This window comes from Rhododendron vialii, chromosome 9a (genome assembly GCF_030253575.1).
Source record: "Rhododendron vialii isolate Sample 1 chromosome 9a, ASM3025357v1".
Classification (NCBI taxonomy): Eukaryota; Viridiplantae; Streptophyta; class Magnoliopsida; order Ericales; family Ericaceae; genus Rhododendron; species Rhododendron vialii.
The window spans coordinates 14,225,065-14,297,153 of record NC_080565.1 but is presented as its reverse complement, the minus strand read 5'-3'; the positions used below and the strand labels follow the sequence as shown (position 1 = coordinate 14,297,153).

The window sequence follows — 72,089 nt, the reverse complement described above, 5'->3', positions numbered from 1 at the left end:
GAAGTAAGACGACAGCGTTTTAAGCATCTCTCACAATCTAATTAAGCCTCATCACTTGCTTAACAAGACGGGGTTGAAGTTGCTTCAGTCATCGACCAATTTGCCTCGTAGTACGCCTTTGATGAAGTTTCCATCGTAGATACCAACGCCAAATGCAAAACTTCTACCAAATCATCATGCGGACTCGTATCCCACAAGCATTTTCTTATCACGTCCCTATCAAATCAGCATGCTTCCCACCTAACGATATTAAACCCATTTCTAACTAGGAAACAACGGATCGGTTGGGCACAATCGCTTCATTATCGTAAAGCGTAAGTACTCCATCCTCATTCAGGGGAAATCGAACATCTGCAAGCATGTCCTACTATAGTCTACAAACTCGGATATTATTAGCAAAGGCATTGAAAGAACCTATGCAGTCACGGGAAAATAAACCTGGGTGGCATCGACTTCTGGCAATAATTTCAGAGGTACGGCTATCTTGAAAATAAAATTTCAAAAATCCAAGATAATCCTAGATGTCGGGACGGGAATGATTGAGTTAAGCTGCCCTCAAGTAGCGCAAGCTTTTGAAAAGGAATTGATGATACCTGGTTAGTTCAAGGAAGAGTACCCATCTCCTAAGGAGATTAGTTTCAAACAAATTTGAAGAATCGTACCATAAGAATGAAACAAGGAGTTTTTCCGAAATGATTTGAATATCATCAAGAGATGATATGAATTTATTGATTACAGACGAGGTGGAACAATTATCAATGATTGAATGGACCAATCAGTAAATCTCAGTTATGGCATTGCCGATCATTATTGAAAGTGTCAGAAAAAGTTGTATCGGAAGATAATGGTTGCTATGATTCTCAAGGTTCAAAACTCAAGAGTCAATATCAAGAGTTACGAGAAATTCAAGGAATAGGGAAATGTTATCCAACAAGTGATAACGGTTAGGATCAGTAACACCATAGAAGGTGCTACCGAGTTGAATCGCTAGCCAATAAGGTTAGGTCACAAAAGATACCCAGGATTACGCCACTCTTGTCAATAAGTGTCGTAAAGAGTTAAAATGGATGATTTCATTACTTGAAGCAATGAGGGTTTCCTTCACAAGGATATGTTGGTTTCAACTAGAGATTTGAGAGAAGCAATGTAGTTAGGAGACGGTACGGATATGACTAGCCGATTGATATATGCTCCCTATCAAAATTTAACCGGCGGAAGTAATTGTCATTCCCTTTGAGCATTCCTAATCTGAACGAACTCTTCGACCTTAGTGTTCCCGGTTTGCGTCCGGTATAGGTGGTTAGCGTCCGCAGCCCTCGAACAGTTTTTCGCCTTCCTTTGTCGGTTTACGATTCTAAGGAATCTCATGGTGTTAGTGGTTAGAATGGAAGATTTGGGAATAATGGTTAATCTTGTTGGCTTCAGACGTTGTGTTGGGATGCTCTTTTAACTTCTGTATCAATGTCGCCCTTGTAGCTTGCGGTGGCGGCTTTACCGTTGGTGCTAGCATCTTGACTTGCTCTCGTAGTCCTTCCTTTTTAGTGTTAGAAGGGAGTTATTCACAATCTAGTTTCCTAACGGCGCGTAACTCGAAATCGCAAGGTTCTTACTCCTAGTGAAAGGGCGATGAGGTGAGAAAAGACCATCGAGATTTTGAAACGCAAACCAATTTTCAAAGCAGCAATGGAATAGGATGCAATTTGAATTCGGCTATTGTTTCGACTGCTTAGGCCTAGGGTTGGTTAGTGCTAAGAATGGTTACAATAGCTTAGTTAGACCTATTCTGCGTTTTAAAGGGTCCTCCGTTATCGTATCCAAATCCGTGGCGCGTATTCACTATCTACGAGGGAAAATCGAAAGGGTTTTTTTTTTTACTAAAACAAATTTTCTTTTGCAAATGGTCTATCTTTCAAAAGTCAAAAGTAGCTTAATAACATAGTATGCAACGGTACTCTCTTTTAAAAGTAAAGCAGTTTTTTTCATAGATACGAACATCATACAACATAAGCATAGAATTACAAACATAAACATAGAGTTCTACTATAAAACAATTAGATTAGAACAAGATTCCTAATACAAGTTGAACACGATCTTAATCCTTAACATCCTACATCCCGAAGGATTACAATCGGCCTAATATATGTCTAAATGGCGTCGTTGGGTTCGGGTCTCACCCATCCTCGAGATTCTCTACCATCTTTCGTTGTAAGCTTGGCGCAACTGACGTTCGTACTCCTTTATGACTGCGGCGAGTGCGACGGCCACGACGAGAGTCCCGTACCAGAAGGTGTTGAGACGGTTATTCACGGTGAACCACCGTGGCATGCCTATTATGACTACCGCACAAAATATAATGAGGGCGAAGAGTTGCAACCATAAGGTTTGGATTGTTATGGTTATTTCGGCTCGCTCGATTTCTCGGAATATGGCGTCTTCCGGAAATCCTTGTCGTCGGGTTGCCATGGCTCGGCTCGGTTCGGTTCGGCTTGATAGGATATGATGGAGATTTGGAGGAGTTATGATGGTGAGGAAGATGATGAGATGGAAGTGGTGGTGGGGTATATATAGGGGACGGAAAAGGGGTGTTGTGGAGGGAAAGATTGGAAATTTAAATTTGAAGTTTGAAATTTGAATTTTGGAGGTTGAAATTTGAAGGTTAGGGGGGGTGCGGTTTGCCGCGCCTAATGGGGTTGTGCTCGGCACTCGGTGCTAGGTTCCGCTCTCGTCGTTTAAGAGGTGTGAAAAATATTTATCCAAAAACGAGCCGCAAAGGTTTACTAACACCAAAAAAAATGTTTTTTTTTTTTCGAGTTTCTAGGTTCCACATTCGATTCTTGATTTAAGTCATCATCCAATTGTTCGGGAATTCCCAGCTCGGCTGTACTGCCAATTCCGCGCCTTGCTTCAATCCGAAGATTGTTTTGACAGAATTCCACCCAATTTGAGACGGTAAACTTAAACTCAATTCACGTTTGTGCAATGGTCAAACTATCTCATGGTTCTACCCATTCTACCCATGGCCGAGGTTTTGAACCTAAAGCTCTGATACCAAGTTGTAACGCCCCCAATTTTGGGTACGTTAAATGAGGCATTTATTATATAATAAAGAGAGTCTGGCTCATTATTACATCATAAATACATCATAAGGAAAAGGTACATTTATTCAACAAGGAAGGAAACTAGGGTTCCTAACACTACTCTGCTTGCTCTTCCATTCTAGCAAGCTCCTCTGCTCCAAAAGCTTCCACGGTGTACATCTTATCCTGTTCATCTAAGGAGTCTGACACATTATACCAGCGTCGCCACCGATATAATATGTCAGGGTCACCAAAAGGTAACACCGTGAGCTACAACGCTCAATAGAACAAACTCATACCCGCTAACCCATAACTTACAAACAACAGGTTATACAATCATCGATTTCCACATGATACATGTATATACAGCTAACAATGACACATCCACATTCGTTAATCATCTATCGTTGGTGTCCAAGATTTCCGTGTTTCTCCTACGCGACTCATCGTAGACCGTGTCAACATTTCAACCTTTCAAAATCATTTGTATTGGCCCCGCACCGCGGATAACCAAGCTACACACCTAACCTTTTAAAATCATTTGCATTGGCTCCGTACCGCGGATAACCAAGCTACACACCCAACCTCGGTTCCGCCGTTCCGGTCTCCCGAGTATCCTCACAATGGTTCCGCCGCACCGGGTTCCCATTGGCACACAATTGCATTGGCTCCGTAACGCGGATAACCAAGCCACACACCCAACCTCGGTTCCGCCGTTCCGGTCTCCCGAGTATCCTCACAATGGTTCCGCCGCACCGGGTTCCCATTGGCACACAAAACACACACCACACAACGGGCTACCATGTCCGGCCACATTGCGGTTTCCAAAACATTTCATCTTTTTAAAACACGCCTTTTCGTTAACCACACCCTAGGTGTCATGTTTCTAACTTTCTCGATTTCCGTGTCACGTTTTCATGCATAGACTCCGCGGTAGGACTTTTTTACAAACATAAATCATTCATTGAAATCTTGAAACTAACTAGCAAGATCATCCAATTCTATATTAATAATCATGCTCATAACCATTCAAAGATCAAAATATGAATACTTCAATCAAGCGTTAAAATCTTCTTTTTCGAAAATCGTTCTATCTTACTTTTTGAGAAATTCGATACAAAATATGTTTATTTAAGACAAAGTCATTTATCTAACATGCTCATACCTCCATTAGTGAGATAAACTTATTGACAATCATGCATTTTAAACGATAGATAACCTTATCTACTTGAAACTAAACAATAGATAACCTTATCTACTTAAGGAAAACAATAAGGATATTGATACTTTGAATCAATAGCATTCTATTATCTAACGTACGATTCTATACGTAGAGTTTAGGGAACAAGGGGTTATACTTATACTTAGGGAAGTGAGTAGAGAAAATCTACATGATCGTAATGTCATTTCAAGATTTTTGTAAAACGAGCTTGCTAATTATTCTTAATACTTTAACTTGCCTTATCATAAACAAAAATGACTAAAGTTATACTAGGGAGAATGAGCAGAGATTTATCTACCTTGATCCGAAACTTAGTCGGGGCCGAATAAGCTAGTTGGAAGATTTTCTACGGGCGGTGAAACTTGCAAATCTGGACCGAACTTTGGATGGCAGTAACTTGGTCAATATTTGGCCGAATACGATCGTTCTTGGGTCGAAGTTGAAGCTCTCGAAGTGCTCTACGACTTTCGTGAAGGAAGTTGATCCTAGAAACTACTTTAGGTAGGAGAAAAATGGTGATAAAGGCAGAGACAGTATGCTGTCTGGAAATGGAAATCCGAGATTTTTACTGAACTTTGGATGCCAATATCTTTGTCATTTCTTCACCGATTGGGATGGTTCTTGGGTCTAACTTGAAGGTTTCGAAGTGCTCTACAACTTTTCCGAAGGGAGTTGGTTCTAAAAACTACTTTAAGCAGGAGAAAAATAGAGATTCGTGGAGGGCAGTAAGCTGCCTGGAAAAACAGAAATGGTTTCTAGAGAGAAGTGAGAGCAAGAAGTGATGGTGTGAATTGAATGGAAGGCATGGGGTGCTATTTATAGCCAACACTTGAGCTCCTCCTCCCTCCTCTATGGCCGGCCATATCTCTCTCTCTCTCTCTCTCTCTCCCATGGATTTGCTCCATTGTCATGTCAAGCTTGAAAGTATGCCAAGTCTTCCATGAGTTGTCACTTCCATTTGTTGGCCAAATCTTTAGGTCATCATGAAGGGTTTTGGACTTGTCAAGTCTATGGGGAGGTTGCTTGCAAGAAAGAATGAAATCATTGGCTAACTTTGTACTTTGAAAGACTAGAAATGGGTTGGCATGTAGTCAAAAAAATAGGCTTAAGGCTATAAATGTTGCTTGTGTAAGTAATCAATACTCATGCACACACTCCACCCCACTCTCTCCATCCAGCCTTTCTCTCTCTCTCTTTCTCTCTCTCTCTCTCTCTCTCTCTCTCTCTCTCACTTGTATCTATATACATCCAAGAAAATCTAGGAAAGTAAGTCTAGGATTTTAAGACTAGAACATAGGTGTGCATGCATGGCAAAGCTAGCCTTGCTTCCTTGGAAGCAAAATGATGAGATTCTTGGCCCATGATTTTGTATGGTCAAATCAAAGCCTTATTGGCAAGTCAAAGGTCGATTAACCAAGGGATAAAAATTCCCCTAACAATTATGGACCAATGGGTAAAGGAATATTGGTGATAATTTGAAATGACTAGTCATGGGAATCTATTGTCCAAGGGATAATATTTTCCCTAACATTTATGGACCAAAGGTTAAAGTTTTCCCTTGCCTTTATTATCCAATAGGTAGGGTAAGTAATGATGCTAGGTAAAGTGAAATGACTAAACATAGGAATAAAATGATTACTCCTACAGTCTAATGGTTCAATTAGGGTTTGGGGGTTCAAAAGGCTCAAAGACGGTCAAAAAGGTCCATCTAGGATTTGGAAATTGTAACTAGATTGAAACGGTAATTAAGGTTTTCTAACGAATTGGTTGGAAACTAATTCTACTTGCCAAGTAGGATTTCTAGCCAAGAAATATAATTTAAAGATTTTATTTAACTCACTAGAAAAGAATACAAGTGCTTCTACAAGCATACTTGTCTTTAGAAAATGACTAGATTGCTCGGCGTGAAAATATATAATTTTATAAATCTCAAATCTAATTATGATGGATTATTAAAATTAAAAAGAAATTTTTTTAGTAGCAAATCCAAGTAATTAAAATAAAATTTAAATATTTAACGAAATTTTTATTTACCAAAAATCAGGGTCGTTACACCCCCTATGCCAGGAAAGCCTTTGATTCTCAATCTATCTGTAACCCCATCTTCCATGGGATGCTTGCTAGCTCAAGATGGGGACAAAGGAGTTGAAAAAGCCTTTTACTACCTGAGCAAGAAAATGGTTGCATGTGAAGAGCCTATACTGCTTTGGAAAAGATATGTTGAGCTCTTGTATGGGCCTCCAAAAAACTGAGGCACTACATGTTGGCTTATCCAGTGAAGCTGATTTCTCGAATGGATCCTTTCAAGTATCTATTTGAGAAACCTGCGGTCACCGATAAGTTAGCACACTGGCTGCTTTTGCTGGCGGAGTTCGATCTCGAGTACATCACAAGGAAGTCAGTCAAAGGACATGCAGTTGTAGAGTTTTTAACTGATCACCCCATTGATGGACCAGAAGACTCTGACTTTGCATTTCCAAATGAAGAGGTACTAACAGTCGTTGAAGACGTATGGATGCTCTACTTTGATGGGGTAGTTAACCAAAAAGGATTTGGGATCGGGATATTACTGATTATGCCCGATGGCTCTCATATTCCACTTGCGTTCAAACTCAATTTCGATGTCACAAACAACCAAGCTGAGTATGAGGCCAGTATTGTTAGCATGGAAGCCGCTTTTACACTTGGTGTCAAAAAGCTCGAAGTCATCGGGGATTCTAATCTCGTGGTCTCTCAGGCAAATGGGGATTGAAAGGTCCGTGAGGAGAAACTGAAGCCTTATCATCAGGATTTGGAAGAACTGATTTCTCGTTTCAACAAGGTGACCTTCACTCATATCCCTCAATTGAAGAACCAATTCGCCGATGCTCTGGCAACTTTGGCCTCCATGGTCGAACTTCCTTTGGGTGTCACGCTGTGCCCCATCCTGATTGAACAAAGGGACTTTCCCGCTTATCGATATGTCAACACCATCGATGATGGCCTACCTTGGTACCATGATATATTGAACTTCATCGAGAGTGGGGTGTATCCGGCTGAGGCCACTAAAAAGGATCAAACTGCGTTGTGAAGACTGGCCGCCCAGTATATCATCTGCTGAGGAAAGCTGTATAGAAGGTTTCATTGTGGAATGCACAAGCTGTGTGTCAACGGCATTGAGGCAACAAGGATAATGGAAGAAATCCATGAAGGAGTCTGCAGTCCTCACATGAGTGGTGTCATGCTCGCTAGTAAAATCTTACGGCAAGGTTACTACTGGTCTACCATGGAATCTCGATGTGTGGATTATGTGCGATGCTGTCACAAGTGCCAAATTCATGCCAATTTTATGCATATTCCTCCCTCCAATTTGTTTGGCATGACCTCGCCTTGGCCTTTCTCTGTGTGGGGGATCGATGTTATCGGCATGGTCAGACCATCTGCTTCAAACGGCCATAGGTTCATTTTAGTGGCGATAGATTATTTCACCAAATGGGTGGAAGCTGAATCCTACAAAACCCTAACTACAGTTCAAGTCGCTCATTTCATCAGAAAGAACATCATCTATCGATATGGTGTCCCTTAGGCATTTGTGTCAAATAATTGGACTCATTTCAAAGGTAGGGTTTGGAACTATTCAAGGAATTCAAGATTTAGATCCATCAATCAACGGTCTATCATCCTCAAACAAATGGAGCAGTTGAGGCTGCGAACAAAAATGTCGAGATGATCATCAAGAAGTCTGTTGAGTCTGCCAGGGACTGGCACAAGCAACCACCTCTAGCACTTTGGGGGTATCGAACATCAATTTGAACATCAACAAGGGCAACCCCCTACTCCCTAGTTTACTGGATGGAAGTATACTCCCTATCGAGCTCGAGGTACCGTCCTTGAGGGCCATGGTAGAATGTGGACTCATGAAATCCGAGTGGCTCAGCGGGAGATTCGTTGAACTCATGCTCTTTGATGAGAGGAGGCTCCGTGCCTTGTATCATGTTCAGGGGTATCAGCGAAGGATCGCCCGTGCATTCAACAAGAAGGTGAAATCTCGAGACTTGGTTGAGGGGGATATGGTTACAAAGGAGATTTGAGCACTTGTGTTCGATCCTCGTGGCAAATTCCGACCGAAGTGTTCTGGACCCTACATCATCATGGCTATCCTATCAGGAGGAATGGCTCAGCTCATAGATCTCAACGGCAATAAATTCGCCACCCTGGATCAACTCAAACGTTACTATCCTTGAGAGAAGCTCGTTGGACCGAAAACCGCAAGGGTGGGCGATTCCAAGTAAAAAATAGAGCAAGCCTGCTAGACCGAAAACCTAAAGAGGCGGTCTAGGCAAAAATAAATAGGCAATAATCAAAAAGCTCACTAGACCGAAAACCTGAAAAAGCGGTTCTAGGCAAAATTTAGAGCACAAAAGGAGAGGTAAATACACGAGTGAACCTTTGCCTGAACTACGTGCGACCTGATTCCATGAAAAGGGATACGTAGGCAATCTCTTCGTGAGATTCGGTCACAATCAATCAACTTAATCCATGGTTTGCCATTTTGGGGTGTATCTCGGCGTTTGAAGTGATGTGGTGTTCAACATTTGAATCAAAAGGGGAGAACCTTTCGTCTTTCAGTTTTATTGCAAACTACTATTTCTATTACACAGCTGAGCAAAGTCTTAAAATAATTAAGCATAAAAACAGAATAAAATGCTACAGGCCTCAACAAGCTCACGGTTTATTCTAAGTCATCAGAGTCTGTCAGGAGTCAGTCGATGTTTTGCCGTCTTGCAACTTCTCTTTGCAGCCATATTTTGTAGTGACGTTGGAGCTCTGTGCTAAATTCTGGATCTACTCCCCCGAGTTGCCTTGAACCCCAGTTGTATTGATATCCAAGGAGATTTTGAGCATTAAGTGCGAGAATGTGAAAAGTTTCGACCTCGGATCTATGCAGCCCTTGACTTATGCCTAGTTGGCGGAGGGTACGCCCTGGAATGTAGAATGTGAAAGTGGTCAGCCCAGCGATCACCATTCTCTCGAAACTTGTAGAGTTGGTTGCCATGTCCGAGATATTCAATGGTTCATGCCGATTTCATTCGGTGACATCTAGTTCATAAACATGTGCCCCACTCGTTTATGGACATCTCCGGGTATATCATCCCTCGCCGATGCATTTGGCCAAGCAAATGGGGCCAGTGTGCCTCTGGCGCCGCAAGCAGTCCTAATTTGTCTGATAGCCATAGCTGCATGAGCGAAAAGACAAGTAAGGAGCTATATAAAACTTTAGTGGAAAAACAAGTGAGAAGCTCTGATATAGCCTTAGCCGAGTGTTGAGGTAAAAAGAGAATGTGAGAAAGCCAAAAAAAGGTGAGCTGAGTAAGGGTTTACCTGAAGCAGGAAAGGGCTATCGCTAAATGTGTCGGTTTGGCCGGTATAAACCAAATCCAAATCCATGAGCGTCTCTGTAAGAACCATCGGCACCACATTCCTTCGAACGCCCATCTGAGCAGCTACACTCACCAGTGAGGGATTGACCTATTCATTTGGAGACACCAGTCAATAAGCAGCTAGCACACAGATTGCTAAGGCAAACAGGCGTCAGGCCTGCACAGTGGTATCTCCTGTATCACCTTCCGGGCAGTACCATTCCATTAAACACATGATGTTGACTTGGCCACCGCTTAGCAAACTCTCTGTTGCACCTCGGGAAATGTTGAGACAAGACTTCAGCAGTTTGGACATACTTTGTCGATATGGCGATACGACGATCATGCTAGAGGCGAAACCTTGGAGATATGCTTGAAATTTCTCCACTATCGGACGCAGCTCATTGTCTCCAAATCTAAAGACATGGACGTCTGGGTCCCAGAAGCACAGGGCTACCCTAAATATTTCAAGTCGGAGCCTCACGATCCGGAGAAAGCGAAAAGCAGCCAGCCTGTGGGACCAGAAAGATAGCCAATCTCTCGCGACGAATGCTTCTAACCATGGGCTGATTAAGGTTGGCATGTTATTCGCCATTATGGGTGTTGTGAAGGCTCTGGTTTTTGGGGATGTGCCATACTTTTGCAGGGACCATTCCTTTTATAGCTAAGGCACATGGAAATATCATTCGCAAGGGAAAAATATCAAGGCCATGGTGGCACCTTCCCTTCAATGCAAGGGCACACCTGTGAATTGTCCCAAGGACATTTTGGATGGCCAAGGGCAGTGACAAGGCATGCAGCACTTCAGTTTCAAGATGGGTCAAATTTGACAACTGAAACAGGGTTTGATCCGCACGCGCCCATACGAAATCGGCGCGTGCCGGTACGCCATGCACGCGTTTGTCTCACTTCAGTGCGTGCTAGTTTCGTTTTTCACCATCAGGAAAAGCAGGCTACTATCTTTTTGGGGTGATTTTTCATTTTTTATCTTGAGCCTGGTTTTGGGCTTTTTACACTTCCAGTAGGTCATTATGGGTATATATGACTGCGATGAAGCGTTGGTTCCGTCATTGTGCGCTTAATGAATAATTCAAGCCTTTGGGGGAATTTTCAAGCTATGAACTAGATTCAGAGTCTTTTAGTGCTATGCGAGTCACTCATTTATTAAACATGCCCGACATAAGGGCCATACGATGCTTTAAAACAAACAACAAAAACCAAAGCAAAAATGCTCGAGTAGCAACGGCTCTCAACTTATTCTAAGTACGACGGGATGGTTGTGTCCAGTAGTAACCCCCATGTTTTGCTTGTACTTCTTCGTGGAGCCACTTTACATATCCGCTCTCTAGCCATGTGATGAAATTCAGGAGGGGCCCTTCAAGCACTCTGTCATTCCAACTGCACCGGTAGTTATGCAAGTTCCGAGCATCGAAAGTTGGAGGCTAAAAATCCTCAATCCCAGCACGGTGGAAACCCTGGCTCATTCCAAGTTGACAGAGTATGCGACCGGGAACATAAAAGGTAAAGCTCGTCAAGCCTGCAATTACCATCCTTTTAAAGCCGGCAGAAGTGACCGCCATATCGGGCAAGTCTAACCAGGGGCACCTCTATACGATGTCCTTGGACTCCATGTCATGAAGGAAGGCATACCATTCTTCTATTATCAGTTTGAGATACATCATCGATCTTTCAAGCAAACGCCTAGGAAAGTGTTTCCAACCCGCCTGAGGCACTTTGAGCAGGCCAACTCTGTCTGAAAGCCATATCTGCATGAGTGATAAAACAAGTAAGTAGCCAGATAAGGCCTGAGCGAAAAGACAAGCGAGGATTTAGTGCGAACCTTACCTGAGTGTCGAGGTAAAATGAGAAAGTGCGAAAACCAAAAAAAGGTGAGTTGAGTGAGAACCTACTTAAAGCAAGTGAGGGCTTCCGCTAAATGTATTTGTTTGGCCGCTTTTGAACAAGTCCAAGCCCATCACGGTTTCTGCCAAGACTATGGGAAATATATTTTTGCAAGCCCCCATCTGTGAAACGATGCTCACTAGGCTAGGGCTGACTTTTCCGTCAACAGGAACCAACATATAGGCCGCCAGTGCACAAAGCGAAAGAGCGAACCGTGTGTGAGCTTGCTCATCATAATTCTCCAAGATTCCCTCTGGGCCATACAACTCGATAAGACATGCAATGTCGAGTACGCCGTCATGGATTTTGGTTGTTGTCAGCTCTTCGAAAATGTTGAGTGTCATCCGCAGCAGACGACGCATGTCCTCTTCAAGTGGGGGATCAAGTACATGGGAGTTTGCAAAACCGTGGAGGTACGCTTGGAATTCCTTGATAGTTGGACATAGCTCGTCGTCGTAAAATTGAAAAACATGCATGGTAGGATCCTAGTATGTAAGTACAGCTCTAAGGAGTTCCGGGCGTGGCCCCACATATCGAAGGTCTTGGATTGAGGCCAGACCTCGTGATCGGGAGTTCGACTGGTCGATGATTTTGAATCTCAATAACCAAGTATCAACCAGGGCTGGTAGAGGGCTTTCCATTTTGAATGGTGGGAAAGATTTAGTGTTTAGGACGAATGGTGTGATCTCAATATAACTAGCTTCCTCCTTTTATTGGCAAGTTTTTGAAAAATATCGGCCTCGGTTCATGTGCCGGGGGATAAGCTAAATGCATAGGTTCCTACCACCTTGCATGCAAGGACACCCCTCCCCACAAATCAAAATTGTCTGCAAGATGTCTAGAAGTGTGACAAGGCTTGTTATGCCTTAAAAGGATTGGTCTGGTCAAACAAAGGCACCTAAGCAGGGTCTAATCTGCGTGCGCAATTGATGGATCCACACGCGTTTGATTCCATCCGCGCGCGCTGAACCCAGATGCACGCGCGAGTCTGCAATGCACCAGCAGACAAATTTCAGCAGCTACTACCTCAATTTGGTCGTTTTGGTTCCAGAGGTCTTTTTGCACTTTTGAAGGTTCCAGCAAGTCACCATGAGTATATGTGACTGTGTCCAAGCATTGGATTCGAAATATCGCGCTCAACGAAGATTTTGGACCCCCGACAGCCCATTGCAAGTTCAAATAGAGGTATCGGAAAATCGAAATTTGTTCCAAGGGTTTTCGCCAAGTTCTGCTATACTGTACATGTCATATGGGCCTAATGTGACTGTACGGATGTGTCGGTTTCATTCCGGGATATATTCAAGTCGTCTTTTGTGTCTTATGTCCATTTTTGCGACATTTTTAACATTTTTCGGTCTTTTCCTCACATCGGGATACTTTTCTCGGTTTTGTCAATTCGTACATGTAACGACCCGGATTTTCAACCTAATTTTTTTTAATACAAATTTATATTGTTAAATTCATAATTCAATAATTAATTAGATTGAATAATTAAAATATATTATTATGTGTATAATTGATATTATTTGCACTATTGTATAAGATATGTATTTAAACTTTAGATATACAGGGAATCAGGGATTCATATTCATCTCTTATCTTTCCTATCTAAACCCTAGGTAGAACTTTATTCATACTAACTCTCCACTTCTCTCTCTCTCTTATCATATACATACATGCGTCCAGATACATTCTCACCATGTACATACATGCGTCCACAAACATTAGAATTGAAAACCCCCCCAAATGTGGCACTTGTCCCCTATCCTTTTATCATTATCAGTATCCCTCTCCTTCCCCATTCCACCACTTCTACATTTATCCTCTCACCTTCTAACTACCTTATTCTCTCTCATTATACATACCCACATAAATTCAAAAATTGAACACCAGTATATTATTTCACTCCCAATTCTATTGATGAGTCTAGAATAGAGAGAGAGAGAGAGAGAGAGAGAGAGAGAGAGAGAGAGAGAGAGAGAGAGAGAGAGAGTTGTGGCCGCAGGTGTGTGCACACCGTGAGTTTCGTGGGCACACCGCCGTTGTGGGCCCTGTCGGAGTGCCGCCGGAAGCTACCTCAAGATTTCGGAACCAATACGGCGATCTATGAGCACCGTATAACACTTATCTGGATTTAGAATCGCGTTTGAGGTAGTTTTCCGAAAACCCGAAACCTTAATCTGCATTTTAATGGAGTTAGGACTTAGATTTAAAGTTTATTGAAGATGATGGCCTGCTGTTAAATTATCAATTTATTTTTAGTCCTATTTATATTACAATTTAGTCCGATTTTGCTGGAATGATTAGTGTTATACCCTGTGAAAATTTATGATCGTTTAACAAGTGTTTGATTGCGAAATTACTATTAATAATGCATTGTTGATTTGTATTTGAGTGGACGTTTACGTGTTTAATAAATTATTGGGGTAGATAAATGTTTATGAAATATTAACAAGAATATTTTATTAGTAAAAATTTATTTAGATTGTAAATAAGAAATATTTTAGATTATATATTAGTTAATCTTTAACTCTAATAAATATTGACTAGAATAGCTTTGCATAATTTTGTTGTTATGAAAATCTCATATTAATATTTAATATAGTTAGTAAATACTAAATTTAGCAATAAATATTTTCTAATAAAAAATTAGTTTGTAAAATCTATGAATAATATGAGAGTTAAAGATAATGTTTAAATAGTAGAAATGTTTTATAAAATTTCTAAACGAGAGAAATATACTTAATTTTAAGTGTAGTAATTAATTGTTTGACTGAATATTATTTTGTTACTCGCATGATTAATTCTATAGCAGGATAAATTTTATCGCATGGTTATGTGTTGTTAGCATGTTAGTACTTTTAGTTGAAATGTTGAACCGTGTGGTATTTTGTTGTGGTTGTAGATTGGACAAATAGGTTTCCGGAGTGGTTACGAGTAGTGAATTATGTAGACGATGATAAGTAAATGGAAAATGGTAAAATGTTGAAAGTGTGAGTACTGTGTGGATTGTGAATTGAGCCATGGTGATTGCAAGGGTAACCTATGGGGCCTTGTGTTGAAATGGGTTACCTGCAGGGCCTAGTAATGAGATATTTTGTGACACTAATGGATAATACGTCATGGAAAGTTTCTCATTGAGGAAGGAAATGGGTCTCATGAGACGGTTATAGTTAGTGAGACGCTAACGTATGATATGTCATGGGAAGTTTCTCTTTGAGGAAGAGAATAAGTTTCATGAGACGGTTATAGTTAGTGAGACGTTAATGTATGATACGTCATGGGATGTTTCTCTTTGGAGAAGAGAATGGGTCCCATGAGACGGTTATAGTTAGCGTGGGGTAGTGGATGTCCGACTCTAATGTACGATACGTTATGGGATGACTCGATCTTCCTGTTATGGTCTTAAGTGAGAACATGCTCGGTACATAACTTAGGTGCGCTCACCTAGGACCCTGGTACAGGATAAGCAAGAGGAAGGGTGGACCCATGAGACGGTTGTAGTTAGTGGATGTGGGAGGAAAGGATTTCATGGAGATGATCCTTAGATTACATGTAAGATAATGGATAGTAAAGAAAAAGACGATGTGTTATTATTTTATACCTTCTGTGAATTATGAATTGTTATATTGTTGATCTGCATACTGTGGTATTGGGTTTTAGGATTTTTACTTGGTGAATTATCACTTAGGATACGTTTGTATCCTGACAAATCGTTTGCTTCGGTGTTCAATTTGCATGAGTGTGTAGGATTCCACAATGGAGCAGTTGATACAGGTGGGACCCCTGGAATGGAGTTTAGGCCAAAGTTGTTTGAGATCTGTATCAAGACTAGAGTTACTCTGAAGATGTTTAAATAAAATGTTAGATTCTTTTTTGTATTTTTTTAATGTACATTTTGTATAACGACAAATATGGGCCTAGTATTTTATAAAATTCAGTTTATTTTAGGATTAATGTTTCCGAAATTCCTTGAAAAATCGGGGCGTTACATAATGTTATCAGAGCATAGGTTCAACTCTCGGCCTTGGGTAGATTGGGTAGATCACTTTTCGAGAGCATAAACCTGAGTTACTAGTTGTGGTTATTACTTATTTTAAATCTAAACTGTAAGTACTATTTAGCTGCCGTTCAACTTAGACTTTGAGAGCGTATTGTGAGAAAACATAGGTCTTACTTGCCTGACTTTTATGTGATACGTTAACTATTTTTTTTGTGAGGTTACTTATATAGTTAAAAATTAATATGATCCTATATATTTAATCAACTATTTGTACTATAAGTGAGAGAGTACGATGTCAAACAAACAAAAAAAAAATAGTTGGACCACTCGTTAAAATGGACCTTATTATGTTAGCCGCATTCGATTAGTTTTGCATAAAATCCACCAAGCGAATACAAATTTTGTTACTTTATAATATTAAAAAATTTAACATTTAAGGAATTTTTTTCTAATGAAATGAGGGCAGTGTTGTTGTTTGACTCCAATGGTTTTAAGATCAAAAAAATAATAATTTGGAAACTATAATTTCATGTTTGTTATCAAAATTAATTTTCATAAAAAACTTTTATTTGACATACAGTTACTCATCGTCCTTAATCTCTTTGAACAAATGTCTTTTTGGAATCTAAAAATATCTTTCAGGGATTCTTAAAGTGGATTCTTTTTTTTTTATAAAAAAAATAACATTTTGAAAATATCTTTTATCAACGTAAATGAGTTATAAAAAAAATTATTATTGTTTTAGTTTAAAATTCCTAAACACACCATTTCAAGGACGAAATTATTTTAAGGAGGATAGGTTGTAACGATCCGGATTTTCGACCCAATTTTTTTTAATACAAATTTATATTGTTAAATTCCTAATTCAATAATTAATTAGATTGAATAATTAAAATATATTATTATGTGTATAATTGATATTATTTGCACTATTGTATAAGATATGTATTTAAACTTTAGATATACAGGGAATCAGGGATTCATATTCATCTCTTATCTTTTCTATCTAAACCCTAGGTAGAACTCTATTCAAACTAACTCTCCACTTCTCTCTTTCATCCTATACATACACGCGTCCAGATATATTCTCACATTGTACATACATGCGTCCACATACATTAGAATTAAAACCCCCCCTAAATGTGGCACTTGTCCCCTATCCTTTTATCATTATCAGTATCCCTCTCTTTCACTCTCCTTCCCCATTCCACCATTTACACTTATCCTCTCACATTCTTACTACCTTATTCTCTCTCATTATACATACCCACATAAATTCAAAAATTGAACACCAGTATATTATTTCACTCCCAATTCTATTATTGAGTCTAGAATAGAGAGAGAGAGAGAGTTGTGGCCGTAAGTGTGTGCACACCGTGAGTTTCGTGGGCACACCGCCGCTGCGGGCCCTGTCGGAGTGCCGCCAAAAGCTGCCTCGAGATTTCGGAACCAATACGGCGATCTACGAACACCGTACAACACTTATTTGAATTTAGAATCGCGTTTGAGATAGTTTTCCGAAAATCCGAAACCTTAATCTGCATTTTAATGGAGTTAGGACTTAGATTTAAAGTTTATTAAAGATGATGACCTGCTGTTAAATTATCAATTTATTTTTAGTCCTATTTATATTAAAATTTAGTCCGATTTTGCTGGAATGATTAGTGTTATACCCTGTGAAAATTTATGATCGTTTAACAAGTGTTTGATTGGGAAATTACTATTAATGATGCATTGTTGATTTGTATTTGAGTGAACGTTTACATGTTTAATAAATTATTGGGGTAGATAAATGTTTATGAAATATTAACAAGAATATTTTATTAGTAAAAATTTATTTAGATTGTAAACAAGAAATATTTTAGATTATATATTAGTTAATCTTTAACTCTAATAAATATTGACTAGAATAGCCTCGCATAATTTTGTTGTTATGAAAATCTCATATTAATATTTAATATAGTTAGTAAATACTAAATCTAGCAATAAGTATTTTCCAATAAAAAAATTAGTTTGTAAAATCTATGAATAATATTAGAGTTAAAGATAATGTTTAAATAGTAGAAATGTTTTATAAAATTTCTAAACGAGAGAAATATACTTAATTTTAAGTGTAGTAATTAATTGTTTGACTGAATATTATTTTGTTACTCGCATGATTAATTCTATGGCAGGATAAATTTTATCGCATGGTTATGTGTTGTTAGCATGTTAGTACTTTTAGTTGAAATGTTGAACCGTGTGGTATTTTGTTGTGGTTGTAGATTGGACAAATAGGTTTTCGGAGTGGTTACGAGTAGTGAATTATGTAGACGATGATAAGTAAATGGAAAATGGTAAAATGTTGAAAGTGTGAGTACTGTGTGGATTGTGAATTGAGCCATGGTGATGGCAAAGGTAACCTATGGGGCCATGTGTTGAAATGGGTTACCTGCAGGGCCTTGTGATGAGATATGTTGTGACACTAATGTATAATACGTCGTGGGAAGTTTCTCTTTGAGGAAAGGAATGGGTCCCATGAGACGGTTATAGTTAGTGAGACGCTAACGTATGATATGTCATGGGAAGTTTCTATTCGAGGAAGAGAATGGGTCCCATGAGACGGTTATAGTTAATGAGACGTTAATGTATGATACGTCATGAGAAGTTTCTCTTTGGAAAAGAGAATGGGTCCCATGAGACAGTTATAGTTAGCGTGGGGTAGTGGATGTCCGACTTTAATGTATGATACGTTATAGCGTGGGGTAGTTATCAGGTATTCGTGTCCCCGTCGTATCCGAGGACTCATTTTCTTTTCCTTTCAAGCTAGTCGTATCTGTACATATGTGTGTGTCTGTGCGTCATCTCTGTGCTTTGTCAATATAAGCATGGTATTAATGGTTGTTTTACATCTCTTTTTTGTCAATTTTCCTTGGCGAGAATTAATAAACCAGAAAATGCAAATTTTATAACTACTAATCTATGTCCACATTTGCAACTGTGGAATATCAAGTCAAAAGCGGCACTTCGGCCAATCAAAAGCAACATGTCAAGCAGAGCACATCCACCCACAAGTCATAAGGGGCACGCAAGCCCAATACTGTTACCAAAAGTCAATTAGGGCTCATCGGCCCGCCATCTAGCTATCTACGTAGGCACGCAAGCCCAAAAGCAAAAGTAAATGCAGTAAAGTAAAAAAGGCTCAATGATAGCCCTCACTTGAACCAGTTGACGTCATCCTCGTCGTCAGCAGTGTCATCAGAGCCGCTACTGTTGGATGAGTGCTCTTGGTCCTCTTCCTCCTCTTTTTCCTCTTCTTCCTCCTCTGAGGCCTCAGACTCTATTCTTTTCCTCTTCTTGGTTCGCTCCTGCTGAGATTTTCTCTCTCGCATCTGCATCCTATATCTCTCCTCTACGCGGGCCACACCTTCTTGAGCTTTCTGAAAATCTGCAGCTGTTGGCCCCCTGGTGCTCACCTGCCTTTGAATAGTAGTTGAAGCATTAGAGGCTGCTGGCTCTGCCATTTTCTTCTATGGAGGAGGCCGCGTGCTCTTTCTTCTAGGGGCCGCCTTGCACTGTGCCTGCATTATTTATTCATTTACATTTGTTAGTATACACTGTGTATATAGTATATTTCAATGCTGAAAGCAGATACAATCTACAATCTATCCAAATATCAGGTTTAAGGGATATCAAGGCGTACACTTATCGGAAGCAGATGAATATTATAAGTATCAAAAGCAGGTGTATCGTTTTTCTGGCATGTATACCTAAGACCTTTGAATAACTGCTGGTTGAGTCGGTGCTAGATAGTGCAACTCCAGTGGCATGTTGCTCGCCACTCTTCTGATCACGTTCTCCATTGCAAGCATGCGACGAACAGCCTCGTTCACCCACTTGACAGGCACCTGCATATAGTTTGGGATTATCAGGCAATCCAACAGTAGTTCAAGTTTATCGAAAGACAAGAATGGAAGCTAACTCTTACTAGGACAGTCATTAGTGCAAGCTCACTCTGGCAGGTACAAGGTGTATCCCCACTGGATTGCCTTGAGTGTCTACCACCACTATCTTCCATAGCATCTCAGGTGGCCCGCCCGTCACTAGACCACTGAGACTCCGTCTGACACGACCCTCTTTTCTTCTCTACCTCTCTGTGGCAGTTCTCCTCTCCTCAGCAGCTCCACGAGCCTGACTCTGAACCTCTCTGAAAGCTCAAACCCCAAGTGACCCCTCCAGGTGCTCTCTCTAGTAAGCGGCGTAGTCACGCTCAGGACGCAAATGGCGTGCCAGGTCAGTATTAGGCTGCGTGAACTCCTCCAGCTCAGCCTATGTGTACTCTCTAGTGTGTGAAGCATGAGTTGGAAGTGGCCTTGGCACCTAGAACTCAGGCAAATCACGCGACTGTCGTGTCACTCGATCGCCTAAGTACCACTGCCAATCGAAGGCTGACTCCAACAGCACCCTGCTCGTTGTGATGGCTCTGCTCCTGGCTAAGTGCTCAGGCTCAGGCTCTATTCCTTCCCAGGGATTCCACGTGACCTATAATCAAGACAAGCAAACAGTGCAAATATTGATCAGCGACAACATTAAAGCAATATAGGAATGTATGATTTATTTTGGAGTTTGTACTATACCTGTGAGGTTCGAAGTTCATCCAAATAAATCCGGAAGCCATTGAGGTCGCCTCTTCTTTTCTTCTCCCCCATGTTGTTCTTGCTCCAAATGTGTACACGCGGGAGAATATTCAAGTCTAGACACTTGGTCTGAGGACGACACATGTTTAGGACTTCGTAGGCCCAAAGCTACATGGTTTTTCAAACAACAAATGCACCTATCACAGGATATACAGCTATGCAGTTATAAGTTTGAGCAGGCTATGCAATCAAATGGAACAAGTATAATTTGAAAATGTACTTTGCTATATTGAAACCATACTTCCCAGATTCTCCAGTACCCAGCTATCGCTTGCTCTGTTCTCTCCCCAGTTGAAGCGCGAAGCCGTCCTCAGGTCTCTCAAAGCTAACAAGTACGATAGTTGGACTCTGCTACGCTTGCTCGGATACAGAGAGGCACCAAACAAGTACAACAGATATGCTCTTGCCATTTGCTCCACCTCCTGCTCAGTGGTCACCTTTTTTCTTCAAGTACTTCTTGAATTGTCCGTATTTCACCATCTCCGGGTCCAAGTGAGGCACCTCTCCCAAGAACCACCTCAGGGCTTCCTCATCTCCATGTATGCTCGTATCAAATGGGATAGGCTCTCCTCAAACTCTCAGCCCTGTGATTACTGCAAAATCTATCAGTGTCACCGTCATCTCCCTAGGTGGTAAGTGAAAGGTATTGGTGGTATCTCTCCACCTCTCTGCGAGGGTAACTAGGACTGCAAGGTCATTCCTGACTGGCATCAAGATCCGTATGAACTGGCTGAAGCTAGCCTCGTCCACCAACTACCTCACCCTCTCTGGTAGCCTTTCGTATAGCGTTAAGGAACCACTCGTGCCTCTATGGCCGCGAATATCTTGTTGTCTTCCTCTCTCTTATTTTAAAGAAAAAATAAGCAACAGGGATGATCTGTCAGTATACCAAGCATTCATTTTCAAGCTCTATGTAATCAATTCAGCCTAATGACAGATGGCTTTTCGTATTCCGTTCAAAGCAGTTCAAGTACAAGTTAAAATCAACTAAATGAAGGATCTTAAAAGTATACCTCTGTCCAGGTCCTCGAGATGTGGCTCTCTGGGTCCCATAAGATAAGCTCTGCTTCGTAGTCCGGTCGTTATGGCTTGTAGGCCGCAAAACCCGAAGGTACGAACAGGTGCGGTGTAGGAGGCACGTATGCTGTTGCTGAAAAGGGACGCGCTCTTAACCCGCTGCCACTGTCACTGCTGGTACCCTTGGCAACTCCACCTCTGCCTGAGCTTTCTCCGCAGCCTCCATCTCTCTTAGTTCGACCTTGCCCTCAACTCGGGCCCTCTCAGCCTCGTTCCTCAAACGCTCCTCCTCTTGGGCTAGTACAATCACCTTCTGTCTTTCTTCCCGAGCAGCTATGACTGCCGTGACAACTACTGGATTTTCCTAGAGCAGGCGAGCAAGCATAGCGTCATCAACAAACTTTGCAAAATCTTTCTTTGACACGGGCTCGTGACTCGATGACCCTACTGCTAGCCGGAACTTGACCCGCTCTGTCGGAATCTCAACGGGAACCTTCGTGGTCTCCTCCTCCTCAACTACAACACCTTTACCCCTCGCAGAGTCCCTCGGCGGGGACCGACTCGGCCCAACATCACCGCTACTGGCACCACTGCAGTCGGCGCCATCAGAACCTCTACCTGTCACCACCAAGCCCCCCATGGATGTGCTTGGGTCTGATGGCTGAATAACAGACCCCGCTGGCCTCGGCTCCTCCGACGCATATGACTCTACCACTGGTGCGTGTCGCTCTGGTTCGACGACCATCTCCTGCTGTCAATCTTTGTCGCCATCTCCGCTGCCTGCTACCGCTGCACCTACGCCCCCGCCGGCTGTTGCTCTCCTGCCTCAACCTCCAAAGGCCCTCCCTCGTCCTCCAAACGATCAACAACTTCTCCTCTTTTGCCTCCATTATCGTGGTCTACCATGCGTAGATGCAGTGTGATCGGCTTTTTGTTTTCGTGTTTGAATCAAGGATTGTAACTGGTGGAGTTTTGAAAGGGTGTTGAAGAAGGAAGGAAGTTTCAAAACTTTGGAAACCGCTTATTATGTTTTTGTAGCATCCCTGCCGCGTATATGTGGGAAAAACAGGCATAGGTTGGGTTTGGGCTTGATCTGGATCCAAGCCCTAAAAAGTCACCCAGGCGCGCTTCTATTGGTCCGGCGCGCGCTGTTCCATTTTTCTCCACAGGCCCAATTCATCTCCTGGCTAGGCCCAATTGATTTATTTTGGGCCTGCGTAGCCCATGAGATCTTGATTATGGCATTTCAACATATTTGGGTCATTTCGAGATGATGTCTTCAATCCGAGGCCTTAATAATCCCCAGCAGTGGTCCGCTCGCTTTCACTTGATTTCCGATTACAATCAACGAAGATCTATCTGTCCGATTCCAATCAATGATTACAATCAACGACGATCTCTCCGTCCGATTTCAACTGACGATTACAATCAACGACGATTTATCCGTCCGATTTCAATCGACGATCTACTTGGGGTGCGTAAGCACATCAGGTGACTGATCCAGTTGCTAGATATTATGGGCTGAAGCGCAGGCAAGTTGTAAAAATCATTCGACCAAGTGAGACTCCAGGCCGTTACGTCACATACCGTTATGTTGTTTAGATTTCCTCAATCTACATATTTTATGTAATGGAGTGAACTTCTAAAGCCTTGTTCAAGTTGAAAGTACGCTCTTGTTGTGTTTCAATTAGATGCCAAGTTGAAGGGAAACACTTCCGAATAGCAAATCCTGAAACTCGCTTTGAGGACATCTATGAACACTTTAGTTGTGTACATTTGTAAACATTTTAGTTGTTTCTTAATTCAAAGTATAATTGGACCCTCTTTTGTTTCTTTTGCTTCTGGGATTTTTGATATTTCATTTCCGGCCATGCCTTTTGGTGATATATGCGTTGAGTGAATATTGCATTTGCAGATTTTTTTTTTTTTGGTCATTTGTCAAACCTAATCTACTATATTCTAGATTTCTAGGGGACTTGGGGAGGGGGAGAGGTGCTTACGGGAATCGAATCCTGCCCATTTGCAGAAGATTACGGCTTCCACTTTCACACTACCTGCCCTCCACTTGTTGAGGAATATATCTTTCTTCCTTTGGATTGATGATGAAGAATTGTTGGATAGTTGGTATTGAACTGAAAGCTACTGCACTATATTCTCCATATTTTGCTAAGTTTTGTGTATTGTGTTTGGCTTTGAGATGTTGGGTGGATGTAAACGAATTGTCCAGGGGAAGGAAACAGAAAATCTTGTAAACTGGCTTATAATGTATTGAAGTTTTTGTGTTGTGTGTTGAACTGAACAAAACTATTGTCTGGTTGTGTTGTGTCATTAAACAAATCAGATTTTAAATGGGCTACACCCCGAAACAACTGTTGTCTGTTTGTGTTTTTGTTTTTGTTTTCTAATGTTTGGTTGGTAGTAGGAAATTCTTTCCCCAAAACCAATTTTTTTGACATAGAGACATCTGCCCCTCCTGTTAAACAGGTTCTAATTTAACCACGCAACTCCGCATGAACCCAAAGTATAATTTTCAACCCAAATATGTGAGGGAGAAGGATTAGCCTTTTAGGGTTGTATCAGGCAAGGGCAGAGCTATGTTGGGCCCCAGTGTCCCGAGCCTCCGAATTTTGAAATTTTTATTTTGTATATATTTAATTTTGAATATTGTAGATAATTATTTGTATATAACTACTTATAGTATAATCTTAATAATTTTAGTTTAATTTGATAAAAAAACCCGGTTATTTTACATCTAATTTCTCAATTTCTTTCATAAATAAAAAATAAACACGTGATTGTTGGAGTAGCTTAAAGGAAAAAAAACAAAATCTAGGTCAAAAAATTGGGAAATCTGCGAAAAAATTGTGCTCGATCGGGAAAACTTAACTCGAGTTCAGCTCCAAGGTACATTGTTCGTCACCCTTTCTCCTCAACCATCGTACTGTTGCCGATAGGATTTGATTCCATTTCCATTTCAAAATCAAAACTTAGAAGTGGGTAATTTTTTTTCATTTTCAATGGAAGGAGAGGAACCTTCCATTGATACGACGTCGAACCCATTGCTTCTCTATTGAGATTGAGATGAACAAGGGAGAAGCATGAGAGATGATGAAGAGTGAGAGGGAGGAGTCGAGAGATGATCAACCATGAGGAAGAAGATAAATAGTGACCCGATGGGGGAAATTTTTTCAAATGTTAATCTCAGGGAAGAAAAGGATAAGTTGTGGGGAGCAAATTCTGTGAATAATTTTAAGTGTGGGGTTGTGTGTAAAAAGTTATATGGACAATTAGGTCATTTTCCATCAGGGTCAGTTGCAATTAGTTGGCAAATTCTAATGGGCTGTATGGAAAAAATTGTGAGCAGCAAATAGCGGCGACCTGTTTAAATAACAATCGTGCTATAGATCTTGACAATTTATATGTGCACAAATCTATGCAAAATTGTTTGTGTAAGAAATTCGTTTAAATAAGGGAAATGATATTGACACTCCAAAAATTGATGGAGGCACTCCAAAAAACAAAGGAAAGTGGCTTTGGAATTACACTGATTTTGGAGTGCCTGCATCAATTTTTGAAGTGCCAATATCATTTTCCTTAAATAATGGGGAGTGATTTCGCACTTTTTTTTGTCTTTATTCATATAAAGTCACAACATTATTCTTTAATGGTCTTGTTTTTTGGCACATGTGAGTGTAATAATTTATTTTTACATAGCTTAAAAAATGGTAAAGATGTTATAAAAAAGTGCAAAAATCACACCCCTTAATAAGGTGAAATTATACAATACTCTGCGAGTACCGCCACGTGGAGCTCTTTACCACTTTACAACCACACATTCCTGTGGGGTCTACTATTAAGTGTATGGACCCTATATGAATGTGTAGTTGTAAAATGATTTGGTGTATCACGTGGCAGTACTCTCGAATTACTGAATAATTACTCATAAATAAGTAGGGATTTTTTTTTTTGATCCAAGAAGCAAAAGAAATTAGAATCCGAGTTTGTATCGACCCAAAAATAACTTGAGCCGTCGAAGAGAAGACTTATTACATTCAGGAGATTCTAAATACAACTGCGAATTTACTGTATGCATTCTATTTTTAAATAAATCATATTTGGACAAAAATGCCCTTGAAAATATGGACAAAAATGCCCCTTAATTTACTACATACCACCACACCACTAAACATAGCCCACACCTCCCCCCTCCATTTACCTGCCATCATCTTCCTCAGCCTCCCTCCCACCCACGTGAAACCACCATGGCTGATTGAAACCAAACTCCAAGAGCTTTCACCTCCCACCAGCTATCATCTTCCTCAGCCTCCCTCCTACCCACGAGAAACCATCATGGCCGACTGAAACCAAGCTCCAGGAGCTCTCACCTCACACCAGCCACCATAAACCTAGTCCACCTCCCACCTCCTAACTTTCAATGAAAACCTCAATTGCTTTGTAACGACTCTAATTTTCATTGAATAAAAATTTCATTTAAATTTTGTTATTTCTTTTAATTACTCGATATTACTTTAAATATATTTTTTTAATTCCTATAATTCGTCATAATTAGATTTTAGCCATTCAAAATTCATTTCTTGATTAAAAGCCCTATTTGGCTAATAAAGTTAGTTCCCAACCGATTAGTTGGAGGAACCGAACTACCAATCCACCTAGTTACATTATCCTAACCCTAATTGGACCATTTTGCCATCTTTGAACCTTATGGACCCCTCCCAAACCTAATTGAACCCTTAGACCTTTAGGGGTAATCATTATACCCCATGACTAGTCATTCAAGCCCATGCCTACCTTCTTTATTTCCTTGTCCATTGGTTATTAAATGCTAGGGGAATTAGTATCCCTTGGATAATAAACCTTTGACTTGCCAAAGTGTGTATAACTTGACTAGACAAGTCATAGCCATCATTTTGCTTCCAAAAGAAGCAAGACTAGCCATGCCATGCATGCACACCTAGGATATAGCCTTAAGCCTAACTATCTTAGGTTTTCCTAGATGAATATATATATATATGTACTTATATATATATACATGTATATGTTAGTACATAGTAAGAGAGAGAGAGAGAGAGAGAGAGAGAGAGAGAGAGAGAGAGAGAGATGGAGTGAGGTGTGTGTTGTGTTTTGTACACTCACACAAGCAACCTTTAGCCCATAAGCCTATTACTTACATGACAACCCATTTCTAGTCTTTCAAAGTACAAAGTTAGCCAATGATTTTGTGTTTCCTTGCAAGCAACCTCCCCATAGACTTGACAAGCCTTAAAACCCTTCATAATTACCTAAGTCATGGCCTAAGATGGATGTGACATTGCTTGGCATGCTTGGAAGACTTGCCATGCTTGAAATGACAAGTCCATGGAGCAAAATCCATGGGATAAAGAGAGAAGAGGGAGGCCGGCCATGGGGGAGAAGAGAGAGCCAAATTTTTTGCTATAAATAGCACCCCATTCTCACCAATCAACTCACACCTTCATCCTCCAACTTCTCTCTCTAAGAAAGTTTGTGTTCTTGCCTAGTTCTTCTTTGTTCTTGAAGTTCTTCCTAAAACTCATCCTAAAACACCTTTTCGATCCATAAAGTCCAAGTAGTTTAGTCAAGATCAAGTTTCGAGAGAAAACCTTTCTCTTTCGAAACTTCCGAAAGCATACCTTAAGAAGTTACTCCGCCTGACGTACCTTTTCCGTAGCCGCCACTACCGCCAAGAAGAAAGGTAGAACCTAGTCCAATAACTCTACGTAAAGCCTAGAATCGTACGTTAGAAGGTAGAATGTTCTTAATTCAAAATATCAATATCATCATCGTTTTCCTTTAGTAGATAAGGTTATCTATTGTTTAGTTTCAAGTAGATAAGGTTATCTATCGTTTAAAATGCATGATTGTCAATAAAGTTTATCTTAATAATGGAAGAATGAGTATGTTGAATAAGCTACTTTTACTCTAATAAATATGTGTTGTTTTGAATTTCCCATAAAGGAAGAAAGAACGGTTTTCGAAAGATAAGACTTTATCGTTGATAGAAATATTCGTATTTTGATCTTTACGATGTTTATGAGCATGATTACTAATATAGAATTGGATGATCTTGCTAGTTTAGTTTCAAGATTACAATGAATGATTATGTTTGTGAAAAGTCCTACTGTGGAGTCTATGCATGAAAACGAGACACGAAAATCGAGAAAGTAGAAACATGACACCTAGGGTGTGGTTTAATGAAAAGGCGTGTTTTGAAAAGGAGAAATGTTTTGGAAACCGCAATGTGGCTGGACATAGTAGCCCATTATGAGGTGTGTGTTTTGTGTGCCAATGGGAACCCGGTGCGACGGAACCATTGTGAGGATACTCGGGAACCCAGAACGGCGGAACCGAGGTTGGGTGTGTGGCTTAGTTATCCGCGGAGAGGAGCCAATGCAAAGTGTGCCAATGGGAACCCGGTGGGGTGGAACCATTGTGAGGATACTCGGGAACCCGGAACGGCGCCCGAGGTTGGGTGTGTTAAACGGATTTTGGAAATAACGATAAGGTTAATGAAATGTGGAAAATGATGAAACAGTCTACGAGAAGTCACGTAGGAGAAACTCGAAAAATCATGGACACCAACGTTAGTTTAGACAATGAATGTGGATGTGTCATTGTTTGTCAAATATGTTTGAACTATGTGGAAATAGTTGATTTTATGGTTTAATGTTTGTAAGTTAAGGGTTAGAGGGTCTGAGTTATTCTATTGAGCCTTTGTAGCTCACGGTGTTACCTTTTGGTGACCCCTGACATATTATATTGGTGGTGACACCGGTATAATGTGTCAGACCTCATAGATGAACATGGTGAGCTGTATACATTGGAGGCCTGAGGAGCCGAGGAGCTTGCTAGGATGGAAAAGTAGGCGGAGCAGTAGTTAGGAACCCTAGCTCCCTCCTTTGTTGGTTAAAAGTACTCTTGTAAGACTTTGTGATGTAATAATGAGCCAGACTCACTTTGTTTTTGTAATAAAATGTCTTATTTAACGTTTCCAAATTCCGGGGTGTTACATGCTTCCTCTCCCTCCATTAGTAAAGAAGTATTGGACCCAACAAATGAGAGCAAGGAAAAGTTAGCATAGTTTGGGAGCCAAAATTGCCATAAGTCCTCCATTTTCGATTTTTGTCCCGACATCATTAGATTCATATGCTCCATTTTTTCCCAAAATTTCAGACTCTAGAATATGAAAATCAAAGCTTATTTCAAGCACTAGAATCCGAAAATTAAAACTAACTTCAGGTTCTAAAATCCGAAAAACCTATTAAATTTTGGACATAAATTTCCGAGCGAATTAACCTCCCAGAGGTCTAATACCATTCGGGTATTTGAGTTCTTTTATCCAAAATATCATACAGTTTTCTGATATATGTGTATGAACCCATGGGTTCCCGTTCCAATTAATTGATAGCAATCAAATTTTTTACTTCAATCTGATTCAAAGATTTGAAATAACTATGAAATTTTGAATTCTAGAGTTTGAAATATTTGTCGAGTTTAAAGATCTAAAACCAGTAAACAAATTCGACTTCTAATATCCGAATGTAATGCAACAAATCAAATTTTAATATCCGAATTTTGTGAACATTTTCAACTTTTTAAACTCGAAATCGAACTCGCCGAGCAAACTCAAACTCACCTTGTGCACAGTCCTTGTAGTGAGAGAGAGAGAGAGAGAGGACGTTGGGTTGGGTTTCTGAAAATGCAAAATCCAACTTGAAATCCAAGTGTAGTATTAACTTGTACTGTTCATCTTTTATGGCTGTTGTTGCTCGCGGCACTTTGTAAGCACGGGTTACGACGTCGTTGTCTAGTACTCGCAGTATTGGTGTGAAACCATAGAGAGGACGTCGTTGTCTGGTATCTTCTTCTTCTAATTTTCTAAATTTTTTGTGTTGTGGTGGTGGTGGTGCAGCAATTGCGGCCGACAGTGGGGTGGAGGCTGGCTGATGATGGTGGTGGACGATGTTGGTGGTTGTGGTGACGTGGTGTGGTGGTGTTGGGTCCTTGGTGGTGCGAAGAAGGGGAAGAAGAAGTTGGGGAAAATTGTTAGGTTTTGAGTATATAAGGGTAATTTTGGAAATTTAGGGATATTGTTTAGGTTGTAGGTAGCAAATTCTCTTGTAATATCTGTGGGTTTTATTCAGCCAAAGTTTGTGTATGCAGTAAATTCGCAGTTTATTTACAAACTCTCGTTACATTCATGGCGGAGAGGGGAGAGAGAGAGAGAGGGAGTGAAGATTCTAGGGTTTTTTAGTGCCATTTCCTGATCGAAAACCTGTCCGTCACTCATGAAGAAAGGAGTTTTTGTTCGTGGTTCTGATTCAATGAGCAACAAGGAGGACATATATGGTTATCGTTTGAATTCGTCGTCATTATCCCTATCGACGACGTCGTCGAAGGCACTTCTCCTAGCGTTGTTTATGGTTTCGTTTCTCGTCATTTCATCATCAACGGCCGCCGTTAACTCTTCAGTATCCGACGGCGGCGGCAGCAGTGGTGGTTTAGTCCAGTGGCAGATTCTCACGAAACGCAACTTCTCGTCTCAGATCCGTCTTCACCCCCATCTACTCCTCATGGTCACCGTTCCCTGTACACATCTCGCTCTCTCTCTCTGTCTCTCTCTGCGTGTGTGTGCAATTCTTATTCCTATTTATGAAAATAATAATAGTGAGAGTTGAGTTTTGTTCACCCTCCACTTAAGAGGGTGAACATTACTCTCATCGTTATTGGTTGAAATGACGTGGATCTCACCACAAAGTGATATCATGCTTACCAAAAAGTGTATTGCATTATAAGCATGACATCAATTTGTAGTAAGTCTACACCATTTCAACCAATAAAACAGAGGGTAATGTTCACCCTCTTTTAAGGAAGGTGAACACAAAATTGTACTCTAATAGTGATGTTGAGTGAAAATAGGCCAAGGTGATTTGATGAAATACAATTAACTGGGCCGTCCGTGACATTTTGGGTCCAGGGCTAACTGTAAGGTTGGGGCCCCTTATGTACTGTTACGAGCAAACAAAATATCACTCTTATTGCATATAATAAGGTCCCAATCCTTGTAACAATGTAAAATATCACTGTAATTGCATTTTTAGTGACAAAAGTAGTAATTACTCTAACATAACGGGCTTAATTTTTATACCTAATATAACAACCTATAAAATTTTGAGGCGCCTAATTCTAAGAATAATTGCGGGCCCAAGGTGCAAGCCTTGCTTGCCTTCCCTAGGGATGGAGCCTGAATAGAAAGAATGCAAAACAAAAGCTATTAAGATCACCATTAATGTTAATGGTTTTTTTAGGGGGAGGGAAATGCCTAAATTCACATGGATGCAGTTGTAAAAACAAAAAATGTGACTTTGGTAAACTTGATAATTGACAGAGTAAATTGCAATAAATATTATTGGTAAACTAAATATTATTAGTGCTTACGCACCCCAAGTAGGTTTGGATGATCTTACTAAAGAGCAATTCTAGGAGCAGATGGATGACGTGGTTCAAGATATACCTTTTGGGGAGGAGCTATTTATAGGAGGCGATTTCAATGGCCATGTGGGAGTGCATAAGCAAGGGTATAAGAAGGTGCATGGTGGCTTTGGTTTTGGTGACCTTAACGAAGGTGGTCGGAGGATTTTAAATTTTGTAGTAGCTTTTGACCTTATAGTGGGGAATACTCTCTATAGGAAGCGAGAAGAACATTTAATTACCTTTAAGAGCGGAACCAATAGAAGCCAAATTGACTACTTTCTTGCTAGAGGTGCGGACCGCTTGACATGTAAGGATTGTAAGGTTATTCCAGGAGAGTGTCTAGTGGCACAACATAGACTTTTGGTATTAGATATTTGTCTCAAGGGGAATATTAGAAGGAGAAAGGAAACTAGATGCCCACTGACTAAATGGTGGGGCCTAAGAGGGGAGAAACTAGAGGTATTCAAGGAAAGAATGTCTCAAGAAGTACGGTGGGGAATGGAAGGAGATAGTGACAATATGTGGAATACAATAGCTGACGGTATTAGAAGAATATCGAGAGAAGTTCTCGGGGAGTCAAAGGGAAAATGTTCAATTTCTAAGGAGACATGGTGGTGGAATGATGAGATTCAAACCAAGGTAAAAGCCAAGAAGGAGTGCTTTAAAAAGTGGCAAAAGGACCGGAATGAGGAAAATTTTCAGGGTTATAAGCAAGGTAGCAAGGAAGCTAAGAAAGCTGTTAGGGATACTAAGTTGAAAGCCTATGAAAATTTCTACGATAGACTCGATAATAAAGATGTAGAAAAGATTATTTATAAACTTGCCAAGTTGCGAGAAAAGAGAGCTAAAGACGTTTCTCAAGTTAAGTGTATAAAAGATATTGATTTGGTGGTGTTGGTAAAGATGAGGCGACCAGGGATAGATGGAAGTCGTATTTCGAGAAGTTGTTAAATGAGAAACATGAAGGAGGCTTTGGAGGAGAGGAAGAGTATGTACCTGACGAGAACATAGAATATGAATTTTATCGGAGAATACAAAAGTTCGAAGTGGTCAAAGCTTTGAAAAGGATGAAACCGAGTCAGGCCTTAGGACCAGATGGTATCCATATTGAAGTGTGGAAAAGTCTAGGTGACCTGGGGGTGACTTGGTTGACGAAGTTGTTTAACAAGATTATTATGACTAGGAAGATGCCCGACGAATGGAGAAGGAGCACTCTAGTACCTATCTATAAGAATAAAGGGGATATCCAAAGCTGCAACAACTATAAAGGTATTAAATTGATGAGTCAAATGATGAAGTTGTAGGAAAGAGTTATTGAGCATCGCTTGAGGATGGTGACTACGGTTTTAGAGAAACAGTTTGGGTTCATGCCTGGAAGATCAACCATGGAAGCTATCTACTTATTAAGGAGAATGGTAGAAAAACATAGAGCAAAGAAGAAGGATCTCTATATGGTTTTCATAGATTTAGAACAGGCTTATGATAGGGTGCCTAGAGACATCATATGGTGGGTTCTTGAGAGAAATAGAGTGACCAAAGAGTATATCGAGGTGATTAGAGACATGTGCCGTCACTACCATTCGATCACCAGTAGGGGAAACGAGTGAATTCCCAATCACTGTAGGATTGCATCAAGGGTCAGCCTTGAGCCCGTACCTTTTTGCCTTAGTTATGGATGAATTGACTAGAGAATTTCAGGCGGATATCCCATAGTGTGTAATGTTTGCAGATGACATTGTCCTCGTAGATGAAACCGCTAGAGGTGTTAATATGAAACTAGAAATTTGGAGGGAAACATTAGAGTCAAAGGGTTTTCGAATAAGTAGGAGTAAAACTGAGTATATGGTGTGCAAGTTTAGTGGTACCAGCAATGCGCACGAAGAAAGAGTGATGATCCAAGACCAGGAGATACTTGAGAGTGATCATTTTAGATACTTAGGCTCAATCATTAGTAGAGATGGAGAGATTGCCGATGATGTGACCCATAGGATCCAAGTGAGGTGACTCAAGTGGAGGAGCGCTATTGGTGTACTGTGTGACAAGAGGGTACCCATAAAATTGAAGGGAAAATTCTATGGAACTGCCATCAGACCAGCGATGCTTTACGGGACAGAATGTTGGCCTATTAAGAAACAACAGGTGAACAAGATGAGTGTAGCAGAAATGAGAATGTTGAGGTGGATGTGTGGTAAGACTAGAAGAGGCAGGATTAGAAATGAAACGGTTCGTGAGATGGTAGGTGTAGCACCCATTGAAGAGAAGTTGAGGGGAAATAGGCTAAGATGATTTGGGCATGTCTACCGTAGACCAGGAGATGCAGTAGTTAAGAGAGCAGATAGCATAGCTTTGGGTAGCAATGCTACGGGGAGGGGTAGACCTAAATTGACATTAGATGCTGTGGTGTGCAACGATATGAATATAGTAGGTTTGTATGAACAAGTGACCCTTGACAGAGCTCAATGGAGGAAAATGATTCATGTAGCAGACCCCAAGTGATTGAGACTTAAGGCTCGGTTTGGTTTGGTTTGGTTATTGATGGCATAGTCGAGATAGGTTTAAATTTTGATGTAATTTCATCCATCATATGTTCAAAACCATCTTAATATCTTATAGCACCACTTATCAATTTAGGCTTAAAGAGGGTCTACTAGATGATTCTCTTAATCCAAATTTTCCTTGGTCATTGGTTTGGAAATTTGTCTTTCAACTGCGCATGCAAAACTTAAAGCAATTGTGGAATCTTTTCATGTAACTTGAATCTTTAATTGCAACTTAAAGTTCCATGAACTGGTTGTTGTGAAGTGCCTGAGAACAATCGTGGATGTTTATATAGAGGAATAACTGAATATTTTCAGAGAAATTGTGTGGAAGAGATCCTTGAATGTCTCTCTCTGATCTAATCTCAAAGGCATGTATTGTGCATCTCAAGCAAGATAATTACATGAATGGCACTCAATCTTCAAAGTTCTGTTAAACACGAAGCAGTATATTAGATGCTAAATGATTCGAGTTAGTAGAAGCAGGGAACTGTAGTAGCCTAAAATATGCATATGATGCTTCTGTTCAGGAAGAGTTGAGTTATGTGAGATTTGTTTGTTAAGGGTATTTCTTTCACTGCTCTTCTCTTTTTAAAAAAGTGAAACCCTGCAGAGTGTAAGAACAACTATTTCTTCCACATAACATTATCAGATTAAGCACTTATAAACAGACTTCTCATATACCTATTGACCCTGAAAATCTCACTAGAGACTCATTTTTCCTGACTCTACCAGCACATGTCTCTGAGAATCCAGTAACTAACTACTCAGAAAGACAAGCTCATTTGAACGCATTTTGACTTGCAATCCCTAAAAACCTCCTTCTACCTTTTAAAATCCTAGCACTACTATCATTTTTTTTTCTTCCCCCCTTAGACCAACCATGACCTTATTATGTGCAGCAAAGTTTTCTAAAGTGTGCATGATAGGGTTTAGGACAACGAGAAGGTGAAAGATCCACGCGCGGTCGAGTGCTTGTGTCTTCATGTTGCACGTGAGAGACTTGTTCTTTTTGAAAGCTGGCTTTGGTTACGGATTTTCCGTGTTTTACCTGTTATTTTACTGCTGAGTGTGTTTTCATTTTTACTGTTCTGTAAAACTGCTGACTTCTGCTTTTTGTAGCAACGATGTCTCTTATCATGCATTTTGTTCTTTGCATCATAGCAGGAATCCTTTTCAAATGTCTGATGGGCTTTATTTTTTCATTATCAGGGTCTGGTGAGTCTCGATCCCTCACGAAGGAATTATCCCAGCTTGTTGCCAATAAGCAAGAAAAGTTTGGAAACCTTACGCTGATGCTCTTATATAGAAATACAGAGAAGATGCTTGCCGATGCCATCGGGGCTACAGAGGGAGTTACAATTTTATGCTACCACCATTCTTTGCCTTACAAGTATCAAGGGAGACTTCGAGCTCAAAACATTTTGCATTCTGCTCATTTTCTTATGTTGCGTGCTCCAGAACAACTTCCCCTTGAATCTCTAGAAACACCAGAGGACTTGAAAATATTTCTTCAGTCAACTGACAAGGCTTTACTTCTCGTGGAATTTTGCGGATGGGCATCCTCGTTGTTGGGCAAGGGAAAGAACAATGAATCTGTCAATGCTTTTGGTAATCTTTTTTTTATTTCATTGTCCTCTTTTCTTTTTTTTTTGTTTGGGTATTTGCTAATTTTTTTGCTAGTATTGTTTTTTAGTACTAGAGTTGTTATTACTGTTATTATACGATGTAGGACAGTTGGACTGCATCATCATAATATTTAAGCCCCTTATTCTAGTTTAGTTATTCATGAATACAGATTTGTTTCATCTACAAAGAAAAGAAAAGATTATGGGGATATAAAACACATCCCTTGACTGTTTGTGATATGTTGAAGCATCCTACTCAAACCCCATTGGCTGTGAGGGTAGAGGCTGCTCAAGCGCGTATGCTAGTTTTGGATGTGATAATTAACCATTGTGGGAGAAGCTCTAACATGATATAACATGACATGAACAAATCAGAAGCGGCAGACCTTAGTTTCAATGCAATGGGAAGGATACGCTGCTAGGATGAACCAAATTACATTTGAAGTCTCTTATATAATTGTTATGGGAAACATAAAAAAAGGAGCTTGAAGCATGAAATAGTTTTACCTTGTAAATCAGTCTTTTGCTTATCGTTCTTACTGCGTGAAATGCAGATATGGTGACTGTGGGAACTAAGCGCATTTAATTATGAAATTCTTCTAAAGGTGAACAGTTATGATTTTTCCTAAGGCATGAGAGTAATAGAAGAAAAATCTTCCCGTATAGAACAAAATAGTGTCAAGTCTCTGAAAGATCCTTTTTTTTTAACTGTTGCTGCCAAGAAAGAAATAGTGTTGCCTCAAAGAAAATGGGTTCCTTGTAATTGTTGCTGGGCAATAGAGGCAAAAGTGGGGACAAAATGAGCTATTTTTTCTTTTATAACTTAGGTGTTCGGGCCAGCTTACGTGCACCTCGACTAATCCTTGGGGACCAATCCCACCGCCCTCTCAAGCGCATTTAATTATGAAATTCTTCTAAAGGTGAACAGTTATGACTTTTCCTGAGGCATGAGAGTAATAGAAGAAAAATCTTCCCGTATAGCTATTGCTGCCTTAAATAACAAAATAGTGTCAAGTCTTTGAAAGATCCTTCTTTTTTAACTGTTGCTGCCAAGAAAGAAAGTGTTACCTCAAATAAAATGGGTTCCTTGTAATTGTTGCTGGGCAACAGAGGCAGAAGTGGGGACAAAATGAGCTATTTTTTCTTTTATAACTCAGGTGTTCGGGCCAGCTTACATGCACCTCGACTAATCGTGGGGGACCAATCCCACCGCCCAGTTGGGGGTCCCAATAAAAGCCAGAGCAAAGCTTTGTATGTATTGGCCCCAAAGGAGTTGATAGTGCCTAAGAGGTTCCGAACATGAGACCTTAGGACTAGGTGGGAGCAAACCCCTAAGTCTCAGGCCTTGACCACTAGGCTAACCCCTTGGTGTTGACCCCATGAGCTATTTGCATCCAAGTTTTTCGCTTTTTGACAAGTATACTTGCATATAATTATCTTGGGGAAATAATATTCACAATACACATTCTGTGTGTGTGTGTGTCTTGTCTTTCAGCCTCTCTCTCAAGAGAAGTGTGACAGCCAAGAGGCTAAAAGTGGAGAATAATGTCATTGCGCTTTGTTCAAGAATAAAGTGGTTGGGGAATTTTTTTGAAGCTCCACGGCTGAACTTATTAATTTTACCTGTGTCTGTCTATGTTACATGGATCCTTCATTTTGGCTCAAGCACCCGTGTCGATGTGTCCGACACCATATCCTTTTGGACACTCGGATCCTTTAATTGTTAAGATACTTACAAAAAAGGACTATCAAATTAGCAAGAAAAGCAATATTTAGAGTATTTCACATAGACAGGAAATAGGGAAATAGAAAAAACATAATTTTCTTGACACTTTCTTGTTTAACTACATTTGTAAACATAGTTTACGGTACATAATCTAAGAAAATTATGCAATATATAATACAAAAAAGAGTTCAAAACGTATCCCCGTACCCGTACCTAAGTTGGGGACACATATCCACGCATCCTAAGATTTAAGTTTAGGAAGGTCCGACGCTTGGATTTGCACCTGCACCCGATGCTCGCACCCGAGTCCATGTAACATAGGTGTCTGTCATAAAGAAAGTAGGATAATGTGATTGTGTATGCAGAGTTGATTGTCTGGTATAGTTCATAGTTCGTGCTTTATATGTACATAGGAGGCACTAATAAACTGCAGCATTTGGATTCCATTCCACCACATGGGTGGTGTGTGTTTCATAGTTGTAGGAAACATGCTTACACGTAACACTAAGTGACAATTGTCATATTATTATTATAATCCAACAGATGCTAATGGTTATAGAAAGTTTCAATAGAAAATCTCTGGACTAAATTAGCCGGTCTCCGATGTATCTGGTATTTCCTCACCCCAAATTCGTATTTATTTTTGCTTCACTTTTTGTATTCTCATGTGACCTGTCCTTAATGGTTGTTGACGATCACTTTGTGTTGCAGGTGGTCCCTTTGGAGCGGATTTCAGTGGAGAGACTAATAGATCACTTGCTGCCAAAGGAAAGAAAAACCAGAAGGTGGATGGTAGTAGCTTCTTGCATAGAGACATAAAAGATCCTTTTTAAGTTAAATGTTTCCCAAAGAAAACGTGGCAGGAATGATCTTTATATTTGCATTTCTTGGGAACAGGGGTTGGAAAATGAGAAGCTGACTTGTGGTGTTCAAAATCAGTTCAGTGGAATACCTTCTGCCGGGGAATTTAGCTCTGTAAGTGACTGTGACTCTATTGGGGCAAAAAATATGACCCCCCATGATGGCATGTCTTGCAGTTTTGCTGAGTTCCTGCGGTTTGACACTTTCTTCTCAAACTTCACGCCTATTGCTAGAGAGTTCTTCTTGCCTCCTGAAAGGCTGAGATTTGGTCTAGTTCCTGAGAGGTCCTTGCTTTCATCTTTGGGTGTTGAAGATTGTGGTTCATGGTTGTCATCTTTGAATGTGGGACAATCTGATTCATGGTTGATGATACTTCATTTCGCTGGCTGTCCCAGTTGTTCAAAGGTTTTCAGAGAAGGGGATGATCTCCGACATGCTCTACTGATGCAAAATTCACTTGTTAGAGAGGTAAGCTTAGTTATGGTTTTATCATTTTGTGTTCATCCAGTTTCTCTATGAGTTGGACCAAGTCATGGTGCTTATCCCAATTTTGGTAAGACGTTACAGAAATTTGGTGTTAGGATTGACATAGTTAAATTGTTGACTATGCTTCGCATGACTTGTGAAACATAGTACGCACAATGAGATCCAACATTTGGCTACTTAAGTGAACTTTGTATTGATTGAGGCTTATTTTTTGTTTCCTGCTCAGGATTATGTATTGTTTCAGTGATTGGATTAGACCACTATTTATTGACATGTGATTGCATGTGTAGACTCTTGCAGTTTGTCTGTACCAGTGTAGTTGCCTTGTAGACTACAAGATTTGTTGCCTGAAGTCATGAATCCTTGTCTTGCATCCTAGACTTTCTATTGCTAGTTGCATTGCCTGGCATGGTCAAGTTGTTCATTTTGGCTATATTTTGCTGGTTTCTCAGCAAGCTCTAGAACTGGTCGCACATAGTGTGTTACAGTTGTGTTTTGACCGTTCATTTAACATAATTGTTGTCCTTCTATTTCGACCTCTTATTTCTCTTATTTATGTATAGCATTCACCGAAAAGCTTTTCATTTGGAATAGAAAGAAGAATAATGCTTCCTATCACGGGACACAAAATAAGACCACTTAGATCAAAATAGCATTCGCAGAAATGTTCTATCATAGAGTATAATGGAATATAGGAGAGAAGGGTGCCTAATTCCAATACAATAGGGGTCTATCAGTGCAAGTCAGGTGAACACTGTGATTGATGAGTGGATAGGTGGGTTAGGTGCACCTCTCGCCCTATGGGAAGTAGTGAGGCTAGTCTCTTCCTCCCCCCAACCCCCCCAAATGAAGAAGTAGTGGGGCCCCTTCCCCGCGTCTGCTGCTTTATTTAGGTTCTTTCTATTTTTGGATTACCGATGGAGAATCTTTATAAAAAAAATCTGTGTGTCAAAACGCACTTTGTTGATTTCAATCCTGCAGAAGTGGTGAAATTCTACAAATGCACTTGTTTTACTGGTGTTGCTTTTATGTTTATTTGGTCATTTATACTCATTTTGTTTGTTGTATGGACCCCCATATGCACTTGGATAATTGTATATGAGCTTAAGATTACACCCAGGGCATGTGCATCAAACATACCTCTCTTTGAGTTCTCATTTGACTTTATGATACAATTGGTGCCCATTTGCCTTCCTGTTTTAGGTAAAAAAAATTTAATTCTTTTTTAAATATTCCAGCTTCCGGTTGTGCTAAAAGGTTTAACAACCTGTGAAGCTCCACTTTCATCAATTCGTTATCCTGAAACTCTTCAACCAGAAGGAGTGGGCACGGGGCCTCTTACTTTCATATATCCTGGCATATAACTTGCTATTGTTGCTTCCACCCGGTTTATTTTATGTTTCCATTTCTTTAGCCGGTGTTTCGTCATGATACCAGTCTTGTGCTGATATTTTGAATTGTTTTCTGATATTGTAGCTAGGTGGTGCTGGGCATGATCCTGAGCCTGTATTGCCTGCACACGAGCCTTCAATCCTTCTTTTTGTTGATAGATCATCTGATTTAAGTGAAACTAGAAGAAAGAGCAAGGAGGCTATTGACGCATTTAGAAATTTTGCATTGCACTATGAGACATCGTATGGCAAGGGCCAACAAAACAATAACTTGTTTGGCACTTATCAAGTATCAAAAAGCATGCCTGTGCATCAAAGTTTGAAGCTGTCTCCAAAATCGGAAAATTTTGGACTAGATGAGATGTCTATCATGATTGTCAATGAGGGAAACCATGTTACTTTGGACAAAAACGATCCCAGTTTAGAAGGTAATTCTTTGCATGATGTCTTGGCATACGTACTTAAGAACAAGAATGGGGTAAAATTGAGCTCACTTGCCAAAAAAGTAGGTTTCGAACTTTTATCCGAGGATTTTGACATTAAGGTACAAGAAACTAAACGAACAAAGATGGGAGTTCTTCAGTCTGATGAGGTTTCACTAAATCCCAAAAAGGGCCTTCATGAAGCCAGTGTTGATTTGCCAAAGGGTCAGATACCAGATACGCTTAGCACAACTACTATGGAGCGTGAGGAGCAATTTAAACCTGATCATTATCTTGGTAGTGCTGAAGATGAGATTGTGGATCAGAAAGCCCTTTCGGAGATAACTAATTTGAGAGAACAGAAGCTTCACCATAAACACTTTATAGGTTCCTTTATCTTTTCCGATAGTGGATATCAGTTGCTTGAAGCACTAACTGCAGGTTCAAAGATTCCTTCAGTGGTTATAGTTGATCCCATTTTGCAGAAACATTATGTCTTACCCGAAGAAACAGTTTTCACCTACACTTCATTATCTCATTTTCTTGATGGGTTTCTCAATGGAAGTCTTCATCCATATCAACGATCCGAATCTGTTGTCCCAAGCCCTAGGGAGGGTCCATCTCCTCCATTTGTTAATCTGGATTTTCATGAGGTGGACTCTATTCCTCGGGTTACCACGAGTACTTTTTCTGAGTTGGTTAATGGCTTTAATAAATCAGATATTTCTAATGTTGGCCATGTGTCGAAGAAGGATGTGTTGGTCCTCTTTAGCAACAGTTGGTGTGGGTTTTGCCAGAGAATGGAACTTATTGTTCGTGAAGTATATAGGGCTTTCAAGCACCATGCTTCCCTGCTGAATAATGGACCTACAAACAAGGGATCTGTGTTAGCTGGTAAGTCATATTTATTATGGTTCATTTGCTTTCCCAGCGAAGGAATCATTATTTCTGTTTCATCATTGTAATAAATCATCCCTAAAGCACCAAGAAACTATTAGACTGGATTTTGGTGAAGTCAAAGCTTGATTAGAAAGCTAGGGCCTTTGTCTATTGTTGCATAGTGAATTGGTGGGTGTTTCCCATCATTATTTTTTGTAGGGCATGCACCTCTCCACTGAAAAATGCCAGTTGCTTCCTGCATGGTAGTCGTCATAGCTCTGAATCTTGGTTTTGCATAACAGGAGACAAGTCCAAGGACATTCTTGTAGTTAGTAGAATGAAAGTTGAAGATCCACTATAATGAATGTTAATCTTCAAATTTTACTCAAAATAGAGTTGTAAAGAAGATGAACCAAATTGTTGATATTATGATGTTCTTTAATCAATTATGAAGATGTATTGAAGCAACATTGGATATGCAATGGCCAATAGGGAAGTGAATGACTCCTCATTTTGCTTCTGGTTTTCGCACAATAACTGATATCTTGTACGGAGCCGTTAGGGAACGTGGAATAACCTTACAATGAAATTAGAAATATTTGGTTCTCATGTCAGGTTTATTGTTGGAGAGTTTCTTATTTTTTTTTCTGAGATTTCCTTTTCAGAGGAAGAATTTTCCATTTCAAATGAGTGTGGAGGTGAAAAGAAAACATACAAATTCAAAGATAGCACCTTTTGCGTTGAGAGTATGATTTTAAATCAGTTAGAGTTGATTGTGGGTGATGGAGTCCAGGATGGTTGGAAATGGAGTAATCTAGGAAGATGACAGGTACTTAGGCAGCGAGAGACTACCAGAGGTGGAACGGGAGAGAGATGAGGAGCCTTGAAGTAGAGAGCATGACAGTGGCTCGATGAGCTTTATTTTTTGCGTATTTTCTATGAAGGTGGAGACCTGGATGGGAAGATCATGCTTAGAGTTGTGCTAATTAGATTTGAGATGGCTTACAAATTACAAGGTATCACATGTCTTGGTCAGAAGCCTCTCTCACATCTCTAAGCCTAGGTATACTCCCTCCGTCCCCATTTTTTTGCCGTGCCAAAAATATTGTCCCATTTCAAAACTACATGGGTGTTAGTGAATGAATTTCCATTTTTACCCTTCCATTTTCAAATTCGTACTAACAAAAACAATTTAAGACAATTTGAAAGAACTTTGTAATGATTGAAGGGTAACATGGAAAAATCAAGGGATGAAAAATGCAATGATTGTGTTCCCTTATTAAGTGTCTAGCTAGCTTACGCACTCCTCTACTAATCCTGGGGGACCAATCCCACCGTCCACTAGCGAGGGACCCAATAAAATCCAGAGCAAAGCTACGTATGGACGGGCCCCATAGGAGTTGATAACACCTAAGAAGTTTCGAGCCTTAGATAGAGCTATTTACATACAAGAATTTGTTAGACTGGTAGCCAGCCTTTTTGGATAACTTGGTGAAGATTGTTAGATGGGAGGAAAAGTTGAATGTCGTTGTATTACCCACATAATCATTTGTATAGAATTAGAGAGCAATCTAATTAGCCAAATGTCTAAATAACATGCCTAGCAAAAATACATTGCGCATTTCAGAAAACTGCACCTTAGTATCTTCATAATTTGTGCTTTCTAGTTCACCCATCCGATGAGTATAAAGTTTGCAAAAAATGACACAGAAACCTACTCTTGAGGAACTGGAGTGGTTAACTTTGAGGTTAATTTTCTTTCTAAACCTACTCTTGACACAGATACCTTCTCTGCTCCCTTACACCTCCACACTGATGGTGACTCTGCACAACACCCTAGGCCGGGAGCAGGGCCTAGGTTCCTTGCTTGGGTCCTAAGGAGGAATGTGGCTTGGAGGCTAGAGTAAAGGGATTGTCAAGGCTCACCTCTGAGGTGAGCTCCAACTTGACTGGTCCTAGAGAGAGGGGTTCGCCAACGTCACCCTACGTATGAAGATCCTGCATATCCCGGCTGACAAGCTGATACATAGGAGCCTGTATCATACCTACCATCTGGCAACACACAGGCCTCCATATATCACCCAACTGTATCTAAGAGTCCTTTGTACAGAACTCCGGTTCTGACCATAACACCCAAAGGGGAACCTGTACTCTGCTGAGCATTAATGAGGAGAGGCACGCTTTCCTGCCCCTCCAAGGCTCCCAAACTCCTATAGAAAGAGGAGTTATTCCCTATTAAAGACAAGCATTCAATACACACCTAACAGACCTACTCTCCACTGCCATCCCTCTCTCTCTTAAGGCTCTGCCTTGAGCTCTCTCCTCCTCCACTTCTGGCGGTCCTGAGTCATCATAGTAACCACCATATTCCCGGAGGGTAACCTCAGGTACTCTTCCCACTTCTCATACCCACAGTAAGAAAGCCTTCCCATCATTTCAAAGCTTCTTAAGGCTCTCTTAGTCTCCCAATGATAAAATGATGCAAAAAATGTTTGGAAGAAGTACAGCATTTTTGCACTCTGATATGTGGTTCCATATTTTACAGATGACTTGAAAGAATCGGATCTACCACTAATTTACTTCATGGATTGCACAGTGAACGAATGCAGTTCAATCTTAAGATCATCAACTCAGGTGCAATTTCTGGAATCTACACCTATCTTCTGCACATATATTATTCCCCCTTTTTTTTTTTTTCCACTTTACTTTCCTTTAATTTCACTGTTTTTCCTTTGTGTTCTTGAAATATGCAGAGGGAACTTTATCCTTCTCTGCTGTTGTTTCCAGCGGAAAGTAAGAATGCTGTCCCTTATGAAGGAGATACGGCAGTATCAGATATTATCAAGTTTATTATCGATCAGGGAAATAATCCTTCTACTATTGTCAAGGAGAAAGGTGTGTTTTTCTTGAATTACTGATTTCCTTGAGTTGTGTGGACTTTGTCCTCCTTTTCCTTTTCAAATTGACTTTATTGTGTCTCTACATGGCATGGTTCATTAGTACCTCTTTAGCCTTCATCAGGTCACTAGGGTATTGGGTCTTTTCAGTTGTGCACCAGATAGCTTTGCAATACTGAAGTCGCTGTGCTTTTTCTTGGTGCTTTTTTGATAAATTTTTCATTTCATAGAAACTTTTGTGCAAAGGAAAGTGGTTAGGCATTTGCTGTCCCTTTGTTCATATTGCTTGCTTTACTACTTGTTTTTACGGAGTATTTAGTTATTGTAGGCCTATGTTGTGGTTTGTGGCAAGTGCATTGCTTGCTTTACCTCTGTATATGGGTTGCACCCCTTTTTGATGCTCTTCTCATATTGTGAGTTTATTAAAGAATTGGGATGTCTTTACTACGCTAGGATCATACCACTCAGTCAACATGTTTCGACGCCTAGTTTGGGACTCCAGATCATCATTCTGAGCCACTTCATATTCGTTCTGCTATTTGCATTGTAATTCTGTAACTTAACATTTGGCCAGTCCATTATTTGTACCTTGGTTTTTATCGTATTTGGTTTGTTATTGGTTTTCGATTGCTTCAAATTTAAGCTCCCGTTTGTTTGGCCGTAAAATGTTTCCCTGTAAAATATTTTACCTATTTTCTAGTGTTTGGTTGTACAAATCATAGGTATTTTTTTCCCGCAAAACACTTTTGGGCTATTGAGGGAAATACACTTACGGTGGAAACTCCCGTGTAAGTCATTTTACAGTGCTCACAGCTTTCTCCCTTCTCACAACCAAATGGAGTACTACCAATTCCACGATTTGGTCCTTCTCTCTCTTCTCCAAACTTAAAAATCAATTTCAATACATAGTTACATACATCTATTTTTTTGTCTCTCTCTCTCTCACACATACACACACACACATGTAAACATAGCTGCCACCGATTGTTCCTGGGACCACATCCATCCAAAAAGCTTTATGTAACAATTTTCTCTTTCGAAGAATTGTTTAAGGATTTTGGGTCTATTGTGAAATTGGATTCAAAGACGAAGGGATCAGATTAAAGGAAATTGATTGATAATGAATGTTGGAGAAAAGTTTTGTTGCCAATAATATTTTCCTATTACCAACCAAACGGCGAAAAACAAAATGGGAAATTTTCTTTTTACTGAGATCATTTAACGTTAAAAATATCTTTTACCGTAAAATATTTTATGTCGAAATAAACGGAGCCAATTCAGTAAATTTAATCACCGATACTTTTGGTTTTCCAACATTCCACTGGCCTAAAATGTCTGGTAGAAAGGTGTTTTCTTGCTGAGGTGGGTGGGACTCCTTAAATAACTCCACTTTTAGAAAGGGTTGCTATTGAAGGGACTCAAGGGAGTAAGTGTTGGATACTAAAGTATAACAGAGAATTCTGGGTAGTGGTCATACACTGTCTGACTGTCATAAACGATGATTACTCTGTGAGGGTAGAGGCTGCTCAAGCTCATATACTATTTGTGGATGTGAAAATTAACCAATGTAGGAGAAGCTCTAACATGATATAGCATGCCAGGAAGTAATCAGAAGAGGTAGCCCTTAGTTTGTATGCAATAGGAAGGAGACATGCTGCACGGATGAACCGAAATTGCTGCTGAAGTCTCTTATATACTTGTAATGCGAAACAGAAAAAAAGAGCTTGAAGCATGAAATAGTTTTACCTTGTAAATCAGTCTTTGACTCTTTAGTACATAATGTAAGGACCAAGGACTACTAGCAAATTCAGGCACGGGTGAACGTGATGTAATGTTGCCTCAATTGACAACAACTAATAACATCAATTACTAAATCCTGATGAACGAATCAAATTTAAATCCATCAAATCAAATTCTCCATCAACTTTAACATGCAAAATGAAAATGAACCACCAAAATGTGTTAGATCTTTTAAAGATTTAGCCGCAAAGAGTATTCCCAAAAAGATAGAGACTAAAGGCAGGCAAGTGAAAAAGTCATGAACGTGTATTTTGTCACTCCCTCGCTCCCTTGACATTGAGGTTGCTTTCTTTTTCGTTGTACACTATTTATGTCCATGCATAATTTTCAGTACCGAAAAGCAATCAAGCCCCAGAACCTGATCTTATGCCTTGATAACTACATAATACACAAAGGAAGTCAAATAGGAGATGGTTAGGCTCCAATAGTTGGCCCAGATTTCAGCTTCCAAACTTGAGGTGCATGTGAACTTGCCACAATAACCGAGGAGCCATTTGCCTTCTTCAGGTCTTTTGTTTTGAAAACACCACCAAAACCTCCTTTTCCTTTACTTTCATACCAGCTGCCATCCGTGTTTGCTTCAGAGTTCCTGCACCAGAAGGATAACATTTAACTAAAATAGGAGTAGGAAGAGGATTTGGGGGGAGGGGGAATTTAAATGCGTCAACACATTTAGATTCGCAAGACTCAATTTTTCTACAACTTTCTGGAACATTTGAATCAATTTTATCAAAAAATTTCCTATTTCTATCTTTCCAAATCTTCCATAGGGTAATTGGAAAGAGAATTCACTAGAAAAATACACTTTGGTACTTTCCTATGCATCCAAGTTGTGAGTGGGGTATTCAAGTCACTCCTATAGAATTTCTCACACCATTCCTCTGCACCTGTATCAATATAAGTTGAAGTATGCATTTTTAGATTATGGTAAAGTCCAAATGCAGATTAAATGTAAACCAAACAATACCACTTAATGTAAACCAAGTAAACCAAGACTATTGTGCTTATGAATCAAAAGAAAGATACAAAGAGGCGCATCCAAGTATCTCAAAATAATTAATGATAAGGATTGAAGGAAATCATACTTTGAAGCACAATAGGAGGTACTCATAAAAAGTTTGTTCAAACCCCAATTGATGATAACGAAAGTTGAAAATTAACAACACATTCCATTCTAAAATCAACTTACCTAGAATGATAAACTTTTTCAATCAGAGTACCTGATCAAACCAGTTAAGTAGTTACTACCAACTTCACTTAATAAAAAAAAGTGTCTAACTCATTGTTAATGATGACACGATACTTCATTGGTAGAAAACACACGCCTGCCTCGTATATTTATGCAATACCTCCAACTCATTGAGCAAAGTATGCCATGACCCACCGCCTTTCATGCCTACTACTTTTTAAAAGCTAGACATTAGCATGCTAAAAATAGACTGCTGATATGTGTTGGTTTATATAGAAACCAAAATAAAAGTAGACTGCTACTTTTTGATAGCTAGACATTTAATCCGTTTCTACATTTTTTTTTTAGAAATCTATGTCTGTGTGCATGCTACATAGCAATGGATGCTACAATCAAAACTGAGCTACTCTCACAGCCACCTGTGTCGGAATTTCAGAAGTCGTAAAACGAAAATGAAGTCTGAAACTGGATCATAGAAATGGTGCATCAAGTATATCTTTTATTTCTCACTTTTCCCCCTCCTTTTTCTGCTGGAAACATTCAGTTCATTGTACATAAGTAACATAACTACGATCAAATGAAGGGGAAAACATTCAGTTGATCTCTGCCATGGCATGTTCACAACTAATGAGTAATGACATAGTACCTCTTAAGCTACCAACCATCTAACCTCTTTGTCCTTCAATCGTCCAACAAATTCATTATGTTAAACAAAGTAGCAACTTTCTGGTGGAATGCAAGCAAGGAAGAAAACATATGATAAAACCCAAAGCCTCAAAACGAAAAGAGAGGGCAATTCCATCAAAGAAAAAGGGGAAACAAAGCAATACAGGCGAATACATCTCATATAGAACATTAGAACTCTAAAAGGTTGTTAACCTCGTTGAATAGAGCAATCAAAAAGTATGATAGCTAGAAAAAGACAATACTGAGTCACGTCAACAAATGCGTGTGGTTAGACTTGAGGTATGTATTAAACCTAGACTTACACAATCGTCCCATACCGATAAAATGGGTGTAGAGGTCAATCCAATATAATACACAAATGCAAAAAAGGATTAAGAGAATTAAAAAGATGCAAAAGCATAGAAGTCAATTATCTTAATAAACAACCTCTGCATTTAAGAAACAAATCTCATGTTCACGCTAAAATAAACAGACCCGTATAGCTAAGTGTTAGATGATGGATCTATTTGTATCTAGTGCAATTATGTGTCTTATCATGTAATTAGTTTAAGTATCTAGGACCGTAGTGTAATTATTATACAGCTTGTACATATATATTTTACGTTGAATGAAATTAACCCTAATGGGTTTTCTCCCTATTACGATTACCCTAAAACTGAACATGGTATCAGAGCGATAGAACATAGGTGACCTACGACGTTCTTCTTGTTGCTGCGTGAACAGTGCTCGTGAACAGTACTCGTGTGAATAGTGCTTCGATCAGATCTGCTGCTGTCGCCGTCTTTTTTTCTCGCCGATCGGATCTATTTTTTCTTCTCTCACGAAGTTTCAACATTGTTTCAGTCAGATCCGAAGGTATTAAGTTGATTTTTTTGAGGTTCTAGGGCTTTTGGAACCTTTATTTATTATTTTTGGAGTTCTAAAGTTGCTGGGAACATTGTTTATTGTTTATTTGGCATTATTGTTCTGCTTTCAAGATGTCAGAAGAGAAAAAACAGGCTTCCGCTAGTGGCAAGGATGAGTTGAGTCGTGTAGGGACTCTGGATAACTCTTCACTGGATATTTGTCCCATCAAACTGGATGGCACAAATTATTTACTTTGGTCTCATACTTTCATTGAAGGCCCTGTTATTGAGCCTACTACTGATGTTGAACTCAAGACGTTTAAGTCTCGTCGATCTTTAGCCATGACCTGGTTGTTTAATTCTATGAAGGCTGATATTCGTAGTCCTTTCTTGCTTCTTAACACTCCATATCAGATTTGGACTATTGCCAAACAGACTTATTCTCAGCAGGGCAATGATGCTCAGTGTTTAGAGTTGCGAAAGCGACTTCGTACTATGGATCAACACAATCGATCTGTTGCTGTTTACTTTGCTGATCTCAGTGGGGCTTGGCAAGAATTTGATTATTATCAGGGGTTTCAAGCAGTCTGTTCCGTTGATGCTGGTGCTTGGTTAAAAAGAATAGAGAAAGAACGTGTGTGACTTTCTTGCTGGTCTTGATGTGGAGTATGATCCAATTAGAGTGCAGGTGTTGGGTCGTGTTCCGTTTCCATCTTTAGGAGAGGCTTATGCCATTGTTCAACAGGAGGAGAGCAGAAGGGGTGCTATGTTACAAGCTCCCACTTCTGATCGTTCTGCATTGGTTGCTATTCCCCAGGGACAGTTTGGGTCTGGCAGTGGAAAGTCTCAGTATGGTACTACTAGTGGGACCATAGACCGTATGTCACTCTAGTGTGATTATTGCCACAACACTGGACATACCAAGGATTTCTGTTGGAAGTTACATGGTCGTCCTTCTGGTGGGCGAGGAAGTGGACGTGGAGGTCGAGGTCGAGGTCGTGGTCCCGGGCGTTCTCAGGCTCAGGCACATGTTTCAGAGTTTACTACCTTGTCTGATTCTGGGTTCAGTACAGGAGTTCAGTCACCTTCTGAATCTGTTGGCGGTTTCTCTCAGGGGGAGATGCAAGCTCTCAGGCGTCTTATGGCTCGGGCTGATTCTTCCTCTACTATAGCTCCTACTTCCACAGCAGCTCCTACTACATCCTATTTTGCTCATTCAGGTATTCCAGCTAGTGCATTTACTGCCTCCTCCGGTATTCCTTAGATTATCGATTCTGGTGCTTCAGATCATATGACAGGTTGTTCCTCTGTTTTTGATTCCTATTCTACTTGTTCTGGTACGGATAAGGTTCGAATTGCCGATGGGTCGTTCTCTGCTATTTCAGGGAAAGGTTCCGTTCACTATTCTCCCTCTATCTCTCTCTCTTCAGTCCTCCATATTCCAAACTTTGCCACTAACCTCATTTCAGTTAGTAGTTTTACCCATTCTGCAAATTGTTCCGTGACATTTTTTCCTACTCACTGTATCTTTCAGGAACTGGAAACGGGGAAGGTGATTGGCAATGGTAAAGCACATGATGGTATCTATTATCTGGAGCATGGACCTCATCCATCTCAGCCATCTTTATCATGTGGACAAGCTCTACGGGCAGATATGAATTCCACTATTTCTTTGTTACATCGGTGGCACCGTAAATTGGGTCATCCCTCGTTTGGGATATTAGAGAAACTCTTTCCTATTTTGGTTAAACATTGTCCTAGGGATCAGTTTTTTTGTGAAGCCTGTGAGTTTGGGAAACATAAACGCTCTTTTTATGCACCTATTAATAAACGAAGTGATTCTCCATTTATGGTTATCCACTCTGATGTTTGGGGTCCTTCTCCTGTTACTTCTTTAAAGGGCTATCGATGGTTTGTTACTTTTATTGATTGTTATTCTCTTGCCACATGGGTGTACTTACTCCATTCAAAAAATGAAGTATTTTTCTGTTTCAAATCTTTTCATAAGATGGTGTGCACTCAGTTTGATACAAATATTAAAATTCTTCGGAGTGATAATGAGACTGAGTATATTGATAAGATTTTTCGGACATATCTAGATGATAATGGTATTATTTTTCAGACGACTTGCGTTGACACTCCACAACAAAATGGAGTCGCTGAGCGTAAAAATCGTCATCTTGCTGAGGTGGCTCGATCCCTTTTGTTCACTATGAAATTTTGAATGTTCCCAAATACTTATGGGGAGAAGCTATTTTAACTGCCACATATCTTATCAACCGTATGCCTTCCAGTGTCCTTAATTTTAAAACACCCATTGAGTGCCTGCCAAGCAGTTGTCAAGTTACGACTCTTCCACCTAGGGTGTTTGGTTGTGTGTGTTTTGTTCATGCCCCAAAACCTTCTGGGGGCAAGCTAGGACATAAAGCCCATAAGTGTATTTTTTTTGGGTACTCTCCTACCAAAAAAGGCTATAAGTGTAACGATCCTTATTCGAGAAAGATGTTTGTCTCTATGGATGTTACCTTTTGGGAAACAGAGGTTTTTTCTTCTCCCTCCAAACCATCTCTTCAGAGGGAGCATCAGCAGGAGGAAGAGATGTTTACCTTTTATAATCATAGTGGGAGGGAGAAATTTTTCTATGATCATAGTGAGGGGGAAAAGGAAAACACTGGAGAGGAACTAGTATCTGTTGAAAGGGAAACACATGATATTGGTGGTGATATTGAGGAACAATTACCCGCACGACGACGACTGTAGGAAGCTGGCTTACAGAGGTATGCTAGACGGAAAAATGGAAAGTCTTCATGTACGTTACCACCTTGTCAATCACAATCACCCACTCCAGTTCCAGATTCCTTAGCTGACTCTTTTGGTAATGATTCTTCTCTTATTGAACCTCCTCCTATGGATCCTGACAATGTTCCTATTGCTATTCGAAAAGGTGTTAGATCTTATACTCAACATCTTATCTCACAGTTTGTTTCTTATGACCGTTTGTCTCCTTCGTACCATGCCTTTGTCTTTTCTCTTTCCTCTATATCTATTCCACAGAATTGACAAGATGCATTCGAGATACCTAAGTGGAAAGGAGCTATGGTAGAAGAGATGACAACTTTGAAAAAGAATGGCACCTGGGATCTAGTGTCACTTCTAGGAGGGAAGAAACCAGTGGGCTGCAAGTGGGTGTTCACTATTAAACAAAAGGCTGATGGTACAGTTGAGAGATACAAGGCAAGGCTGGTTGCCAGAGGTTTTACTCAAACTTATGGTATTGACTATGAGGAGACGTTTGCTCCGGTAGCGAAGATGAATTCTGTGCGAGCTCTCCTCTCGTGTGCTGTCCACTTGAATTGGCCTCTTCAACAGTTTGATGTGAAAAATGCATTCCTCCATGGTGATTTAGAGGAGGAAGTTTATATGGATATTCCACCAGGTTTCTCTTCTCCTGCAAGTGAAGGAAAGGTGTGTAGATTGAAGAAGACACTTCATGGGCTGAAACAGTTACCTAGAGCTTGGTTTGGCAGGTTTTCTAAGGCTATGTTAAGTTTTGGTTATAAGCAAAGCCATGCAGATCATACGATGTTCATCCGGCGAAGTAATGGTAAGATTGCTGTCCTTATTGTTTATGTTGATGACATAATAATGATAGGCAATGATGTGAGTGAGATTCATAACCTTAAGTCTCGTCTAGCTCAAGAGTTCGAGATTAAGGACTTGGGATCATTGAGATACTTTCTTGGAATGGAAGTAGCGAGGTCTGATAGAGGTATTTTTATTTCCCAACGCAAGTATATACTTGATTTTTTGGAAGAAACAGATATGTTGGGCTGTAGACTTGCAGATTCTCCTATTGAGGCGAATCATCATCTTAGTGGAGATGTGGGGGAGCGTACTGATAAGGAAAGGTATCAGCGACTTGTGGGTCAACTAATATACTTGGCCCACACTCGACCAGATATTACTTATGCAGTAGGTGTTGTTAGTCAGTTTATGCATGATCCTCGTACATCACATCTAGATGCAGTTTATCGTATTTTGAGGTATTTGAAATCAGCTCCAGGAAAAGGAATTCTATTCTCTAATCATGGCCATTTGCGATTGGAGGCATTTACTGATGCTGACTGGGCTGGTTCTGTGGATGATAGGCGCTCTACTTTTGGCTATTGCACTTTCCTTGGGGGTAATCTGATTACCTGGCGAAGTAAGAAGCAATCGGTAGTCGCTAGGTCTAGCGCAGAAGCTGAATATAGAGCTATGGCTCATGGTGTTTGCGAGCTCTTGTGGCTCCAAACTTTGTTACTTGATTTGGGGTTTGCTGACAGTGTTCCGATGAAACTCTACTGCGATAATAAAGCTGCCATTAACATTGCTCATAATCCCGTTTAACATGACAGAACGAAGCACATAGAGATTGATCGACACTTCATCAAGGAAAAGTTGAATGAGGGTTTGATATGTATGCCGTTTGTGAGATCTGGAGATCAGTTAGCTGATATATTCACAAAAGGGCTGGGTAGCAAGAGTTTTCATCCTATTGTGTTCAAGTTGGGCTTGATTGATATCTTCGCACCAACTTGAGGGGGAGTGTTAGACGATGGATCTATTTGTATCTAGTGTAATTATGTGTCTTATCATGTAATTAGTTTAAGTATCTAGGACCGTAGTGTAATTATTATATAGCTTGTACATATATATTTTACGTTGAATGAAATTAACCCTAATGGATTTTTTCCCTATTACGATTACCCTAAAACTGAACACTAAGGATGAAAACTCCACTCCAAGTAACAAACCAAACCCAAGATATAATCAATACTCTTAAAAAAGAAACCCAAAAATTAAGTATTTCTGAGTACATTAGGAACCCAAACTTAACAAAACTACGGCAAAGAAGATTTTTTTTATCAGTTACAATAACTTTACACCTGTGATTCGTGCTTGCCTTTCCAAAATGGAAGCATGCTTTGATTGAACTTTAGGGACTACAAAAAAACAAAAAACAAAAATCAGTAACACTTCCGTTGACTCAAAGCCAAGTATGTCAACATTAACAACCAAAGCCATACTAATATCATAACCAAAAATAAAAATAAAAAATTAAGAGAGCAACTTACCTAAAGAGATCTCTGATCATGCCACCACAATTCCATAAAACAATAAGAGCTTTGCAAGAAAGATCTGTGGTGGAACGCCGATCATCCACCAAAAGCACTTCCACTCTTTCCATGTTACCTTTACATTTGTAGATACGTTGATTGTTGAGAGTGCTAGAAAACATGAGCCTCTTGCAACTCCAGAATAATTACTCCAGAATAATTATCACACAGGGGGAAAACACCTTAATCAACATATCTACAAATCAACAACCCAGCTCAAGACAAAAGCTAAAGGTGAGGGAGATGCCTACTTGTCTTGAGGTGATTCACTTAACTGGTCTAAGATTCACAAACCCAGATCAGTTAAAAAAGGAGAAAACGAATTAAAAATGTAGATTAAAGCAAGAATTGAATTTAAGCTGAAACATTTTTTTCCCTTACCTGTCTTTGTATCCCCTCGGATTGAATTTTGGTTCTCAGCTAGTGTGAAGTTTGAAGCTTGCAATCTTTTTGAAAGAGGTAAAAAACAAAGTAGCTCTATTCAATAACTAAAATGCACAGGTCTATTATATTCAAAATAACATTAACCCCTAAACTTCAACCCTCAATATCAAATTCTATGCTCTGTAGTTTCCGGGCATTGTAAAACACATAAACATATTACCTTTAAACTACTTACAGAGATTTGGCCATTACGAATTATTGGGAACCTAGCTACTACTGCAATGCAAAAGTAGACCAATTGTTCTTTTGCTCCGAAAATTGCAAAAAGATAATATTAGAATTATCTATCAAAATTGACTTAGACTTATCCATCAAAATTCAATCATGCAAAGAGTCAGTGGGTTTGTGTTGGTATGAATGTGTGTGTGAGAGAGAGTGAGGGGGAACTGACCTTCAAAACCAGTCATTGAACACTAACCTGTAAATACAAAAAAGTCTGATAAGATAAAAAAAATCTTTCTAATTAGGATTTCCATCATACTGATTGGCGTTTCTCCATGGCTTCCCCCGAAACGCATCTCAATTTCTCTTTGGGCTCTTCCGTCGAATTTTCCGTAGGGATTTTTTAGCTTCAATTGGCACCTCGAATTGGATTGGGTTTCTTTTGAACAGGTTCCATCATACCGATTGGCGTTTTTCCATGGCTTCTCCCGAAACGCATCTCAATTTCTCTTTGGGCTCTTCCGTCGAATTTTCCATGGGGATTTTTTAGCGTCGATTGGCACCTCGAATTGGATTGGATTTCTTTTGAACAGGTAACAGATTGCTTGAGAGAGAGAGAGCAGATTGTTTGATTTGAACCATAATAGGAGTAACAACCCCATGACTTCCAATGCAATCTAACCCTAGAAATGATCCCCAGCCATTAAAGCTGGAGGATGGTTCGAAAATAAGGAATCATAATTTTAGGTTTCCTTTCATCTTTCTCCCAAATATTCATTCGTTCCAAATATATCTGTAGCCCTACTACCCGTAAATCTCAGCCATAGAAAAATTGTGTACAGATCCAAGTGTCCAAAATATAGAAAATTCAAAAACCGCTCTTTCATATTGTATATATTATACTTCAACTCTTTGAGGAATGTCATAGACTCACGTGTGCCTTGAGCCTGAGATGGTTTTGAATGTACTTTGTTTGTAATCAGAGACCTTATATTGGTGTCGTGAATTCTAGGATACTGTTGGTAGTTGGTTATGCTACTGACATCCGGAAGGTCGCTCTGAATATCTTGGGACAGGTAATTCAGGAGGGAGATAAAGACTTAGAAAACCACGGATTTCTTTGACCTTTTGTTAAATGTTACTAATATCACCTTAAATTATTGTGATTGTAAGGATTTGTGGTAGTTTTAGTTTAGTTAACCCAGAACAGTAATTTTGAAGCAAAAACAGTTGGTTATTTTGTGCTGTCGGTGTTAATATCTGGTTATTAGGAAGTTTAATCGTGTTTTTGCTCTTTTTATAGGAATTACACAGGATTATCAAGATGCATCACAAATTGCCGTTCACAAGGAAGCTTCTCTATCCAAGGGCAAGTACCATGAAGTTTTACTAAAATACAGGACACCAGAAAATGTGATTAGATACAAGCATATAAGAGCATCCCGCCAAGTGAATGTCGGTTCTATCCTTATTGCAACTGACAAACTTTTCAATGTACACCCATTTGAGGAATCCACTATACTCATTATAAAGGCAGATCCAGGTAGTGGATTCCAAGGTCTAATTGTAAACAAACATATCAGTTGGGATTCACTCCATGAACTGGAGGAAGGCTTAGAACTCCTAAAAGAGGCTCGGCTTTCAGTTGGCGGGCCCCTCTTAAAACATGGAATGCCTCTTGTTGCCCTAACAAGGAGAACCAGTAAGGGTGAGAACCCGGAAATCCTGCCAAGTGTTTACTTCCTTGATCAATTGGCGACAATTGATCAAATAGAAGGTCTCAAGTTGCACAACTACTCAATTATGGATTACTGGTTTTTCTTGGGGTATTCGAGTTGGGGTTGGGACCAGTTATTTGATGAGATTGCTCAGGGAGCTTGGAACATAAGTAGTAACCATGTACAAGTGCTAGATTGGCCGTGGAGATGACTCCAAATTCAGTGATGGGGTTTTAGATTGCATTTTATGTATTACATCTTACACTCAATTATTAAGATTTCCCAAAGGGCGGCTGAACATTGGTTAAATATCAGAGATTGCAGCAGTATTCCATTACCCACTACTAAAAAATACATACTAAAGCGGGTGATCTAGTGCATGAGGCTCTCGTGAAAGTGGGGTCGCAAGATCTATGAAGCCTTGGTCCTATTGTGAAGTGACTATTTTCCGCAACTCAAAATCTCACCACCGGGGAGGCAAATGGAAATGGATGAAGTGGCCCTCTTTTAAGGTGTACTATTAGAAATAGGTCACATTGAATTATATGCTTTGTAAATGCACATATTCTCTCTTTACGAAACTGTGATGAGCTTTGGTTTTTGATAAATTAGGTCTTAACTATGGATATTGGCCTGGGAATCATTTTGTTTTGGTTATATGGACATTGATTCATCATGATGGAGATTGGGATGGTGAATCGTCATTTTTCAGCATCTATGAAACAGAGCTATAAGGGCTATAAATCGCAGAAAGATTTACAGAACACTAGCAAAGATTTTGACTACCCATATCAAATTGAGTTTTACTCATTCTGTTCATTCAAATCAAGGGATACTAAAGTTTTATAATGTAAAAGTGGCGGCAGAAATTTAGATTTCAATGTGTTAGGAGTGACCTAAAACAATACAAAACAAAAAACGACAAGGAAAACAAGAGCCAAAGTGGTTATCCTATTTGGATTGATTTCTAAGTTTTGAGATTCTGGATTCAATCGAATAGATCAATTCGGAAGAAATAAGGGTAACTTTACACAACCCTCTCCAGCAAGCCACGTAATAATATGATGCTCCACAATACATTTTTAGAATCCACAAACTTTATTCTTTTTCACAAGTAGAGTGGAGTGTAGTTGGTGTCTTCCTTATACTCCCATGCGTAGAGGTACGGTTTGATTCCCATAAGTACCCCTTCCCCTCCCTAAGTCCCCTGGATGATTCTTTTCGTGACCAATATCTGATCAACTTTTTTTTTGCTTGACTACGGATCAAGAACTATAAAATAAACCATCAAAAGTGAACCGGTTTTCAATAACAAGTCTATTGTGGGAACTAGCGTTCTACGCACGGGCAAAACTAACATGCTGAGGCGAGATTAACATACATGATATGTTAATCGTGGACATTCTCCATACGATTAACCTGTTCTAGTGTTGTGCCCGTTCAATGCATGCATTAACATGGATGGGCGAAAAACGGGCACAACGCTGGAACGGGTTAATCGTATGGAGAATGTCCACGATTAAGACATCATGTATGTTAATCTAGCCTGAGCATGTTAGTTTTGCCCGTGAGTAGAACGGGTTGAACGCTAATTTATGAAAAAATATAATGGTAGCATGTGAACATTAAACACAATTATTGATAGCAATCTTGCATGAAAAAGAAAAAGGTTCACAATATGAAGCAGGAAGAAAAGCAGTAGCCAAACCACGATGATTTGTCTTTGAGGACAATGGTTAAAGCACATCCACAGTGTGGGCCATCCAATGTGTTAAAGGTAAAAATGGGAGCAATGAGCAAAATGGTAACAGCCCTGGAGTCATTAATGAATAACAAATTTTGTGCGAGCTCGATAATTTGTAGCAGAGCCACACAAATATTTTGTCCCGTGCATCGAACGGGAATGATGTTAGTTTGGATAAAAGGGGAGTGTGAGTTTTTTCCATTTTCGTGCATAGAACGGGAACAATGCTAATTTAAAATTGTATATCTATACCCACTTACATTACTTGGTCACTTTCAAATGAAACTACCTAATTTACTTATCATTTTCAAATGAAACTACCTAATTTACGAAGAAGGAAACGACAATAGTACTAATCAATTTCTTAGATATTGGTCTAGTCATGGACGTGTGTGGTTTTTTTTTTTTTTGTGAACCTAGATATTGATCTAGTCTTGGACGTGGGGTTTTTTTTTTTTTTTTTTTTTTTGTTTTTTTTTTTTTTTATAGTTTTGCCCGTAAATATTGGTCTGGAAAGTGGAAATAGGGTTTTATTTTAGGGTAAATTTTAGACACACCCCCTGTACTTTGGTCGATTTTCAACTACACCCCCTCTACTTCATTTTTAATCACTCGTACCCCTTGTACTTAAGACTGGTTTGGAACTGCAAGTATTTCCGTCCAAAGTAACGAAAAAGTAGGTAATGGCTTGTTGGCGGAAATTTTCCCTCCTAAAATATTTTTTCTAAGACCAAATTGCCCCCAAAACCCATTTACATCCTATATATACCATTTTCCCACAGGTTAGAATGAAAAACAGAGCATAACCCACCCATCCATGGCCTCTTCTTCTTTTTCCCGTTCTCCCTCATCTGGAAAACTAAACAACCAGGTCCCCATTTGCTTTTGTGGCGAACCAACTCCTCTACGTACATCTAGCATACCATCATCCATGGGAAGACGGTTTTATGGGTGTGGAAGGTTTCCAGTAAATTTAAGGTAGTTTTCCACATAAAAATTAATTATTCATAATGAGTTGTAATGTATTTTTTTGTTTACACAAAAGGCGAAATGCAGCTTCTTCGTGTGGGTTGACCTTCTACCTTGTGATTGCGGAAGGGATGAGCTGTTGCAGAACATTGACCAGTTAGAGAGAGACTTGGAGAAAAGCAAGGCCGAGGAGAGAAGGCAGAGGGGGATGTTTTTGGCAACTTGGGTTGCCATTTTCTGCTTTATAGTGTTGTATTTAACTAAGTAGAATGTGCATGTATGTAATGCGCTTTTTTGTCAAGGGTTATGTAATCCAGAAAATGTCTATCCCTTGTAATGAACTGAAAAAATATATGCAGTATTTTGTTTATGCTATCATGAAATGCAATCCCTTTTAATCTAATTCTTCTAATATGATTCAATGCAAACCATATTGAGAACTTCATAGTAGAACAACTACTAAATGGTACATTCAATACTTGAGGGATAGATAGCAGAGAAACAACATTAGCTACCACCACCAACCTTAACAACAGCATAGCAGTAGTAGCCTTAACATTAAACAGGAACAACAATAGATAAGTAGGGTATTCCTCCTAAAGCAGTATTCATAGGCAGTAACATCACTAACAGAAGCATAAAGCAATATACACGAGCATAGCATTACTGGTCCAACAAAAACTGCAGACGAAAGTGTCAACCACAAACTTGTCCATACAAAGTACCATAAGACTACTACATTACTTTGCCAACAAAAGAAACTGTAGGACTAACTGGCCAACAAAAAAAACTGTAGACAAAAGTGTCAAAGTACCATAAGACTTTTGCAAACTGCAGGAATACTTCAAACTAGTCCAAAACATAAAACAATATCATAAGATTACTACATAACTTGACCAACAAAACATCATACCACCTATTTGAGCAGGACCCTAGCCAACAAAAGGTTGCATATGTAAACTACCACCACCAACCTCCTTCTCTTCCACCTGCTTCTCCACCCTTTGACTGTGCAGCACCTGTTTTAGCAGCACCTGACCTTCCACCACCTCTTGGACCACCTATCCTTCCACCACCTCTAGTTGCACCTGCCCTTCCACCACCTCTGGTTGCACCTACCCTTCCACCACCTCTTATAGCACCAGACCTTCCACCACCTCTTGGACCACCTGACCTTCCACCACCTCTACTAGCACAAGCCTTTCCACCACCGCTTTGACCACCACCTGTTTGTCCTCCACCTCTGTTAGCAACCCCCACACTGAATCTGGGACCACTTCCTCCAAACTTTCCACCAATACATTGCAATTTAGATGGCTACACCCATAAAACCTTAGTTAAATAGCGCTATAAACCAGGAAATTCAAATTATACCATAATTAAACTACAAGTTATACCATAATTTTTCTAACCCTACTAGGAAAAGGAAAAATACCAATTTTGGAAAGTTCCAAAATTATTACATATTTTGAAAATATAAGAAAAAATAAAACGTCTCCAACAAGAACGAATGTTATTGGATTTGCCTATCAAAAGTTATAAGCAAAAATATTATTTTCAAAAACGGCAAATTTGGCCTTTCGGAGCCCTAAACGGCCGAAAAAGGCTAAAAAACACGCGGCACATGGCCAAAGGGGATGTGTTCTGACCGTTGAGCCGTTTGAATCCAAGTGGACCCAAAGCCAAATGTTTCAGTCAGATATTTATGAAAATACCTACTAGTAAGCTTGGAATGCTATAAATGAGGAAATTCAGATTATACCATAATTAAACTACAGGTTATACCTGTGAGGAAACAGGAATGCTACGCTTACAACATTCCATTACAACATGTATACAACATGCTGACGTGGCACTGGTTCCCATCAACTTACAACATTCCATCCAGTGCCACGTCAGCATGTTGTATACATGTTGTAATGGAATGTCGTAAGCGTAGCATTGCTCGTGAGGAAAACCCAGGATTGGCAGAATTAGCATTGCCTTGGTTAGGTTGAGTGTAGAAACCAGGGTTGATTGGTGCAAAGGACTGTGCTGGTTTAGTGTAGAAACCAGCATCTACAGAGGGCTGAGTTGAAGTTTTTAGTGCAGTTGTTCTTGATTTCTTCTGCTTTGGTTGACCTTTTTGTTCCTGCTAAGTACTGGTCAGTATGTTTTTACTTTAAAAAAATTTGGTACCCAACAAAAAACCAAGTATTGTATACAGACGTGTTGACTTGCTGATGGTAAATCCTTTATCTTTAACAACTTAGAATTTGGGTGTATTGGGTTCTTGCATGACCTGAGATTATGACCCTTTTGCAAACATTTTGAACATGACATATACCTTTCTGCTCTAGACAATGTCCCTGTCCCTGTGTCCTCAACCTCCTCTGCAGCCTTTCTTCTTGCTTTTTTGGGCTTGCCACTTGGCCTTCTCATGAAGGGAGGACGGATTTCCTCTTGATTGGACTTCACCCAATCATGTTTGCCGGGAATTGGCTGAATCATGTGGTGGTACACCCCCAAATATGTGTCTCTACTATAGCAATGATGCACATAGTCCTCTACCTTCTGCTTGTTAAGGCCAATCGCAGCACATGCATGTTTACAAGGTATTCCTGTTAAATCCCATTGTCTGCATCCACATGTCTTGTCCTTCAAATCCACAGTGTAGGTTGTGTCATGGTAGTCCACTTCAAACTTGTACTCACCACAAAAGTGTGCAAATTGTCCTTTGAATTGTTCTTGATTACATCTAAGTTTTTCATGATCCTTGGACATATGCCCTTATTATATTTCTCCATTCCCATCCTCTTAATTTGAAATCTATTCATAACCTTTCTCCTTATCCATTCCAGCATGGAAATTATAGGTTTAACCCTTGCTTCTAGAGTGTAGTTATTGAATGACTCACTCAGATTGTTCACCAAATAGTCACACTTGCTTCTGGGGCTGAAATGGGACCTACTCCATTGCTCAGCTGGAATGTCCTTTAACCACTTGTGTGCCTCCTTATCCAAACTCTCAAGTGTCTTCATGTGATGGTTATATTCCCAAACTGTGGTTGCAGAGGTTGCCTTCTACATCAAATCTTTCAATTCCTTACCTCTAAACTTCTTTATGTAAATTGAGTACAAATGCCTAAGGCAGAATCTATGTTCTGCATTTGGCATTAGCTCTTTGGATGTCTCTATGAAGTCCTTTTGCCTAGCTGAGATAAATGTCCATCTCCTCTCTTCCACAGTGCCAATATCCTCCAACAATATTTTCAAGAACCAAGTCCAAGAATCCTTAGTTTCTGCCTCTACCACAGCTATGGCTATAGGAAACATGTTGTTGTTACCATCCACCCCAATTGCACTAAGTATTTGTCCCCCATATAAACCCTTCAAAAAAGCTCTATCCAACCCAATCACAGGCCTACAACCACTCAGTAAGCCCTTCAACTGTATCATATCTGACATACATTCTGCAGAAAGTTGGGGGTAGTTCTGGACAAGGCTTATTTGACTGTATCTTGATCCAACTTGAAGGATTGAATTTCAGAATAGTTTCCACATAGTCATTTAACCTACCATATTGCACAGAGTGGTCTCCTTCAATCATTTCCTTAGCCTTCTTCTTGGCTCTATACAATTTGCCGCTACTCACATCAACTGTTAATTCCCTTCTTACCTGTTTTTGAAATGCATCAACCTTTATCCATGGATCATCCCTCAACTTGTCCAAGTACTTGTCTACAATGTACTGTGAAGTGACATGATGGTTATTGTAGGTTCTTAGACAATCATGATGAGGAGTCATTGTTTTAATTTGATAAGTTCTTTCCCCCTGCATTGCTGAAGCATGAACTCTGAAACCACATCCTTCCTCCTTACAGACCACAGTGACCCTGCTACTTTCATTCTTCACAAATTTGTAGTCGTACCCTTGTTGAACTTGCCACTCCTTTAGTGCCTTCCTAAAGACTACCACATTAGTGAATTTCATTCCCTCTTCCAACGCTGGTTTAATCATGTCTACATCCTTATTAAACTCACGACACTTCTTACTACTGGATTTCTGTAGACACCCCAATTTGACTTCCCGATCGTTTTACTTTCTTCCTCGGTTTCTTAATTCCCCGATGATGAATCAGGTCGAAAACAGTCTCGAGAACTTGGAATGGCTTGAGTTTGGCATGTGAGGAACCCATCCTTAGCCCTAAAACCCTTGAATCAAAACCTGGACCTTGGGTTTGATAGTCGCGCGACACACTAGGATCCTCGCGCGATGGTCCATTTGCCAGGTGGTGGTCAAAGTCAAAGCTTTGACCATTGACCCTCGCGGGGTTGGCTGGACCCTCGCGCGATGATCTCACTTCATCGCGCGATGGTCAACACCTGTCATTTTCACCCAGATTGCGTGGTGGTCAGGGGGCTACAGGCCTATGTGACCCCGTTTTTCTCAGCTGAACAGCGTTCTGGGGGGCTCCCCTTGCACCACCTCACCCCCCATTCTCCCATCACCTTTGCCACCCCACTTCTCCACCAAGCAATTGTAACCAGCATTGTTGGCTGGTTACAAGACCTTGGCTAGCCACCAACCAACCCTTTCTTCTATAAATACCCCCCCATGCTTCATTGTAAAGGGTTACCAAATTCTCTCTAAGAAAGAAGAAGCAAAGCTCAAGCACAAATATCCCATACCACACTCACTCCTACACTATCACCCTCTAAGCACCACCACCCCATTCAAGCCATCTCCAAGACACTCAAGCAAAGGAATAATATCTTTCTGCTCACTGTTCGAACCCCTGAAGGGGCTGGCAGGGTCAAGGCTGGTAATCGATACCAGTTCTGGCCTTAAAGCTGGCAAGGTTTCAAGAGCCGTTACTTGGAACACCCTCGCGCGATGGTCCCATACACTCGCGCGACACTTTTGTCTGCGTGAGATTGGACCACGTGGGGAAGGGATCCTGGTCTTTAAGTTCATTGTTGTGTTCATAGTCTTTTAAGGAGCTTTAGCTCCCTACTTTGCAAGTTTGCATGTTAAAAATTATTGTTTAGCTTAGTTTATAATTCCTCTTGGTTTGGAATGCTCTTGGGATGCTCTTGAATATGTCTCAGAGCCCTGAGTATGCAAAGCAATTCCTGGAAGTCCAGTCTGAACAATCGCGCGCCTGTATCACTCTGTCGCGCGATGGTTCTGGGTTTTCCAGGGACTGCCCTTGCATGAGCAGCTTGGCCTTGGCCTCTGTTTAGATACCCCCACTGTTTAGGGGTGGTATTTTCACAATATTTCCATCTGCTTGTTGTAATATTGTTTACTTTCAAGTACTTATAAACTGCTTGGTTTGCACCTGGGTGAGCATTGGTCCTTCTAGAGCCCAGAAGGGGGTAAAATTCAAAACATTGGTAGAGCATCAACACTCGCGCGAGTGTATGGTTGTGTCGCGCGACGGTTTGCTTGCATGCAGATGAACTCATGCATGCAGGCTGGCTGTTTGTTCGTGCCAAAATCATACACAGCACTGTCTTGATGAAATCGCAAACAAACATTTTTGCAAATGCCTAAGTAGAGACCGATCTCCGGATTGGGTGAGAGGGGTGCCATAAAACCCTTCCCCTCTCGTAACCTGGCTCCCGAACCCAGATATGGTTATGACGGACTGGTTCCTTAACTTTTTCAAATCAAACATCGCGGCAAGTGCTTCGAAATACGGTTCCTTGGGTGTCGGACCTTCAAAACCCGAGTGGCGACTCTGTATTTTGCGAGCGCTTGCTTCCCCGCTCGCGCTCCCTCGACCCGGGCCCCTCGCGTCTCGGAATCCGGAAATTCCGAAGGGCACGCATGCCCACAGTGGCGACTCTGCTGGGGATCGAACCAATATTGGTCTATGTTTAGATTTTAATACACTTGAAGAACGATCCCACAAAAGTTTGTCAAAACGGTGAGCTTCGCGCTGCCGAAGGTTGGAGTGGTGATTTAACGGGACCTCGTGTCCGGCCAATCCAATCTGGGACTTTTCCGATCGTTCTCTCGTGTAGTTTCTTCTAAACATTGTCTAAATAAAGAGAGCCTAATTTGAAAAGGGCATTTGCGAATTTGCAATTCTGTTTCAATAATCAAACCTTTTAGCATTCTCATTTGCATCGATGTGGGATAAGCCTCGTTGGATCGTTTTGGCAATCCGGCACGGTTTACCGGAGCTCGGGGACCCCGAATGACCAACAACCTTCGACGATGATGAGTCATTCTACCGTTTGACTGTTGCTCTGCGATTACGCGGGCAGTGGGAGGTATATCTTGGCTCTAGTCCAAGGAACCCGTTACAAGCCAAAACCAGCCTTTTTCACGTACAAAGCACTAGAACTCTCCAAACTAGGACAGGTACCTGCAGGGTAAGATCTACATGCATTTAACCCCCATATACTGTCTATGTGTTACTGCTTTCCCTATCGCATGCACTGTACATACATACTGTTTTGCGTAGGGGCATGTTTAGGGCGGCTTCTAGGTTGTCTCTCTTTCGAGTCTGTCTTATGTTTATTAGGACGCTAATAGGCCCGATGAAGAGTCATGCATCTTCACGGTGCATGTTATCAGATTTTCAAAAGTCCTAGGATCAACGAGACTTTGGGAAATCAAAACTTTCTAAGTCCTTGTTTATATCCCAATTGAAGTTTCAAACAGAAAACAAGGAACGACGGAGAGGATGCCGTGATGCTCATACCACCCTGGTTATCGTGCGCAGCACGTACACCGCTCAGGCTATGGCACCGTGTCGCCTACGCCACCCCGGTTAAGGTATCACGTCATCCACCCCGAGTTATTCCGAGTTCAAAGTTGAAACTTCAAGAACGGAAAAGTCAAAGGCTTAGACTATTTTTGACATCTCTTAGTATTATTCGATTCAAACGAGGATACACTCTCGAAAAGAAATCCGAGGATTTTGGCAGCGTCCGAACATCATGAGACAGACTCGTCTGTAGTCTTAGAGTCTAAGGGCGACACTGACGACGATGGCTGCATTATCACTTTTAGTTTTGTGTTTAGAGTAAGGTTGCTGCAGGGCCCTTATCGAACCTTTTTTACAGCAAAGCAAGGCAGGATTCTGAACCATTGCGCCACCAAGGAAAGTATCGAGGCAGAAAGCCAAACCCACTTGGGAACGTCTGCATCAGAATTCCATTCAAAGGCTAGTCAGGTTGCGAGATCAGTCAGTCACAACGGAGGACTCTCCGTGTTCCCTGTTGGCCGCTTTACGATCAGGATCACCGTCAGTTCTCCAGGAAATTGAATCTCCGGCGTCACCAACCTCCCCGTCCTCATCAAGTTCATCTGGAACCTCCATTATGGCAGATCATCCGCAACCACTGAGTCTCGAAACCATACTCATGAACATCCAGAACAGCATCGCCACCATGCAGCAAAGGGGTGCTCAGACTGATGCGAATCTCACAAGGCTCAATGACCTTATCAACACTCGTCTTCCGCCAGCTGCAGAAGTGGGAGGCGAGGTCGGTGAGGACGACCATGCGGAACCAATCTTTGTTGAAGACCCTAACCATGCAGGGCGGATCATAATTCAGCCCAACCTGAGAGAGGCTCACCCGGAGGCTGCGAATCTGAATCTCGCTGTGGCAAGACCCGTTCTGGATCCTAACATGACTGCTCTCATGGCAAAGATCGTCAAGCTGGAGGAATCTGTGTCCAAATCCGAGAAGATCAGCGCTGGGGGAATTGACCTAGATCGCCTCTGCTTGTATCCCAATGCTAAGCTCCCCGACAAGTTCAAGATGCCTGACCTCGCCAAGTTTGATGGGAGTGGTGACCCGAAGACTCATCTCTATGGCTATCATGCCGCCATGAAACTCTTGGCTGTTGAACCCGAGGCTATGTCCCAGCTGCTCCCTCAGACTCTCTCAGGACCCGCTTTTCACTGGTTTTTATCGCTCGACATCTCTAAAAGGAGGACGTGGGAGGATATCGGTGCTGCGTTTATTTCGCAGTATAGTTACAACTCCCAGCTCAAGATGACAACCCGAGAGCTTGAGTCCACGAAAATGGAAGCTAAGGAATCCTTCACGGATTTTGTCAAAAGATGGAGGACGAAGGCTGCTCAGATGACCGATCGCCCGAGCGAAAGAGATCAGCTCCGAATCATCTCCCGGAATCTTCAGCCCGATTATGCTAGGCATTTGGTTCTTGTCCAAGCCTCCTCGAACTTTGATACTTTCTTCGAATCTGGGTTGGCTATCGAGGATGCGCTACAAAGTGGGATTCTGTCAAGAGGGGAGTCCTCTAACCCTCCGAAATCAAAGCCACGGGTCTACTCAGGGAACACCAATGAGTTGTTTGGCAGTGGGACATCTTCTAACACAGCAACCAGCGGCACTAACGCCTCTTCTTCCAATGCAACCAACCGCATCGCTGAGATTAACTAGGTGCAAGCCCCTCAAAATAATCGGCCCCGCAGTCAGCCCCGCAGTTTCTCCGCGTTTGAAGCTCCACTGTCGTCCGTTATGGAGAAATTGATCCAGTCAGGGCATCTGAAACCCCTTGACCCAACTCCTCTGCCTAAGAACCCTTCACCTAACTTCAAAGCCAATCTTTATTGTGCCTACCACCAAGGGGCTGGACATCTTACGGACTCCTGTTTCCGTCTCCGACATGCAATTCAGGATCTTATAGATGAAGGGACTCTCCACGCTCCACCTCCACCGACCCAAAAACCAAACATCCTTTCCAACTCCCTACCAAAGCACAATGCTGCTCCCCGTATCAACCAAATATCCATCAGCTCCACTTATATCAACCCTAGCTCCACTATATTCAACCCCACTGACCATATAACCTCAACAGACCAACCCAAGCCGGTCATGCCCATGCCTTCTCAGCCCGAAGCCGAGATCTTCTATATCCATCTTGAAGAAGGACAATCGTCCAATCCCAATGTGCCCCTCGCATGCCTACAGAATGGAACGTTTGTGTTCAACGCCTCCATCAGCGACCTGTTTCTCCAGTCCATCCCTTCCGTGCAGCTCAACTCTGCTTCTTCCTTGGACAGCCCGTATTTTGATGTGACGGATCCAAACTCCTCTCCGAATTTGATAAGCCATTTTAGGTCTGCTGTCCCTCTTCTACCGGAACGACAGGTTGATATGCAAGCAGTGGGGTGGGCTATTGCCGATAATGATGACTATGCAGCCCCCATAATCAATGAATGGACGGAGCTAGAATTAGACGGCTTCCCCTAGAACCCCAAATACGTTCCATTTAACCATGCTTGGTATGACGCCTGGATAGCTAATTATGAGGCAGACATCCTTGACCCTTTGGATGGATTCTCTTTGGGCATGCTATTTCAACAGCCTGAACCCGTTCTGCCTGAGGAGGAGTACTATTGGGATCTCGAGCCCGCGTGGCAGTTTCCATTGGAGTTTGACCTCAATCCTCTCCAAGGGTACGCTCTACCCAATCATGAGATTCAATTCATAGAAGAGGAACTCGTTCAGGGGGAAACTCGCGTCTTGGGGGAATGCTTTCTCCCTTCTACTCTTGACAGGCTGGTTGGCTCTGTAACTAACACTGAGTACGACCCTACATTCTACATCATTAGCGAGGAACTCTCACGCCCCGCATCGCCTTATCCGATCGAGGAAGATCATAGCATTATGGTTACAGACCTTGTTCCGTCGGCTGACCTCTGGGACGTTGATGATGTGGTTAATATCCAAGTTGGGTCCGAGGTCTGGACTGTCAACCGCTCTCTTGCCGATGGGGGACTCTGGGACGTCCCATTCATTGCTAACACGGAACCTGTTGAGGAGGCTGTAACTGTTAAGGATCCAGATTTCTGGGAATCGTTGCTATTCAACGATTTGGCTCAAGACCTCGATCTAGGCATGGAAGCACCTATAGCCCCACCGCCTTCTGACAAAGGAAAATGCAAATTGGGGGAAGTCCCTGCTGATCTTTGGAATGACAGTCAAGACCTTCAAATGATACCCTCTCTAGAGAACGTTCTCAACGTTACGAGGAGTGGACGAATTTTTCAGCCTTCCAATCTGCAGGCCGGGAGCTCATCCAACTCTTCTAACAAAAGGAATGAACCTTCTGCATTCTCAAGATCTGCACCGTTTGAGGTAACTCCTAGCTCCCTAAATGATGACATGATTCAGAGGCAGTTGGAGCGAATCCCTGCCGCTATATCACTCTGGGGACTAATCTGTTCCTCCCGCGAGCATCGTCAGAAGTTCTGCCACACTCTCTCTCGCCTTGAGATTCAACCGGATGTCACGCCTGAAGCAATGATATCTATAATTCTCCCGCCTACTTCTAAACACACCGTGGTCTTCACTGACAAGGATCTACCGATCGAAGGGGTTGATCATAATCGCCCCTTGCACATCACTGTTAAGTGTAAGGGACTCTGGATTCCAACTGTTCTGATCGACAACGGATCGGCAATCAATGTTTGCCCGTTGAGAGTGGCTTACCGTTTGGGGCTAGCCAAGAAGGACTTTGCACCTTCCAATCTGGCTGTTAAGGCATACGACAGCACTCGTCGCGTGGTCGAGGGCACGCTTGTGCTTAAACTTGATGCTGAAGGTTTTGAGATGGACGTCGAGTTTCATGTGGTTGATATCCCGGCCACCTTTAATCTCCTGCTAGGAAGGCCATGGCTTCACCGATCTGACATCATGGCTGTACCGTCTACTCTTCACCAAAAGGTTATGTTGGGACTCCCTACTGGAACTTTGACTATCTGCGGGGACTCGGGCATTCGCCCACTTAAGGAAAATGGCACGCCTGTTTTGGGGATTGCGCACGGCGATGAAGATGTTGATCTCGGGGGTTTCTCTTTCGACACTTCTGGGTCGGTTTTGGCTATCAACGTGGATGGGGACTTCATCATAAGCTCTGCTGCTTTAGACATCATGAGGAGGATGTCCTATCTACCTGGTCTTGGCCTTGGGATTCACCAACAAGGGATCCCGGAGTTCCCTGCCTTTCCTTCCTGCGAGGGCCGCTTTGGTCTAGGGTACTCCTCCTCTACCAAGGATGCCAAAAGAAGGAAATGCACAGGAAAACCTCGATCTCTTTATGGTGAGCCCGATAGCTACTTTGTGCGCGAAGTGGGGAATGACGTCTACACTGGGCAGTCTGAGCCTTTTATCGATTCAGTCACTGGGGAATTGCTGCCAGGGTTCGAGGTTTTCGCTGATGACACTTGGTCCTCTAGTGATGAAGAGCCAGCAAGGGCGGAGTTCAAAAGGAAGCTTAACCAGCCTAAGCTGAAGACTGATTGGCTGATGTCTTTTGATCAAGGGAGCTTGGATCAGCTATTTTATGAGTTCTCCCAAGTGGGTTTGGCCAAGGAAGCTGAAGAGGCCGAGGTGTTCATGCTTGGTTCCGACGACCTCAAGGATCCCATCTCCCTCATCACAGAAGCAAAGGGTAGCCTTAAAAATTGCATTTTCAAACCACGCCTTACTTGCATTGATGATGCATCGGAGTCTGACACTGAGTCTGTTGAGTCGTCTGAGTCTAAGTCTAGCTCTGAGTCGGAGTTTGTGCCTCTTGGCCCTCCACGTCATGGCTTTTACTTCGAGTTTGATTCCCTTGTACTTGGCGGCCCTGCAGGGTCTTATGAAATGAAGGAATCCTCTTCTGACTACTTGAATGATCTTTATATAAACTGTGTCGACCCCGACGATGAAGGGATAGATTTCGATGGGGACATCCCCAAGGAAATCCGTGCCCTCATCGAAAGGGAAGATGAAAGGCATGCTCAGCCGTTAAAAGAAGAAATAGTCTTAATAAACTTGAAAGATGAGAATGATCCCCGAATGGTTCAGGTGGGCTCCACTTTATCTCCAGAGGAACATCATGATTTCAAAGAGCTGCTCTCAAAATTCAGTGACATATTTGCGTGGTCTCATCAAGACATGCCCGGCATCGACCCAGAAATAGTGGAGCATCGAATCCCCTTACTACCAAATGCCAAACCTGTGAAGCAGAAATTGAGGCGGATGAGGCCGGATTGGGTGCAGAGGATCAAGGAAGAGGTCACTAAGCAGATCGACGCCGGTTTTCTCATGGTTTCTCAATACCCCACATGGGTTGCCAACATTGTTCCGGTTCCTAAAAAGAATGGGCAAATTCGAGTGTGCGTGGATTTCAGGGATTTGAACAAGGCAAGCCCCAAGGACGATTTTCCCCTGCCACATATCGATGTACTGGTTGACAATACGGCGGGCCATGCCCTGCTTTCATTCATGGATGGATTCTCCGGATATAACCAGATTCTTATGGCACCAGAAGACCGTGAGAAAACGACTTTCATCACCGAATGGGGGACTTATTGTTACTTGGTCATGCCGTTTGGTTTGAAAAATGCTGGTCCTACCTACCAGAGAGCCGCTACGACCATTCTGCACGACATGATGCACAAAGAAGTTGAGGTCTACGTGGACGACATGATTGCTAAGTCAAAAACTCGGGAAGGGCATGTTCCTGTATTGAGGAAGTTTTTCGAGAGGCTCCGAAAGTTCCGCATGCGCCTCAATCCACAGAAATGCACCTTTGGGGTCACGGCAGGCAAGATGCTCGGTTTCATGATCACTTTGCGTGGAATTGAGGTCGATCCATCAAAGATCAAAGCGGTGCTTGAAATGAAACCACCGAAGACTGAAAAGGGAGTGCGAAGCTTTTTGGGGAAGGTTCAGTTCATCAGCAGATTCATCGCCAAGTTAACCTTAACTTGCGAGCCAATGTTTCGTCTACTCAAGAAGGACACCCCGTTCGTATGGTCGGACAGATGTCAGGCGGCTTTCATGTCCATTCAGAGCTATCTGCAAAACCCGCCTGTCTTGATGCCACCGGTGCCCGGAAAGCCCTTGATCCTATACTTATCTGTGAGTTCTACATCCATGGGATGCTTGCTAGCTCAAGAGGGTGACCAGGGAGTGGAGAAGGCCGTTTACTACTTAAGTAAGAAAATGGTTGGGTCCGAAGAACGCTACACCGCCTTGGAAAAAACGTGTTGGGCTTTGGTTTGGGCCTCTAAGAAGTTGAGACACTACATGCTGGCTTACCCAGTGAAGTTGATTTCTCGAATGGATCCACTCAAGTATCTGTTTGAGAAACCAGCCCTCACTGGTAAGTTAGCACGTTGGTTGCTCCTCTTGGCAGAATTCGATCTCGAATACGTCACGAGGAAGTCGGTGAAGGGACGAGCAATTGCTGAAGTTTTGGCTGATCACCCTGTGGATGGACCGGAAGATGCAGATTTTGTGTTCCCAGATGAAGAAGTGCTAACAGTTGTCGAGGACGTCTGGACTCTGTACTTCGATGGGGCGGCCAACCAGAAAGGATTTGGGATCGAGGTCTTGCTAGTCGCCCCCGATGGTTCTCATATTCCGCTTGCATTCAAACTTAACTTCGATGTTACAAACAACCAAGCTGAATATGGCCTGTATCGTGGGTATGGAGGCTGCACTCACGCTCGGCGTTGAACGACTCGAAGTCACCGGGGACTCCAATCTCGTTGTATCTCAAGCCAATGGGGACTGGAAGGTGCGTGAAGAGGGGTTGAAACCTTATCATCAGGATTTGGAGGGGCTAATTCCTCGTTTTAACAAAGTGACTTTCACCCACATCACCCGTTTGAAGAACCGATTTGCCGATGCCCCCGCAACCTTGGCTTCCATGGTCGAACTACCCTTCGGAGTCAAACTCCGCCCAGTCTTAATTGAACAACGGGAGCG

The 72,089-nt window shown here is 41.1% G+C and overlaps 3 protein-coding genes across 5 annotated transcripts; 1 reads left to right on the top strand and 2 right to left on the bottom strand.

Annotated features, from left to right (window-relative positions):
• Positions 1-29,494: 29,494 nt before the first annotated feature.
• On the top strand, positions 29,495-56,348 carry LOC131300750 (uncharacterized). 3 transcript variants are annotated; one of them, XM_058326726.1, is made up of 8 exons: positions 29,495-29,921; positions 34,556-34,954; positions 37,409-37,482; positions 37,595-38,026; positions 39,521-40,751; positions 43,282-43,370; positions 43,490-43,631; positions 55,223-56,348. In XM_058326726.1, exons 1-8 carry the CDS (start codon positions 29,621-29,623, stop codon positions 55,846-55,848), a joined length of 3,294 nt encoding a protein of 1,097 aa, XP_058182709.1. In that variant the 5' UTR covers positions 29,495-29,620; the 3' UTR covers positions 55,849-56,348. The 3 variants fall into 3 exon arrangements, with proteins under 3 accessions (XP_058182709.1, XP_058182710.1, XP_058182712.1); XM_058326729.1 differs by lacking the exon at positions 29,495-29,921 and having other exon boundaries at positions 34,792-34,954; positions 37,409-37,489; XM_058326727.1 differs by lacking the exons at positions 43,282-43,370; positions 43,490-43,631.
• A 2,262-nt stretch (positions 56,349-58,610) lies between these two features.
• Positions 58,611-62,389, bottom strand: LOC131299645 (uncharacterized). Its single transcript, XM_058325228.1, has 7 exons — positions 60,559-62,389; positions 60,225-60,481; positions 60,136-60,154; positions 59,325-59,667; positions 59,165-59,181; positions 58,830-58,946; positions 58,611-58,691 (listed from the first exon to the last, which is right to left on the bottom strand). Exons 1-7 carry the CDS (start codon positions 61,111-61,113, stop codon positions 58,611-58,613), a joined length of 1,389 nt encoding a protein of 462 aa, XP_058181211.1. The 5' UTR covers positions 61,114-62,389.
• On the bottom strand, positions 61,413-62,349 carry LOC131299644 (uncharacterized). Its single transcript, XM_058325227.1, has 2 exons — positions 61,799-62,349; positions 61,413-61,752 (listed from the first exon to the last, which is right to left on the bottom strand). Exons 1-2 carry the CDS (start codon positions 62,347-62,349, stop codon positions 61,413-61,415), a joined length of 891 nt encoding a protein of 296 aa, XP_058181210.1.
• Positions 62,390-72,089: the final 9,700 nt, after the last annotated feature.

What these genes read in the sequence shown, in the direction of transcription:
- LOC131300750 (XM_058326726.1), top strand. Translation starts at nt 29,621, where the DNA reads ATGAAGAAAGGAGTTTTTGTTCGTGGTTCTGATTCAATGAGCAACAAG. An exon ending in TGAATCTGTCAATGCTTTTG is followed by an intron (nt 34,955 to 37,408) that starts GTAATCTTTTTT and finishes TTTGTGTTGCAG; the next exon opens with GTGGTCCCTTTGGAGCGGAT. An exon ending in AAGGAAAGAAAAACCAGAAG is followed by an intron (nt 37,483 to 37,594) that starts GTGGATGGTAGT and finishes TCTTGGGAACAG; the next exon opens with GGGTTGGAAAATGAGAAGCT.
- LOC131299645 (XM_058325228.1), bottom strand. Translation starts at nt 61,113, where the DNA reads ATGTCCAAGGATCATGAAAAACTTAGATGTAATCAAGAACAATTCAAA. An exon ending in TACCATCAGCAAGTCAACAC is followed by an intron (nt 60,482 to 60,558) that starts GTCTGTATACAA and finishes AGTACTTAGCAG; the next exon opens with GAACAAAAAGGTCAACCAAA. An exon ending in CTCTGCTATCTATCCCTCAA is followed by an intron (nt 58,692 to 58,829) that starts GTATTGAATGTA and finishes ATATTTTTTCAG; the next exon opens with TTCATTACAAGGGATAGACA.
- LOC131299644 (XM_058325227.1), bottom strand. Translation starts at nt 62,349, where the DNA reads ATGATTAAACCAGCGTTGGAAGAGGGAATGAAATTCACTAATGTGGTA. An exon ending in CCCCCAACTTTCTGCAGAAT is followed by an intron (nt 61,753 to 61,798) that starts GTATGTCAGATA and finishes GAGTGGTTGTAG; the next exon opens with GCCTGTGATTGGGTTGGATA.